This window comes from Ursus americanus, chromosome 3 (genome assembly GCF_024610735.1).
Source record: "Ursus americanus isolate L20-20 chromosome 3, mUrsAme1.1.p, whole genome shotgun sequence".
Lineage (NCBI taxonomy): Eukaryota > Metazoa > Chordata > Mammalia > Carnivora > Ursidae > Ursus > Ursus americanus.
In genome coordinates, this window is record NC_142129.1 from 24,112,338 (window position 1) to 24,184,426 (window position 72,089).

At 37.8% G+C, this 72,089-nt stretch overlaps 1 protein-coding gene and 1 long non-coding RNA gene across 4 annotated transcripts; one reads left to right on the plus strand and one right to left on the minus strand.

The window, feature by feature from the left end:
- Positions 1 to 9,605: 9,605 nt before the first annotated feature.
- LOC123788995 (uncharacterized) lies at positions 9,606 to 10,924 on the minus strand. Its single transcript, XR_015723873.1, has 2 exons — positions 10,537 to 10,924; positions 9,606 to 10,440 (listed from the first exon to the last, which is right to left on the minus strand). It is a non-coding gene; the product is annotated as an uncharacterized LOC123788995 (long non-coding RNA).
- Positions 10,925 to 10,966: 42 nt separating this feature from the next.
- On the plus strand, positions 10,967 to 55,687 carry ZNF800 (zinc finger protein 800). 3 transcript variants are annotated; one of them, XM_045792719.2, is made up of 6 exons: positions 10,967 to 11,613; positions 12,089 to 12,207; positions 17,231 to 17,326; positions 25,672 to 25,815; positions 28,139 to 29,831; positions 55,372 to 55,686. In XM_045792719.2, exons 2-6 carry the CDS (start codon positions 12,147 to 12,149, stop codon positions 55,556 to 55,558), a joined length of 2,181 nt encoding a protein of 726 aa, XP_045648675.2. In that variant the 5' UTR covers positions 10,967 to 11,613; positions 12,089 to 12,146; the 3' UTR covers positions 55,559 to 55,686. The 3 variants fall into 3 exon arrangements, with proteins under 3 accessions (XP_045648675.2, XP_045648676.1, XP_087716972.1); XM_045792720.2 differs by lacking the exon at positions 55,372 to 55,686 and adding an exon at positions 31,092 to 50,365 and having other exon boundaries at positions 10,969 to 11,613; XM_087860846.1 differs by lacking the exon at positions 10,967 to 11,613 and adding an exon at positions 11,887 to 11,972 and having other exon boundaries at positions 55,372 to 55,687.
- Positions 55,688 to 72,089: the final 16,402 nt, after the last annotated feature.

The following is a 72,089-nucleotide window of genomic DNA, read 5'->3' on the forward strand; positions in this document are numbered from 1 at the left end:
TTTTAATCAGAAAGTAAATTCATGAAAGCATATGCATGAAAACAATAGATTTCATGTAATCTGTGGAGAGACAGCAATCATACAGCTGTAAATTCTATGAGGGCGCAGATCATGGATTTTGTTTTTGTTTTTGCTCCTCATTGCATCTCCCAATCCCTGGTACTGTTACTGGAATAACTCAGGTGCTCACTAAATACCTGTTACCTGAATGAATCCAAATACTCTAATTCGATAATTGATATTTTTAGAGGATGAACTAAGGAAATTTCACCAGTCAGCGAAGACTTCAAATACATACGAGGGTGTCGGATGGAAGAGGAATTATATGTGTTCTATATACTCATACTTGCTGGGTGTGAGAAGCTCGGGAAGGGCAATTTCAAGGCAATAGAATAAAGTGGAGTGGACTGTCTCAGGAGGTGGTAAATTCCCTGTTACTTGGAAATGTTCAAACTTTAGCTTGGCCCTTGGCAGGAATATTGTAAAGGAGATGCAAGCTTTAGATGGAAGGTTGGATTTTAAAGGTGACTTTGAAGTTTTTTCCAACACTGACACTGTGCAAAAATGATTGGTAATTGAGCCAAATCTTTATGCCTTTAAATTCATATAGTTCAAAATATGGTAAATTTGAATAAACTTTTCTCACGTGAATCATGCAATAAGAAATCAGACTTATATTCTCTTGCCCCTCCTAATTCAAAGTTAGAATATGTATTTTCCTCACTGGTTTGTTTCATAAACTGAGACACAAACCAACACTTGACCTGTTAATGCCAATTACCCTTTCCTTTTTCCTCACCACCTCTTTATATTTTTTCTTGGAGTTTTCCCCCTCTTTTTAATACAAAGATGATATAAGGAGGAACAAGTAGACTACAAAATATCTTCTGTAGACTCTTTTTTAATTTCCAGAAGACATGAGGTCTTTGTTTTCTTTGCGTGAAATCCTAAGGGACAGTTAGAGGAGATACAAATGTCTCAAATGTTTTCCAAATAAAATACAGCACTTAGGTTGAACAGTCTTTGGACATTCATTTTCCTAATCTAGTTGACTTGTGCATTATTTTGCATCTTCATTCATCTGGCTGGGTTCCATGTTTAAAACGACCTTCCTATGACCAGAAAGACCACGATTTAGAAAAGGAGAGATTTCAATGAGATCTTTGCCGACCTTACTGTATAGCTGTTCACAGTTTCACAAGTCATTAAGAAAAGAGAACTAACATTAATGGGGGAAGTTTTGAATATTCTATAGCAATTGTTCCTTTTTTAAAATAAAATTTCTGAGAAATGTAAAGTTTATTCCCATAAATGAAACTGCCATTCCTGACTGTGTTGGCACACCGTCTCTCCTAGTAATAAGATGTTTAGAAAGGCACTGAACTGACTCACTTTTTTTTCAAAGGCATTTATTTGAGAAAAGAGAGTGACAGATTTAGATATCCCCACAAAGTACCACGAGAAAAGTGTCATTCTATGGCATTGAAAACAGGGATATTAACTCCAGTATGTAGGTGTCATTGGATGATTTAGGACAGCCTAGCAACACAGGTCTTACCAAGAATCCTAACACTCTAGATCCTTGGTGCTTTCTCCTAAATAGAAGCTACTCTGTTGAGTGGAGGGAGTAATTTCCTGATGCTCTTTTTTGAAATTCTTACCAATCTAACTTTTTCTTACTCCATATATGACGATTACAACACTGAAATTGCTTTATAAACAGTCTGTTGTCACTGTCTGATGACTTGAAAGTAGAAGAAACACCCAGCAAGCTTCCTGACTATATAAAACACCATTTTCTTTCATATGCTATAATTTTAGAGATTTCTTATATTCAAGATAGACAACTCTCATTTGAAAAAATTGGAAAATTTGGGAAAATAAATGTTGATTTAAGATACAAAGTGATCATTTTGTAGAAATTATTTTAGAAATTATAAAATCTTGGACAAATATAAGTTCAAAAACCAGTCACTTACTTAAAATGTTTCATTAAAATAATATTTTGTTGTAGGTTATGGTTTGATACATAGTAGTCTATGTGTTCAGTTGGAATTAAGACCTGAGGCATGGGTATGGATTTTTAACTTTTGACTCAATTTCCGTAAGCCAAAAAGCGTACTTTTTTCTGATTGTTATTAGAGAAGATTTTGGATTTGGTGGTTCAGATCAATACGCTAAGGAAGTTAGAGTTACATAAGCGAGTTAACTTCATTCTGTTCCGCAGTCTTGAACTGCAGCCTTAAGTCAGTCTTGCAAATAAACCCCTTTGGCCATAAGGAGGAGCAGTTGAGAGAATGAATGAAAAACTCAGAATGCATTTTTTTTTTTTTTTTTTTTTTTAGAGAGAGAGAGAGAAAGTGAGCGAGTGAGCAGGCAGGGGTAGAGGGAGAAAGCAAGAGAGAATCTTAAGCAGGCTCCACGCTTAGCACTGAGCCCGATGCGGGGCTCAATCTCACACCCTGAGATCATGACCTGAACCTTAACTGACTCAGCCACCCAGGCACCCCTAAAATGCCTTTTTAATGATGTAATACCAAACACTAGCCTCTTCAATGACTACCTGTCTAAATCACAAAACATTTACAACTTAAAATTGAGAATGCTTTTCCCTGCTAATACATAACAATAGATAATCTATTAGCCAGCTATCCTTAAGGAATAGTTCTTGGAAACATTATAATATTTACTTGGCAAAAATCAACACATTATTTTTCATCCTCTATGATGTTCTCTTCTCTAATTCAAGTGAGTTGAAAAACCCTTTGCAGCAAATGCTCCCTTTCCCTGTCCCCCTGCTGCTGTTGTGTATGGGACCTTATAATTCCATGGGTTCAACCATCTCTTCTGTGCCTGTCTTATGTGATTATTATGAAATAATATACTTTTTTTTAACATGTCATCCTTATTAGATTGGGAACACCTTAATAATTAGACTAGAAACTCAAAGAGAATAAGAACTTCCTAAATTATTCAGGACCTGATGTATAAGGCACTAAGTAAAATTTTGTTGACTAAAGGGAAGAAAACTTGTCTTACTGTATGTTCTCAGTTTGGCAGGATGTTTGAAATATAATAGGTACTCAGTAAACGTTGGTTGAATGGATTTTCCAATAATTATAAACTTTTTTTTCAACTTCATATCATGTAAGACTAAACCAGGAAACAGTTTCCAGTTACATAATTGATCATTAGTTTCTAATTATCAGATTAGAAATAAATATGCGATTCAATTAACTTTTATTCTTTTACTTTTGCTTTGATAATTTCTAAAACCTAAATAGAATTATCAAGATCACCAGTTAAAAGGCATCTCTATAATAAAATCATTGTTATCTCCTCACAAATCACATGTTTATAGCAAAAATAGAACTACACAGTGGAGAAACTGAACAGCCACTTAAGCCAGTGATTAAGATTCATATCAAACAGACATCCCATGCCTCTGGTTTTGATACTCTGATAAAGACACCACATTTCTTATGCTGTATTCCATTCAAAAAAATGTAAGACCTTAATCTAATCTTGAAGAAACATCAGACAAACCCCAGTTGACTCTTTCTATAAAACAACTGGCCTATATTTGTCAAAACGTCATTGTCATGAAAGACGAGGGAAGACTGAAGAACTGTTTCAGGTTGAAGGGAAGTAAAGAGTTATAACTAAATGCAACACGTTATTCTGGATTGGGTTTTATATTGGAGCAAATTGGAGCAAATTGTGTCAGGGTAATTGACACATCAAATTGGAGCAAATTGTGTCAGGGTAATTGACACAGTTATAATTGATATAATATGTATATTTTATATAATAATAATAATAAAGTGTAGATGAAATAAAAGTACAGTTTGCCCTTGAGCAATGCAGGAGTTAGGGGTGCTGATGCCACCTCTACCCCACAGTTAAAAATCCACATACAACTTTTGACTCCCCAAAAACTTTACTGTTAGTTGAAGCCTTGCCAATAACATAAACTGTCAATTAACACGTTTATATTGTACTTTTACAACAAAGAAAGCTAGAAAAAAGAAAATGTTAAGAAAGGGAAGGGAGAATATATTTACAGTACTGTCTTGTATTTACTGAAAAAAATTCATGTTTAAGCGGACCCGCATAGTTTAAACCTGTGTTGTTTCAAGGGTCAACTGTATTGTATCATATCATGGTTTTTTTGTTTGTTTGCTTGTTTTGTTTTTTAAGTAGGCTGTATGCCCAACATAGGGCTCTAACTCAGGACCCCAAGATCAAGAGTTGCATGTTCCACCTACTGGGCCAGCCAGACGCCCCAAAGCATGTTTAATCAAATCAAATTAAATCAAATCAAATTTATCATGTCAAATTTCCTAAATTTGATAACTGTCCCGTGGTTATGTAAGATAATATCCTTGCTTCTAGAAAATCTACACTGAAGTAATAAGGGATGAAGGACCATGATGTATGCAACCTACTCTAAAATGGTCCAAAAATCAAATGGAGAGAGAGAGAGAGAGAAAACAAATATGACAAAATATTAAAAATTGGTGAATCTGGGCCAAGGGGGTATGGGAATTACTTGCAATTTGTGTTTAAATTTGATATCATTTCAAAATTAAGAGTTAAAAAAAAATCCAAACAAAAAACCACCCATCAAAAAAAAACAGAAACAAAGTCATGAATGGTTTTACATGATGGATGGTTAGTAGTTTCAAATATCCAGCTGTGGTATGGATTCTACAGCACTGCCGACTCTGCATGCTAGTGGTTCCTGTAATTGTCCTTGTATGTCTGATTGTTCTCTACGTTGGAAATGAGTGTCCCATTAGGCCAGGAGCCTAAGTAAACCAAACTCCTAAAAGTGGTTTTCCCCACTAAATTTTTCTTATTGTGTTTACTGCTAATTCAATTACTCAGGCCCATCCATGGTTTAATTTAATGGTTGCCTCTTATGTGACGGCTGTGTGCTAGGTGATGGCAAAACAAAGAGGAGTACGTTATGGTCTGTGTTCTTGATGAATTCTGATTGATGGGAGAATCAGACATTTGATCAGAACGATGTGCTACAGGAGAAAGAAGTTCGAGCAATTATTTGTCCATAGGAACTGATTTCATAGAAGGAGGGACATCTGAAATGGGTCTTGAGGGGTGGGTGCGTTTTCTAGACGAAGGGGAAAGGTATTTCCAGGCATGAGGAGTAGCATGTGCAAAGGCATAAAACCTTGAAAAGTTCAATAATCATTTCTAATTTTTAAGATATAATTCAGAGGCATTAAAACCTAGGTCAGCTACTTTAAAAAACATTTTTGTTGTGAAATATTATACACATTCATAAAAGGGCATAAACATCTATCAGCTTACTGAATTATTATAAAGCAAATATACATGTAATGATCACTGAGGTCAAAATCTATAAAATGGTCAGGAATTCCTAAGTTGGTACTGCTTCATTCAGTTCCACTTGCCAACCTTCTCCTTCCTGGAAAGGTAACCACTATTCTATTTTAATAGTTGCTTTAACAAATGGATACACCCTCATAACTGACACCTCCATCATTTCTCTCTAAAATTCCCTTGTGTCCCACACTCCTTCCCCACTCAGTTTAACTACTTTTTGCTTTGTTAATTTCTGAAAAGGGTGAGAAATCCTTGGAGCATAAAGTTGTGAAGTTGTGGGAGGCCCAGATGTAATGAGTATTTATTATTATATACCTGTTCTGTGTTCCAGATACTGCTGGGTGCTTTATTCATTAACCGATTTCTCACTCTGCTTAAAATAGCATACAGCTGAGAAAACTGAGGCTCAGAAGAGGTTCTTACTTGCCTAGAGACACAAAACCCGTGATTGATGGAGATAGGACTAACATCCAGATTTTTCTGCCCCCAAAATGTATGCTGGTTTTATGCTTCTTGTTAAGATTTGATTTCTTCATGTAAAAAATTGGCAGTCAACAGAGATTTTCAGTTGGGAAGTAATATTAGATTTGTTTGGACTATACTTCCATTGATAATGTGGAATAATTGAGGGAGGGAGAGGTGGGTGGTAGGTTAGACCATGGAGACGGTTATGGCAATTGTTCAGAGATGGGGTTTTAGACTAGAGGATTGATGGTGCATATGGAGAGATGAAACTATTTTCCCAAACTTTCTGAGGTATAACCAGCTGTTTATGGTGGTAGGTTAGATGTTGGGGATAACCTGTATATAGCTAACTTCTGTTACTTTGCATCTGTGCCAATGCTCTTCTCTTTGACTCCAAGGCTTCTGTCTTGAGAGCCTAAGTGGAGAACACTGTTGGTTAAAATTTGAAAGAGAAAGAACAGTTTGGTAAGAAGTTCAGTTTTGGTCCTGCTGATTTTGAGATGCCTGGGAAAATTCAGATGGTCTGTCTCATGGGTAGTTAAGAGTTTAGAGGCTCCAGGGACAGGCCTGACCTGGAGATAAAATTTTAGTAATAATTAGAATATATGTAACTTGAGGCACAGGACCTGGACTCAGGCAGACCTATATTTAAATCTTGGCTCAGACACTAATTATCTGTTTCTCTTTATGTAAAATGGGATAATATCTAACCCAAGATCTTTGTAAGGTTTCAGTGAAAAACTAGAAAGCACTTAGCACATTGTCTGAGTTCAAAAGTGACAAAATTATCATTAGCTATTATTAGATTATAATACAGACTTATGAACAAACTCCTTTATGACAAAAAACATTTTCAAAAAAATGAAATTCACTTAAATGCTATCTGAAATACATTTGAATGGAAGACGTGTCAAAGATGGTTTGGTGCCCCTATGGCAGCATGGTACATGCATTGTGTCACCTGGCCAGCAGACCTAAGTATGCCTTAGCACCAGGAGTGAAAGATACAGGGGCGCCTGGGTGGTTCAGTCGTTAAGGGTCTGCCATCAGCTCAGGTCATGATCCCAGAGTCCTGGGATCGAGCCCCGCATGGAGCCCCGCATCGAGCCTCACATTGGGCTCCCTGCTCAGCAGGAAGCCTGCTTCTCCCACTCCCACTCCCCCTGCTTGTGTTCCCTCTCTTGCTGTCTCTGTCAAATAAAATCTTAAAAAAAAAAAAGGAGTGAAAGACACAAGTTCATGTCAGGGGTTTCCTGGTAGGCAATTTATCCTCAGGGCAGCAACCCAGGTACAACCTACTCCTTACTCTCCTTAAAATAAATACCTTAGGGAAAGCATTACCTTCTTTTTTCATATTAATCTTGCTTGTACAATACTTAAGTTTTAAATTCTATATAGTTAATGATAGATCAAGTTTAATATTTGCCCTTCTAAATCAATTTTTCAGAGGTGGGGTTTCTTTCTAAACTCTAAGCCTCTATTTTGGCCCATAATTTGATTTGTACATAATTATGAATTATTTGTGTTGTAAAATGCCACGTCATTATCAAAGCTAGCAAAATCTGGACCAGAGTAAAGGTTCTATAGGAACCGTAATTACTTCTATTTGGTGTTAGGTTTTTATGCTGTGTTTTAGTGGGATGTGTTTAGAACAGATGGGAAAACCTTTAAAAGAGCAACAAAATGATGAGAAAAAGAAGTCCACTTAGGAAAGTTAAGGAATCATCAAAGTTTATCTACACAAGGACACCAAATTGGCCAATTATTCAGTTTAAAGAATAGGTTTGATTAGTATCTCCTTGTTTTCCTGTTCTTAAAGGAATCACACAGCATTAAAAAAATTCAGCAGCTTTAGCTAGTACCATTCTTGAAATAATTATCTATTGTTCATGAAAGAGTGTATGCAAAGATCATCACAATAATCCTTCCCATTCCTATTATGCATATCCCTTTGAAATGGGACTTTGCTGTTCTTCCCATCCAGAAGGGGAATCGGTTTTCCCAATTCCTGAATCTTTGCTGGCCTTTTGACCTACTGTGACTAACAGAATGTGATAGAAGTGATGTCATATAACTTCTGCTTCAAGAGGTCTTACAGCTTCCTGTTTGTACCTGCCTGACATGCTGCCTACACATGAAGCCCAGGAAGAAAGGCTAGGAGTTAGGTCCAGCCAATAGTCAACACCAACAGCCAGTCATGAGTGTGCCCAGTTAAGATGCCAAATGACTATATGCATGATCCCAGACAAGGCCAGTCTAAATCACTGATCTATGGAATTGAGTACATAAAGTGGATTTTATTTTATTTTTTTATTTTTTAAAGATTTATTTGACAGAGAGAGACAGCCAGCGAGAGAGGGAACACAAGCAAGAGGGAGTGGGAGAGAAAGAAGCAGGCTTCCAGTGGAAGAGTCTGATGTGGGGCTCGATCCCAGGACTCTGGGATCACGCCCTGAGCCAAAGGCAGCCGCTCAACGACTGCACCACCCAGGCGCCCCATGAAATGGTTTTAGAGCACTATTTCTAGGGTGGTTTCTTATGCAACAATAATAAATGCGTACGTGTATGTGTAGAATTTTCCTGCCTTGAAGATGAGAGAATTTTAAATCATAAAATGGTCTTAGGTTAATCATTAGGACAGACTTACAGACTTTAAGGATCAATAAGTTCCTTAAAGCCATAATAATGTGTCACCTAGGTTGCTGTAGTGAACAATGAAGGGAAGACATAATTTTTCTGGGATGATCTGTGCAGTGTTTTTAGAGGTAGGACAATAATTCTAGTCCAAAGTTTAGGCTCTAGAGCCCTATGAAATTTCAATAAAATTCTTGTGATTTAGCAACTCCATAAACTTGGGACATGGCATTTTAATACCTTTCACAAATGACAGGATCTACTGGCTCATCTTTCACATATAGTGTGATCCAAACTGGTTATGGTAGAGTGTAGGCAACATGGTATAGGCAATATAGCATAATGGCTAAGGAAATGAGTCTCAGAGCCATACTGCTTGGGTTCAAATGCTGGCTCAGTTGCCTATCAGCTGTATGTTATCAGGTAACCTTGAGGAGTTATGTAACCTATTTCTGCCTCAGTTTCCCTACCTGTAGAATGGATTGTTGATATGATTAAATGTTATTCTTGAGTTTAAAACATATTACTCAATACATGTCAGATACTAGTATTGTTATAGAAGGGATTGACCTAGGTATTAGACTCAGTTCTGTTACTTTGTGACCTTCAGCACATCAGGTAACCTCTTTGGATTTCAATTTTCTCATTTCTTAAAGTAAGGTTTACTAGTTAATTTCCATGGTTTCTTTTCATCTTTAAAAGTCTGATTCAGTATTCAGTATCTGTTTTACCCACACAGACGTTCCAATCTTGTCTATACTTCTAATTTCTCAAGAACTGTTTAAAATTTATTAGCAATTTTGGGGATCTTCTAGTACCAACAACTCTGAAGTATAAATACTGCTGCATTTACTCAGGAAGCTAACCAGTTTTTACTCATATGTGGTCAGCAAACATAAATCACATATCTGAAGCAATGCCTTTTCAGGTTTATGGAAACTTAAAATTGTATATTCATTTTTTAACCTGTGCTTAATGTGCTTATAAGAGTGGGAAAAGATCCTCTGAAAAGGAAGAAAATATTTCACCTCAAATTTTACTAAAGATCTCCAATGTTAAGTAAAAATTACCTGTAACGCCACTGTTAAGGTGTCACATTAAAATTTCTTCTATATGCTTAAGCATACTGCATACAATTTAATATTACACAAAATGATTTTTATTGGCTGCATAACAAACACCATCATGTGGACATATCATAATTTCTTTTACCTTACTGTAGGTTGTGGCATTACATTTTAGTTTGATGTTGTGTGACGCCTCTTGACAATGGTTCAGAAAAAAAAGATCAAACATACTATGGATGTGACTGTTGTCTAGAGTGTACAGTGCCTGGAATTCCCTTAAAAAAGTGGATCACTTGGACCACTCTTCTTCCTTTTCCCATCACCGCATTATCAAGCTGCTACAATCCCCCAAGACCTACGCAAATGCTCCGTTCAGTATTTTTACAATAGCGAGTTTATCAATTAATTACTGGACCTACCACAAACTTTCCTATGACTTTTGAAAGCAGATTTCAGTCACTCGTTTGCTCTTCCAAAATACACCCAGAACCTAACTACTACTAAACTGCTCTTTCAGGACCCCGCAAATTGACAATTCAAGCTACACAACTGCGGAGATTTTCAGTGGATCTTTCGGCGCGAGAAGATGAAACAAAGCGTATGGGCTTTTTCTCCTGTAACATTTCCTGACCGACAGTGGACACGTATTTGCTTGTAGAACTAAAACCCCGCTCTGGGAGTTGAGGAGGCGGCTCTCCTGCGCCAAGAGGCGACCACACGGGTTTGCGGAATTTGACAGACGACCACGATCTTCGGGAATTTTCCAAGTAGGACGCAGGCACCGAAGAGGAGGGAAAGTGCGTCCTGCCCACGTGACCCACCTTCTTCGCCTTCAGGTTCCAGAAGAGGAGCGCCGCGGCAATCAGCCCCATCCTCCACCACTAGGCAGTTTCCTCCCAAGGACCTGATGAAAACCCCAAAGTGCTGAGAAGAACACTTCGAAAATTCTTGGGTAAAAAAAAAACCAACCAAACAAACAAACAAAAAAATCGACTTTTACCATAAGTGTGCTGACAACCTTTTCGGAATCACCAGGACTTACGGCTCACCCATTTGTCGAGCCTCGTTCTACAGTTCATTCCTGTGTTTTTCCAACCCTCCCTGTTTCGGTTCCAACGGACGGAGAAAAGCAACAGTTGGCTTGCCCATCAGCCCATCTTCCCGGCAGGAACAGCCCAGGGCTTCGGCTTTCCGTCGGCCCGCGGCAGGGACGAGTGGCCGGCCCGAGACCCCGGTCGCGGGCCCAGCGCCATCGGCCAAGGTTCCCTCCCCTTGCCCGGCCGCGGCTCGTCGCCTCCCTACAGGCCCGGGCGCCCGATCGGGCGCATGCGCGCGGCGCTCCCGGGCGTGCCGGCCACACTCCCCCCACCCACTCCGAGAGCTTGTCACTTCCTGCCCTCGCCCCATCTCCGTCCGGGGTCAGTCAGTCGCTCCCTGTCGCTGCGGGAGAGTCTTTGCTTCCCCCTTCCCACCCGCTCCGCGGCGGTAGCTCAGGCTCTTCGGGGAGGGAGAGACAGAGAAAGAGAGAGACTGACTTAATAAAGTTTCCTGAAACAACAACTACTACCAAAAAAGGCCCAAGGTGGGGGGAAACCCCCATTCTTCCCCGCCCCTCTCCAAAAGCCTGAGGGACCGTTGCAGGTGGAGCGGCGTTGGGGGGGAGCCGGGCTCCGGCGGCAGCCGTTGCCCCGGCGAGGGGTGCCCAGGTCCTGCCCGCTCCGGTTCCGGCTCCTTCGGTGGCGGCGGCGGCTTCTGCGGGGCGGTTCCTCCTGTCAACTGCCTGCGCCCGCGCGCCGCCCGCCCGCCCGCCAAGCTCCACAGCGCGGAGGGACGCCGTGAGCCGCCGCCGCCGTCGCCTCGGGCCGCGGAGGGACGTGGTGAGCTGTGGCGCTTCCGCGTCAGCGCCGGCGGGGACTCTTTGGGAGCGCGTCGGGCCCGAACCCCGGTTCCCTTCGCGTGGTCCGCCGAGGCTGCGCCAGGTGGGGCCCGAAGCCGCCTCCCACGCCAGGCTGTGCCCGCGGCTGCCCGGCCTGCTTTCCTTCCTTCCGCCTGCCCGCCGGCCCGCCCTAGGAGTTAAGTAAGTTGGGCGCACTTGGTTATGGGGACGGGGGCTCCGCCGCGGAGACCCCAACGCACGTGCGTGGCGGGAGGGCGCAGCGTGGGCCGGCCGCCGGCGGAGCCGCACCTCGACTGCCCCAGTCGCCGCGCTCGCCGCCCCGCGGGCCCCGGCGCCGGCCGTGCCCGCCGCGCTCCGCGCCTCCGTCTCGGCGCGCGCCCGCCCGGGCCGGCGAGGCCGCTGCCGCCTGCGCAGCCGGCCAGGCCCTCGCCGTGCGCTGCGCGCCCCAGGCTGCGTTTCCGGGTAGGGCGATGAACCTGTGCGGGAGTTTGGGCTGGAGAAGCCTTCGTGCGTTTTTCTTTTTTAGGTTCTAGAGGAAGGTACGGGTCCGTGGAGGGAAAACGGAGGGCGGGTGGAGGGAACGTATCTGGTAAATATAGCCAGAGCCCCCCCAGGAAGTTCTGGGTGAGTGACGGATTTGTGCTTCTTTCAACAGCCAAGCCGCAATGAAGAGCTTCTTACAGTGAAAGGAAAGTAGGTCTCGCCCACTGAAAATGCCTTTAAGGGACAAATACTGTCAGACTGACCACCATCATCACGGATGCTGTGAACCAGGTATACCCCTTTCTCCTCCGGTCACTTTGCCCTGTGTCAGAGCCACTCTGCCTTGTGTTTCCTTCCAGTTTTCTTTTCCTCCTGCCCAAGAAGTCATTTCTAAGTAAGCAGGCTATAATTTTCCCCAGCATAAAACTAGTTATGAAGCTAGAAGCTTGTACAAACAAGAGGTCTCCCCTGCTTGATCCCTTAAAAAAAGTACTGCAAGTGTCACCTTAAATCTTTTCCACAAGATCAATCACTCAGTTGCCTTTCCTTCTTTCCAGGCAGCCTGCAGTTAGTATACCCCATGTCCTTTGAATGTTTAAAACTGAAGATAGAGAAGAAAATAGGTAGCAGAATACATGTCTTCGTGAAAGTGGATTCATTTAAACTTTTAAGAATTAAGTTTCTTATGCATATTTATCACAGAATAGTGGTTAAAGCCTGAAAATGAGTTTAGTTGGGCTAAAAAAGTTAAACTCAGCTTGTTGGAAGAATCAGGTTTTGCTGACTGCAACCTTTAAAAATTTTCTTGCACAGAATATACTGTATTGCAAAATAAAAAATTTGGTTATTTAGGTAGAATGTACGAGTATTTTTAGGATAGTTTATTCAGTAGAACTGTTTTTAGTTGGATTTATGGAATGAAAAAGTTCCTTTTTTGAGTCTCTTGAAGAATATTAGAAAACTTTAATTTGATAAGTGTGATATATAAACTTGAGTTTTTCTAGTTACTAGAAGTTTGATATGTTTTGTCACAAATATTCAGAGGTACAACTTAAAAGGGAATCATTGAATTCATGTCACTAAACCAAACAAAGGCTCTTCTATTCTAGTTTAAAGGCAGGTGTTTATCATTACTTTTAGACCTTGTTTTTTTTGTTGGAGTATTTTAACTGCTCTAATGTACTTGGTTCTGTCACAGTAGAGTTCAAATAGAGGACTTTGTTGACTAATGGGAAAAAATGGTAGTGGTATAGAGGAAGAACTCCCATTTTCACAAAACTTTGGTACACATGAGAAAAAATTTGTATATGGCCCTATTGCCCCCACTGGTTTACTGGAAATCAGTAATAACTTACCTCTGCTAATAATATAGTCCCAAGATGGGATCCAGTTTCTGTTTGACTGCCCCGACCTATCTATTTTCAGCACCCCTTCATACTGCATATTTTGTGCATTTTGTGTGTCACTTATATTTTATCAAATATTGAATGGAGTTCGTTAGTTTTGAAGTAGAAGGCTGTGAATGCTTTTATACTTGTGTTCCACTGACCTTTTATTCCAGTTTTTTTTTTTTTGAGAACATTTCAAGTCATGTAGTTGAAATGAAATCATTGTAAATAAAACTTCCTTAGGAAGAAGTTTAGGTGTTCATTTACTTCTTTATTTCTTTGACAAATAATTATTGAGCATCTATTAGGTGCTAGGCACTGTCCAAGGCAATGGGGATGTAAGTGATGATCAAAACAGATAAGGTCTTTCCTTCATAGAACTTTTGAGTGGGAAGAAATAGATATAGACAAGGAAATAATCTGTGACCGTACCTTATTTAGTGTATTCTGATAATTAAAGTTTTCTAGAGACTTTAATGTCTTTTAAAAGATGTTTTTCAGTGTTGAACTTTTTAATATGTATTGGAACGTCTTTGCTTTTTTCTCCCTCATTAACAAGAAATCATATAAGTTGCCTTAATTTTAAAAAATAAACTTTTCTTTACCAGGAACTTTTTCAATGTAGTTTATTTTTTCAGACTACCAGGTCACAAGTAGTTTGTGTTTCTTTGCTTTCTTAGCTAGAATTAAACACTTTCTGAAGATTAGTTTGGTGGAAAGCTAGAAGTTTGTTAACTTATAGGATAGTTAATTGTCATTATTTCAGAGGAAGGTAAATGCTGTGTGGGAGGATATTTCTAGTACTGAGAGGAATATGTTATGATAGTTTTTAAAAGAGGATGCCTTCAGATGGAGGGAAGATGATGACATGGAGTTTGAGAAATTCTTCTAATAGGCAATCATCAGAGGTCTAGCCTCTTTTGAATTATGAATAGTGGGGCTGGTCCCTGAGCAGTGTGTTCCTGAGGAGGCCTTGATAGGATAGGTCAATTTGTAAGATTGTACAGACAGTACAATCTGTCTATGTATGTTAAGTACTTTCTTAGATTTAAGAATGTTTCTTACAGAACTTTTCAAACATTCAAAAGTAGAATGGTGTAAGGAACTTGTAAGCATCATACAACTCAGCACATCAATACATGGACAATCTCTTTTGGTCTGTATTCTCCCTTCTCCACAGTTCCGTTCTCCACCCTCCCACTGCTTCCCTACCCTCTGTTATTTGTAAGTATATCCCAGACATCATAAGCGGAAAGTTAGTTTAAGGAGCTTTTTTTAAGGTAGGAGAGAGCGTTACAAAAGTAGGTATTTGATTCTGGGAAGTGTGTTCTTGGAAGGATGTAAAGACAGATGTTAACTTCTGAGGGTTTGGGTGTTTTGATTGGAGGGAGATCATGGCTTTTTTCCTAATGGTCCTGTAATCTGATCTTGGGAGGGATGATAGGGAACGTCTATAAAATACTAATATATGAAGTTTTTTAGGGTTGAGAGTATGTTTTCAAATGAAGAATCTTTTTTTTTTTTTTTTTTTACACAGTGGGAACTACACAGATCTGTGTACTAAGTGGATGTTGTCCATGGATAACTAAGCTAACTCTGGGGTTATTTTGAATGGTGTCTCAGGATGTTGATGTGTTTAGTGGTAGCAGTATTCTGAAGGTGATTAGGTAACAAAATTTTGCTCTAGCTTTGAAATCAGATGTTCTCATGTGGAAATGGAAGCTGGTGTATTATAGAAAGTTCTCTGGAGCGTTTTTAAATGAGGAAAGGGGACTCTAAGGACAATTTTCCATTTTTTCTCCGTATCCCTCCCTTATTCATTGCTGTTTTTTTAAAATTTCCCGTTCTAGAATTCTTTCTACTTACAGAGCCAAACCTTGATGCTTTTAGTTCTTTACAATTGTACAGTTTCTACCCTCTTTTTTGTAGTTATTATCATTATTTTTTATAAACAGTTGTCAGTTCTTTTGTACAAATAGTGAAAAGAGATCCATCTAATCCAAATAAATGGTATCATCAGTCTATTTACAAACTTCTGCTATTGCATCTTTAAAGGGTTGAATTCTACTTCTCTTAGATTTTGGAAACTTTAAGTTTTTGGTGTCAGAAAGCAATTAATTTGTACATGATGATGATGGTGGTGGTGGTGATAGAACGTTTATTGAACACTTACTATATCCTAGGCTTTGTTTTAACCAGTTTACCTGCATTAGCTCATTTGATCATCATACAACCCTATGATTTAGGTACTTTTATTATCCCCATTTTAGAGATGAGGAAGAGATCAGAGAGTTTAATTTGCCTTAGTTGTATCTAATAAATGTCAGAAAAAAAATTCAGTGTAATAAGTCCAGGTCTGGAGTCTATATTTTTAATCGCTGCAGGTAGAGCCAATGTCAGATGTTCTCAAAATGAGTTGTGCATGTGTGCTTCTTAATTCATTTAAAATACTCCTAATGTATCTCTTAAAATTGGGAAAGTTGTACTGAATAAAATGACGTGGTCCTGAGACCAAGTTTCTTCCACTTGTGTACACTGAGTGCAAGACTTGAAGCCTTAACAGAGAGTCTAAGGCTGTGTCTGTATACATAGCACAACAGCTTTAGCCCCCTTATCAGAAAGCCAAATGCTGCCCAAGACCAGGCCCTGAAGCAATAAGTAGCAGCACACATTATTGAAGTAATCCTCCCTGTTTTCCCAGAGTGGATGATTCTGGCTTAAGATGGTAATAGTTGAGTAGACTATTATAACATATTGAAAAAAGTTAATTAAAATGGCTGGTTTTTCTCTGCCACAACCATTTCTTTATTTGGTATCTAACGGAAAAACTGTTTTCCTTTTCAGTTACCTTGTTTCATATTATCATAATCTAATTTATTATATAATTGTACTGTGAATCTGAGAATTTTGGAAAGCAGACCTCTGTATATGAAAATGAAACTTCTTATTTTTAAAGTGGAAATATTATTTTTACTTATTATGAAAATGTGTGTGTGCGTGTGTGTGTGTGTGTTTTAACATGCACACTTCTAAAAGCCCAGGCTCTGAAGCACTAGCAAAGTGTGAGGCCGAAAATGAAAAGCACCCCTGTAAAGTCCACCCCGACAGAAGCCTTGTTGTTGATATCCCACCAGACTTTTTGTGTTTATATTAGTGTCTGTACATACACACACATATATACATTAAATTTCTTTCTTTCTGTATCTGTTGAAACATATATTAATAGAAGTGAGGTCGTATTCTCCAACCTGTTTTTGTTGCTCAGCAATCTGTTATTGACATCCTTTGTTGTTGGCATATGTAGATCTAGCTCATGCTTTCTAACAGCCATGAAGGATTCTGTTGCAGGGGTATTTCATAGTTTATTTAGTCTGGTTCCTATTGAGAGATTTTTAAGTTGTTTGAAATTTTTTCTCTGTTATTTACAGTGCTGCAGAGTGCTGCAGTGAACATTCTTGAACATCTGTCATTGTGCACTTCACTAGTTCTTTCCTTAGGCAGTGGTTTTTGAGTTTTGCTCTCGTAATTGCCAAGAGAGCTGTACTAGATTGTCCAGAGGGTTCTGGAATGGTTTATGAGATGTGGCTAGGACATCATTGCCCTAGAATTTTGATTAAATACAGAGGTTCCTCTTCAAGGGGAATAATAAGGCAAACGTGACAAATATATAGTAAATAATGCCAAAATAGTAAATCTTTGCATTTGAAGCCTTAAGTAGCTTTAATTTAGCCTTGAATTGAGAATAATTTTAGGTATTTTTTCCCCATTATTTCATTTTGCCTTACAAAGATGATGGTGAAGTATATATGAACAAGTGTGATTATCATTAACATGATTGTAGCAAACCATTGTTTTACTTCAATAGTAAATGATTTAAATAACCCTTTTTTTGTGGGGATTGGGGTGGGTGTTTGTCTTCCATGTAGTTTATATCCTGGAACCTGGAGATGCTCCTTTGTTACAGCAACCACTACAGACATCCAAATCTGGTATTCAACAAATAATTGAGTGCTTTCGATCAGGTATGAATGTTTTAGGATGTATTTTTCAATCTTCACATAATAGTTAAAAACTACCTAGAAATCCTTAGAATTAATTTTTTAAAAATATTAAAATGTATATGTTGATTTTATAGAATACTTTTGTCGTATTTTTAAAAAGTGGTTGAACAAATATTGACTTGATCTAGATTCTTTTTCAGTACTATATATTATATATTAATATAGAAATAAAATTATTTAATATGGTTTAAAGAAATATATGTGGTATCTTTATTGGTAACGTGCCTCTTCTTAACAATTTATTGTTGTTTTTTTGGCATATCTTTGTAAACCCTCAACGGGCAGTAGTAAATTATACTGGGTCTTTATAAGCACTGGCAGAGTAGATTATTATTCAGAATGTCTGAGATGTCACTTGTTCTAGATTAATTACTTTATCATCTCTGTTTAAGTGACTCACCTCCTGCCTAACTCTGGAGTTTCAACATCTTTTGATAGAGCACAGGACAGGAAAAATACTTACTCCAGTTCCTGGTCTCTTTGGATACATTTGTTTAGCTTTACTTTCTATTAGATTATATAATAATTGCATGTGTAATATGTGTATTTGTGCAGTTGCAATCCAGGGCTTTAAAATAGGTGTTGCTTACTGCATATACATGACTGAGGACTGTTAGAACTCCTTTCTCAGTGAGGTCTTAGGTTTCGGTGATTCTTACGGTCCACTTAACCACCTTTTGTAGCTTTGGCTTCTCTGACATTGCAGACTATTGAGTCAGATACAAGTAAGCAAACAACACATGATTGATGGGACACCTAACTGATGGAAACTTAAAGGATTAGAATATCTTTTGTTATTATTCTAAAGCTTACTATTTTAATGAAAAAGTTCTGAGATTAGAAGGAAAAGATAATTTATATGTAACCACTTGTTTTTTAATGATAAATGCTTTGAGGTGCTTGTTTTTAAGTCATTGTAAAGAGAAATAGCATATATTTCCTTTATTTTAGTATCTAAGAAATAGATTGCTCCTTCATCTAAAATAAATTTTTTTAAAATTTCTGACTTTCTGAGATCTGTTTCTTGGATTTTTAGTCAACCACTTTAAACAATCCTCATGACATTGCTTTTATGTATATTTAATTCAGTAAGTATCGAGTGTATACCCATGCCTTGCTCATGTTGAATGGTGGTATAACCTATTTTAGGGTGTTTTTTTGTTGTTTTTATTTCTGTTAATTGAAGTAACTGATAGGTCAGATTTTTCTATGATAAATACAATTAAAATTTTACTTACTCGGGGCAGTATTTATTATATATTTCTGGCATAACAGAAGAATGGTTAGTTTCTGGTCATAGTAAGAGTTTCTTTTAGCTACTTTAAATAGGTATTTTTTTTTTGTTCTTTCTCATGGAAATGAAGGTAATAGCTTTTCACGTTTAATGATATTCTTTGCTATAGGTCATTTTTTTCTTTTTTTTCTTTTTTAAGAGAGGGAAAGAGAGGGGTGGGAGTGAGGAGGGAGGTGGAGAGAGAGAATCTTAAGCAGCCTCCACACCCAGTGTGAAGGCGGATGTGGGGCTCCATCTCAAAACCCTGAGATCATGACCTGTGCTGAAATCAAGAGTCACATCCTTAACTGACTGAGCCACCCAGGCACCCATATAGGTTTCTTTTTTAAAATCCAAAATTTGGAACGAATAAGATTATTTTATACTACTTCAGTTTATTATAGTGTTATTTGATTAAGAAGTTAGAATTGGTTCATTCATAAATGCTTGGTCTTGTAAAATACACCTTTTCAAGGGGATCCTATTCTCAAAATCTGTGTTTAACTTTGGAAGATGAATATTTAGAAATGAAATTGTTTTCCTTTTGCACTGTGCTCATGTCTCTTTTCTGTATTTGCTATTTCTTTACAATCTAAAGAAAAGGGTCTGTGAAATGGGTAAAAGTTCTTTTTTAAATATCCTCTTCTGACATTTTCAAATTCACATTTGCCTTCTGAGTTATGTTTTATTTAGGTGAATTCTGAAAATACTATAAATTTAATTCCAAGTACCCAATAATTTAAATTAGAAGTAATTTAGAAATATGCTTAGCAGTACAAAGAACTAATTTTGGATTTGAAAAAAGGAATTCTTTTACTTCATTAATGTGTCTCAGAACTAAGCAATTTTAATTTCCTCAAGATTGTAATCTCTTACGTATCTGTGTAATCTACAGCTTGCTGAGGTAGCTCTTTAGCACTGAAGTATCTAAGCCCTGGCTGACTGAAGCTTTGGGAGGAGAGAATGGAAATTTGGGTCACATGACTTAGGGACGAAGATCCATTCTGACCCTTTAAGTTCTTCCTGGTCCCATTCTACTCCTAACCACACCTTCAGTGACTCATTCCTTTCTAGACTCTTTCTATTATATCTGGGTCACACACATTGCATTTAAAGAACTATCCGAACTCTCTGCTTTGGCTCTTGTTAACTTACAGAGGCTAAGTCAGGTGGGGCATTAGTAATGTGTTAGGATATCTAGCTTAATCTTCAAGCTCAGATAGTTGTCTTAAGCTACTGTGTCATTTCTAAGTGACTCACCTCCTGTCTACACTGGGCTTTCTATGACCTGGTATTAATTCCTACCCGAACTGGAAGTTCATTAAAGGCTGAGGAAGGAGTTAACTAATTTTTTAGGTCTACCAGTCCCACGTGTGTTCTCCTGACTGCTTGATCAATTTTAACTTGTTCTCTTTGCCTCACTTCAGTTTTTGCTTTGGACTGTTTTTCTGGTTTTTAATGATAAATCTTTCTTGACCTCTTGATATCTTTTTATTTCTGGCTGCTTCACTTGTAAATTAATTTGAATAGATTTTTCTTTTTGGAATTAAGTAATATTCCTACATTGGAATAAGTAATATTATTGGATTAAGTCATAAGTGCCTGTGGTTTAAAAATAATAAGGAAGCATAAAAGGATATATAAAAATACAAAAAAAGTCTCTTTGCTCAGGCAACCACTGCTACATGATTTGTGTATCTTCTTCCAGAGACCCTATATACATACACAAGCATAGATCCCTCACTTTTCCCCCATTGTGTGGTAGCTGATTCTGCACACTGTTATGTATTTTTGCTTTATTAACAGTACATTTCACTGTTGTTTGACATCTGTCCATAGATCGATACCTCATTTTTTTAGAAGGCTGCCTATTTTGCTCCAACCTACAGATTTTCTACTCTGAAATCCCTGATGGTTGGATGACTTTGAGACATGCTGTTTGCTCTGTATCCCTGGCTTCTGGTACTATCTTTACTGGGCCCTGACTTTTGCTTGGGTGCTGCCTTAGCTCTGTTAGTCCTTCTAGGATCACATCTGTGACTTAGTGTCTTCAAATTTCCCTCCTTTCTATTGACACTTTTATTTTAGTTTCCTTTTTTCCTGACTTCTCTCCCCAAACTGAAACAGAATTTTAAGTAACAACAACAACAACAAAGGTGTACTTCCATGAGACATTTATTAAAATCGATTTAATTGAGCTTAATATTCTTTCTTAGTCTTTTAATCTTCTGGTACAGGCAAAGGAGCTATTGAATACCCTAAGATTAGAAACAGAAAAATGGGGAGAAAAGAGAAGGATAATTATTTAGTTTGGTATTCAAAACTGGTCTTTCATATGAAGTTGACATTGTTTTTTTAAACCTTGAAATACATAATACTGTAAAAAGATTATATGTAATATCATAGAAAAAAGATTCTGTCTATGAAATACACTACTACTATGTGCCAGGAAGGGCATCTTTTCTCTTAGGGAGGAGTAAATTATAGTGAAAAATGAGAATTAGCTTTGTGTGGTATTTGCTATTGTTATTATCATCTTAGGTTTGGTCATTTAACTTCTTAGAAGAGTTTTTTGTTTCGTTTGGTTTTGTACTGTTTAAATTTGTTTGATTTGTTGTTCTTAGATTCTTCAGAGCATGTCATCTGAGGCTATGTTCCTAGAAGAGCAGACATTTATAGTTGTCTGGGAATTTCTAAGGGCACAGATCAGATCCTTCACTTTCATGTTTCCAGTGAATAGCATTGCAACCTCATATTTAATAGGTGTCCAATAAATGTTTGTGGGACTAAACGAAAAGATTCACCAAGTAGGCACTTGAATAATTTTATTCTGCTTATAAATTTATTGTAGTATGTGGCAATGTTCCATAACCTTTAACCTTTTTTTTTTAACCAACTCTTGCAGGTGGTGGGTACGAAATCAGTTTAAATTTTCTTAAGTTTTCGCTATTTTTTACCTTTAAGAAGTTTTGTTGAGGGATGATTAGTTAGAAATTTCCTGCATATACTGGCTTTGGAAATTAGTTTTGACAGGAATTACAGATTTGCTTGCACTGTTGAGATGATACTATATTTAAACAGTCATGCTAAAAATGATTGAGCTTATATGTGAATCATCATAAAGCAAACAGTATGCCATTTAAAAATCATTACTGCTATAATCTAAAATGGTCATTGACCAACATATCCATATATTAAGGGAAAAAAAATGAAAGCTTATCTTTGGCACAGAAGAGTTAGAATTAATATCACATCATGTAAAGTGACTGCCATCCACCCTAATGTGAAACTGAATACTGATTCCTTTTGAAAAAAATCTTGTAAACATTTTTCTCAGTACATATAATGTATTTGATATTAAGGAATAGCACATGACTAAACCCTTGATAGGGTTTAAGTAATTTTTACTGAGCACCTGTTATGAGAATCTGAAATATTCACTAATTAGTTAATTTCTAAGCATCAAAAGCCTTACCCTTTGGAGGGCTATTTTTTTTTTTTTAAAGATACTGATTAATGACCTATGTGATCAGTAAACAGTGACTTCTGAGATAGTTTTAAAACCTAGGGCAAGAAAAAGTTACTAATACAGGAAAAGGAATAATTAGGAATAAGATAGCATGGGTCTCTTTCAGAATCAAGGGCAGTGGAAGAACTTTATGTTGCTATCTAGATGACCATGTCTTTTCTCTTAGGTGACAGAAAGTTTTAGCTGTTGACAGAGGCACCGTTATTGGCTGTGTCTAAGTGTTAGCAAAGCAGTCACAAAATGGTAGCTGACAAGACCATTATGACCAAAGCCATTATGACCACCTGGGAAAAACAACAAAACATTAAATGGCAACTAAAACTAGCTTAGGGAAGAACTTCTATTGTCTGTATTTATGGAATGGGCAGCATCTTATTTTTCTCACTTGTAAAATGTGTAAGTTGAATTAGAAAAATCTTTGAGGTCTCTTTTTTGACTTCCCAGGCAACTTTATATAGACTAAAAAAAATCATTTATAGAGAAGGTTTCCTTAAACATGGAGCTCTCTAGTGTGTCATTTAACAAACCTCAATCAGGCATAGCCTGAGGGCTGGGACTACAGTGGGTGAGCATTAAAGCTATCTTCTCCATCCTTTTAGAGCTTCCAGTTTAATGGGACTACAGAAAAATAATTAATTACAAGATAGTGGGATAATATAGTACAGATGTATAGGGTGCTGTGGGAGTAGGGAGTGAAGAATTTGTAACAAAAACCAGGAATCAGAAGGCTTCCTGGGGAAAGTGACTTCTAACCTGGAGTGTTTTGTTTTTTTCCTTAAGATTTTATTTATTTGGGAGAGAGAGCGTAAGAGGGGCAGGGTTAGAGGGAGAAGCCGCCTCCCCACTGAGCTGTGAGCAGGGAGCCGCATGCAGGACTCTATCCTGGGACTCCGGATCATGACCTGAGCCAAAAGCAATCGCTTAACCAACTGAGCCACCGAGGCGCCCCAGAATTTGAAAGATTACTAGAAGTGAACCAGACCAGGGAAGTGGGAGATTATTACAGGCAGAGAGGGAAAAAAATATAGGTGAAGGCCTGAAAAGTGATAGAGAAACAATTTGGTGAACCCATAGCTCTGAAAGAAATTTGATGTACCTGCATCAACTACTGTGTTTATATGTTTGTGTTTGGTGGGATGGGGTGGGGGAGCATTTGTGAATGATAATTAAGATTGATTATTTAAGGTTAGAGCCAGAGATTTTTTTAGGGGGATGCTATTGGAAACGAATATACACTCTGCTGAATATAACTAGTTCTATAACTAGGACTAAACAAGGGTATCTTTTTCTCTCTATGTAGGTTTTTTAAATTTTTAATTAATTTTTATGGTTGAGAGAGCCGGGTGGACAAAGTAAGATCTCTGATTTAGGGATGCAGTCTTACATTTTTAGCAGTAACTATTTTTTATATATAACCTCATACTTTCTATTTCAGTCTTCAATTGAGTTCTTAAACCTAGTTTAGCTTGTTTTTGCATTCCTCTTCAGTCTTTTTTGACTATCTTTAAAAGGCAGAATTGAATCTTTAGTATGGACCTAGCAGGTATTTCAATTCAGAATTAAAGTGGGCAAAATTTCTCTTTTCTTCCTACTGGTACTACACTTAACTATACTTCTTGGGAATTACATGTAGATATGTTAGGTTTATCTAAAATATTTTTATCATCAGTCTACCTCTCATAGTTTGTCAATCACTTAGGAGGTTAGCTATGAACTAAACATGTTAGTCTATTGCCAGTATATTTTGTAATGTGAAGTGGACTAAGAAAGTGCGTGTGTGCATGCGTGTGTGCGTATGTGTGTGTGTGTATGAATTTACTTTTATATAAAGAATAATACTCTGGCTGCCCTCTGAATCTTTTTAAATTTATGTTTTCTGGTTTTGTGGTAATATGGTTTAGTGCAGTAAACCTTTGATTTGGATTTGAGAAATGGTGGAAATGATTTCATTATATTTATTTTTTCCCAGTAGAAATCCACATGTGTGATTTAATTTTTCTGGGATTTAGATTCATATTTTCTTTTATGATTCTCTAAGATAGGTTTGCTTTGGCTTGTTCATTTTACAAGATGGATAGTATAGTGTGTTTACTCTTTAGTAGTCCCAGAGCTTTAAAAGAGTGTCAAGTACTTGTGGAATGATGGAAGAACACTTTGCAACTAGGTAGTTTTAAAGTTTTTTTCGGGACACATTTGTTTTTTCCTCTTGAAGTCAATATTATTATCATCTTTTTTATTTGAGGAAATTAAAGGCTAATTAGTAAAGCATGGCAGATCAATTTTGTCAATTTACCTGTGGCAAAAACCTATAGGAAATAATGACAAAAGATCTTCTGCTTGTGTTTTATTCCTGGTGGATGTTTTTATTTTAAAGATCGGATGCTCATTGCCATTTATTTATTTTTCCTGCCTTTTCATCTTCTGTCACAATGCTTAGATTCCCTGCATCAGTGGCATTTCTTCAACTAATCTTTATTGAGCATTGCTAGAGCTGATTACTTTTTAGTCTTAAATAAGACAGGTTTGGTCTTGGCTGCTTTGGAGTTTATAATCTAGTGGGGAAGACAGGCTTTAAATTAGTTTAAACTGTAAACTATCAGTATCTAATTAATTGCACTTGGAGTGAGTTTTTGAGGGAGAAAGGCTTTGAATAAATTTATAGTGGTATCAAGAGGCCTAAGCAAAATTCAAATTATGGATAAGGATTCTCTACTCTGACACTCAATGACCATAATCCCATATTGGCCCAGAACCTGAAGTAATTTGAGCTGAGTTTAAAAAGAAAAGTTACAATCTTGTGACACAGTTTTGACTTCTTTAAGGAATTAGGGAAAACGCATTACAGAACTCCATGTTCACATCTTAATGCAGAAGGGAGCTATATGAACCAGCCAGAAATTTTGGGAAGGAGTAGGGGGGTGGGGGGGAGGGGCATGTTTAATTCTTTCCCCTTCCAGATCTATTGAATCAGAATCTCCAGAGGTGGGTTATGTACTTATTTATTCCTGGGTTATTGTGATGATCGGCCAGATATTGGAACCACTGTTGGGATATCCTAAGAATTGATTGGCTGCTGAATTAGAAAAAGAATATCAATTTTTTTTAAAGATTTTATTTATTTATTTGACAGAGAGAGATAGCCAGCGAGAGAGGGAACACAAGCAGGGGGAGTGGGAGAGGAAGAAGCAGGCTTCTAGCAGAGGAGCCTGATGTGGGGCTCGATCCCAGAACGCTGGGATCACGTCCTGAGCCGAAAGCAGATGCTTAACAACTGCGCCACCCAGGCGCCCCAAGAATATCAATTTTAACATCCAGATGATGATAGAATTTTACTTAGAATTTAGTTTATAACTTAGTTCTGAATACAGTATGGTGGAAATTGGCAATGCCTGTATTTTGTTTGCAAAGAGTAATTACACTTTGGATTGTCAACAGTGGTTGCCCAGTTTAAAAATGCATGTTAAAGTTACCTTTTGTGTTGTTTTCTTTTCTTTTTTCCTTCAGGAACTAAACAACTTAAGCACATTTTATTAAAAGACGTGGACACTATTTTTGAATGTAAATTATGCCGCAGTCTCTTCAGAGGATTACCAAATTTAATTACCCATAAAAAATTCTACTGCCCACCAAGTCTCCAGATGGATGACAGTAAGTTTTATTCATATATTAAGTTACACGTTTTACAGTTAAGTATTCTTATACTGCAGCTATACGTTTATGTAAAAATGGTATCAATAATTTAATGATGGGGAATAAAATTAAATATTCGACTTAATGTTCATTTTCTTAGGTACTTTCATATAAGTGCTTTTTGCTTGGGTTTTTCTAAAGGTATACGAGGTTAGGTTTATGAGTATATTTATTTATATTAAGATATTGGATATTGTTTTTGAATGTTTATATGGACCATATAGTTTATATTCAGGATTTTTCTAAGTTAAAATATGAGCGCTTGAAGGGGGTATTGGTATTTTTCATTTTTATTTTTTTTAACAACTTGTTACATATGATTGATAATTAAGATTTTCCTTAAGTAAATGAGAAGGTTAGAAATAGAGCAAAGAATGAGTAAATTAGTTGATTTGTTGGGGATGGTAAAAAATATTCACCTTTCTAATTTTTTCTGGGTCTTGATTTGAAGATCAGTTTTGTTCTCAGTGAAATTTATTTATAAATCAATCATTTTATCAGAAATTAGATTGCATTATAGGCCAACTTGAGATCTGAAGTAGCTTTATGTGATGAAGGCATATTGTAGGCTAATAAAGTCTTTGTGGAACCAAATGTTTGTTGGATTAAGTGTATTGCCCCTGTATGATTAAGTTAGCAGTATATGTAATGGTATTACTTTCTTGCTTTAAGAACTGATACAAATTCCTTAAGATATTTTAATAAGTAATAGGTTACTTTCATTATTTCTTGTTCAGGGGTTTAACGCTTACAAATTATAGAACTTATTTTGTCAGTTTGATGCTATAGTTGCACTGTGGAGTTGGTGTACTTTTCAACTTCACTTTTTTGGGATGGGAATGAAATGAAAACTCCAAAAATCAAAAGTACCACTTAATTATTAGCATGAAGCTGATTGAAAGTATATTTATTATAAGACATAGTTGAAATAAAAATTTCATATTTGGAAACTTTTCCTAGTACTGTTAGATCTTATTATACTTGTTTTTATCATTGAGATATAAATGAAAAGGCAGTCTGTAGGGATTAGTTTCAAATCTGATCTTTTAATAATGAAAGTACTAGTAGAAAATTAGGGGTTTTTTTAAAAAGATTTATTTATTTATTTATTTGACAGAGAGAGAGAGAGAGCCAGCGAGAGAGGGAACACAAGCAGGGGGAGTGGGAGAGGAAAAAACAGGCTCATAGCGGAAGAGCCTGATGTGGGGCTCGATTCTATAACGCCGGGATCACGCCCTGAGCTGAAGGCAGATGCTTAACGCTTAAGGACGGCACCACCCAGGCGCCCCCTATATTTCTGATAGTTATTCTCGTTTTAGTGTAGAGTTGAGTTTTAGAAATACAGATAGTTGGATTTGTTGGATTATTGTGCACTTTTCTTGGCAATACTGATTCTAGAAATACTTCCGTGAAAGTGTTATCCTTAGACACTACTTCATCCCTTTTAAATGGGAAGATTACTAGAAGAGCAATAAGGAAGCATTTGTTTTCTAAATATCAGATTTGTTGCTATATTTGTAGCTAGATTTTAGAGTTGTATGTGGAGACATAACCAATATTAGATATTAGATCATTCGGTTATAGTAGGAATATTTGGCTGCCTATAGGGGATGCTAATTATTGCACGAGTAAATAAAACTAGCTCTGTTTTTGTAATAAATCTATAGTTTTCAATCACTTGTTTGAATGGGATGGTATCATGTTAAGAAGACCTGTAATAGCAAATACTTCTCTACATGTCATTCATATTTATATCCTACAGATCTTTCTTTTTCATTTCCATAAGATCTTTAAGTGTCCCTCTATACAAGTAGACTAGATTATTATGGATTAAGTTAATAGGAATGCTGTTATGTTTTCTACAAAAAGAATCATTTTAATATATAACAGTACCTTCTTCATGATGTTTTATCCATCTTGGGTTATGAGACCTTTGATTTGGCTTTGCTAGCCTGAAAATTTTAGACTAAAAGTTTGAAATATTGTTTTAATTGTTTAGGACACTCATGTGCTTATATATTTGATATTAAGGGCACTTAGGAGTGGAAGTAGCTCTTCATCTTTATTTCTTAACATTTGTGTATGTTGATGAGATTTTAGATTAATTTTAGTTTAATTAATTCTAGTTTTAAAATATGAAAAAGTAGATAATGCTCTTCTTAATAATATGAACCAGTAATATAATAAATTTTAAGATAGAGGTTCATAATACATTTTTAAATATTAGAGAGCTAGAGCAGGCAAATTATTTCAGATTAAAATGTTGTTTTTTCCTTAACAGACCTTCCTGATGTAAATGATAAACAAAGCCAAGCCATAAACGATCTCCTAGAAGCCATATATCCAAGTGTGGACAAGCGAGAATATATTATTAAGCTAGAACCCATAGAAACTAATCAAAATGCAGTGTTTCAGTATATTTCAAGGACTGATAATCCTACTGAAGTCAGAGAGTCAAGCAGTACTCCTGAACAAACCGAAGTTCAAATACAGGAAACTAGCACGGAACAGTCTAAAACAGTACCAGTTACAGATGCAGAGGTGGAAACTGTTGAGCCCCCTCCTGTTGAGATTGTTGCAGACGAAGTTGCGCCTACATCTGATGAGCAACCTCAGGAATCACAGGCTGACTTGGAAACGTCTGACAATTCTGATTTTGGTCACCAGTTGATATGTTGTCTTTGTAGAAAAGAATTCAATTCCAGACGAGGTGTTCGTCGTCACATTCGAAAAGTACACAAGAAAAAGATGGAAGAACTAAAAAAATACATTGAAACGCGAAAGAATCCAAACCAGTCCTCTAAAGGACGCAGTAAGAATGTTCTAGTTCCAATAAGTAGGAGTTGTCCAGTGTGTTGTAAATCATTTGCTACAAAAGCGAATGTAAGGAGGCATTTTGATGAAGTTCATAGAGGACTAAGGAGGGATTCAATTACTCCTGATATAGCAACAAAGCCTGGGCAACCTTTGTTCCTGGATTCTGTTTCTCCTAAAAAATCTTTTAAGACTCGAAAACAAAAGTCGTCTTCAAAGGCTGAATACAATTTAACTGCATGCAAATGCCTCCTTTGCAAGAGGAAATATAGTTCACAAATAATGCTTAAAAGACATATGCAAATTGTCCACAAGATAACTCTTTCTGGAACAAACTCTAAAAGAGAGAAAGGCCCTAATAATACTGCCAGCAGTTCAGAAATAAAAGTTAAAGTTGAACCAGCAGATTCTGTAGAATCTTCACCCCCTTCCATTACCCATTCTCCACAGAATGAATTAAAGGGAACAAATCATTCAAATGAAAAAAAGAACACACCGGCAGCACAGAAAAATAAAGTTAAACAAGACTCTGAAAGCCCTAAATCAACTAGTCCGTCTGCTGCAGGTGGCCAGCAAAAAACGAGGAAACCAAAACTTTCAGCTGGCTTTGACTTTAAGCAACTTTACTGTAAACTTTGTAAACGTCAGTTTACTTCCAAACAGAACTTGACTAAACACATTGAGTTGCACACAGATGGGAATAACATTTATGTTAAATTCTACAAGTGTCCTCTTTGCACTTACGAAACGCGTCGGAAGCGTGATGTGATACGACATATAACTGTGGTTCATAAAAAGTCATCCCGCTATCTTGGGAAAATAACAGCCAGTTTAGAGATCAGAGCTATAAAGAAGCCCATTGATTTTGTTCTAAATAAAGTGGCAAAAAGAGGCCCTTCGAGGGATGAGGCAAAACATAGTGATTCAAAACACGATGGCACTTCTAACTCTCCTAGTAAAAAGTATGAAGTAGCTGACGTTGGTATTGAAGTAAAAGTCACAAAAAACTTTTCTCTTCACAGATGCAATAAATGTGGAAAGGCATTTGCCAAAAAGACTTATCTTGAACATCATAAGAAAACTCATAAGGCAAATGCTTCCAATTCACCTGAAGGAAACAAAACCAAAGGCCGAAGTACAAGATCTAAGGCTCTTGTCTGGTGAGGAACAGTTACAGAGTTTTGCTTTTTTCCCCCCATCGAACTAAAAAAATCATTTGACCATAATTTATAGCTGGTTCCATTTTAACACATGTTTGCTTCCATATATCTTATGGCAATGGGAACTGCAAGAGTAATGTGCATATTGCATTTACCTCTTCAGTGACCTTTATTCCAGTGGCTTGGGAACAAAAGTTAACTTCAGAACTTATCTTCCACAGGACAATGCAATATAGTTGTAGGTAGATGGCACAGGGTCAGTGCTTTCCTCTCAATGTTGTAAAATATATACATTTATATTGGCTTATGTTTACAATAGAAGTCTTCTGTTTAACTAACTTTGCACAGGTTTAATTTGATTTAGTGACCTAGTCTACTAATTAATACATTGTAGGAAAAGTTAAATATATTAGAATGAATTTGTGAAGGCGATAATTATAGGAAAAAAGTCTTTTGAGGCACTGTAATTATTGTAAAAATTAATCTGTGACGGCTAAATAAAGTGCTGCACTCAGAAAAAAAAAAATCCCCAAATTGAATTTAGAACAATTAGCATTTATTACTTACATTTAACATAGTGCTTCCAGTCAAAGGGGAAAACTTGATAGACAAAAGTTTGGATTTTTTTTTTTTCCTTCTCCTTGGGAGTATGTCTGAGTTACCGTTTTTAGTTTTGATCTGTGGAAAAAGTGATTATATAGGTTCCAAATCTTACTTTTCCCTTTTTGTTTTCAATAGACTTTTTGTGATCATTTCAGCATAGTTTGTATTATTAAGTAGGGGTTTTTTTGTTTTTTTGTTTTGGTTTTGTTTTGTTTTGGTTTTTTTGTGGTTGTGCGTTGTAAGAAAAGGAAAATCCCTATTGGGAAGAAAGAAAAAAATTTTTACTTTTTTAGAAGGTTTTGGAATAAGTGTAGATTTTTAAAATGCAATATAATTAAGGAGTAGACTCCCTGTACTTGTTTTTGCAAGTCTGTCTATATTTTTAAAAGTTTACCTTCAGTACCTGTTTCCCTGTATTAAGGCATTTAATATATTTAATTAGTATTAAATTAGTTTTGGATTCAGGTTCTAAAGCAGTATACTTAGTTTGAGTGCTGAGTGGGTTAAATGTTGTGGTTTGAGTATCACACATTTTTTGATTTGTGTGGAAACTTGAGATGAAACTATCCTTTAGAAGTCATTTACTATTGTATAATTTTAAAAACAAGGTTTTATTGGTAAACTCAAAAGTGTTCATTTATTCCCATTTCTCCTCAGATAACTTCAAGTGATGTACGAAAAGGTTTGGAGTTCATTTTTGTGGAAAGACTTTAAATTGGTGTTAGAACCACTAAACGTCTTCAAATGGTACTATGAGAAAAAAAAAGGAAAAACAATTTCATAAATATTCGACTGTAACTGCTGTTTTCTGACTAAAATAATAACCATCTAACCACTTGTTTCTAAGGCACTGCCTCTCCCAGCACTTTCAAGTAGCTGTGACATTACGTATTGTCATCACAGTCCATCAGCTAACCACCCTTGACCTTGTGCATTTGGTCTACAGTTTCTACAAAAACGTTGCAAAGTTTGTTTTCCAAACAATTTGTTGATGAAAGCTATCAACAACCTGAAGAATATATATCACCACTGGTGATTTTTAATTGACAAAAAGACTATATCTTAGTGATTTTAGTTTTGTTTCACTTTATTCGGCAAAATTTTCATCTGGATTGTACAGATATATTTCCTAGTGAGTGTATGTTAGGACCAAAAGAGAAATTAGTATCAACATATTATAAATATTTAGCCTACTAAATATTTGTAATTATTCTTACATTCATTTATTTCTAACTTGTTCTCCAGCACTTAAATGTTTGAAAGTTTCATTTTAAAATACATACTACAGGAAAGTTCCAGTTCATTTTCATCCATGGATCATTACATTTTTTACTTGTAAACATCTGAGGTTTTTATGAAAATTAAGCATTCCCCTTTTTTTCTTTAAATTTTATACAAAGCACTTTAATAATAGATGCAACTTAATTTTTCAGTTTCTTTTTTTCTTTCTTTCTTTTTTTTTTTTTTTAAAGACCACACATTTACTAATGTTAATATGAAGGTAGTAAATAGCTTACTGATATTTTATGGATGCGGACAATCCATGCACAACCACTTCTTATGATATTAGTTTATTTCTTTAAATATTGCTTAAAAAAGGAAGATGGGAGTGTAAACCCTGAATTTTTTCTCCCAAGTAAAATCTTAAATGACTACTTTAGATGATATTTGATTCCTACTGTAAAATTTGGAAAATAATGAATTCTTGTCCATTTTTGTAATCAAGATTTTAGGAAAACAGAAGTACATCTATCTTTATGAAATATTGGGCAGGTTTTTGTGTATCAATATTTTGTACTTTTTAGGAAAAAATTTATTTTTTAGTAATTTTTGTCAAATTATAATTTAGAAGGTACAGCAGAGAATATACCATGTTTTTATATAGGTTCGCACCTGTACTTAGGAGGGACCCTGTCCATCTATATACTTTTTGTATAAAATTTTAAAATGTTGAAGATCCACAAGGTCATAATAAAATGCTTCAATAGCTAGAAAAACATTTACCCTTCCCAGTGCTTTGCACTAAAATATACTGTGAAAGGAAACTAGAAAGACTGTAACTGTTGCTGGAAATGTTCTATATTGAATGTACATGCTCTTGTTGGAAAAATGTACTATATGTGATGGAAATAAACCAGACTCAAAGTTATTTCAGCTAAATGTGCTTCAACAAAGGTGCATTGGTTGAAACTTAAATGTTTTATCAAATTTAAGTTTATTCAGTGACTATGAGCAGCTACACTTGAATTATACCCTGATAGTTTTATTTTTAAGAATTAGAGTGATAATTTCTCTTTAATTTAAAAACAGATTTACTTTTCCACATATGGAAAACTTGTACTTATAGATCTAACTTTAATGATTAATAGCATAATATATTTAGGGAACTAAATGTGTAGGTGGTATTTCATTTATAAACCATCTTCATTAGTTGCACATTATTAAATCTGTATGTTTGACTTTTGCAAGGTGTTATCTTTTATGCATTCTTACACACAAGACATATTCCAAAGATATTTTCCAGACTTAAGTACCTACAACCAGTGAAAAGATACGAGTATTCCTAAAAAGCTGGGGGTGACTCTTTCCTGTAGCCCCTCATTTGCATGTCAGCCTCTTGCTCTCTACTTTTTAAATACTGTAGTAAAGAAAGAAAAATAGCCTAATGAGGGTGAGGGGAGCACCTGGAATTCCTTTACTGCAGCTCACCTATTTCTGCAGTACCATTCACAGTTTGTCTCCTCCATCATGACTCTAGAGCCACAGAGTGGAGGAATTGAGGATTCCAAGGACTGTCAAAAGGTTTCATCTGGGTCATAGAGGAAAAAACAGCACTATGTCAGGATGTGTCTGTCTAAATTAGAATTGCCTAGAGAGAATTTGCCTATCATAGTAGACAAATGAATGGATTATGGCAGATGAGTTAGAGGCTAAACCAGGACAAGTTTAGAAAGGTAGAATGAACAAGAAGTTATTAGAAATTCTTTGTTCTTCCTATTTCTTTCTGGTCTTCATCCTTTTTGGTTTTATTTTGACTCTTGAGCTCTGTCTTCTCAGAGGGCTCAGGCCTGAGGCTCTTAAGGAGAACAGTCCTAGGAAATTTGTGCCAGAAGCTTTTCTGCATGCAGGCTATATAAGCAAATATTTATAGCACCTTTTTGTTGTGGGGATAGGTAGTTAAGCAGACAAAGAGCCATCACAAATTGCTTGTTTTATATTAAAACCTATTTCTGGCTACAAATTATATCTATCTACCTTTGCTGTTATTTGATCAGTCAAGAGTTTTCCTATAGAATTCAACTCATCTTATTTCCTGAGATACCTTCCATACCTAAGTGCAGTGAAAGAGGAGAAACAATAAAAAATACGGCTTGCATTTCAACTTCATAATTTTGGATAGTGCAGGAGAGAGCTGGATGAGGTATGGCTGACTCTGGGCAGGTGTTCATTAGAACGTACAGTTAAACCTTGAATGCGTAATAACCTTTTTTGTTGTTGTTATGTCCATGTCTCTCTTTTTTCCCCTTTCCTCCCTACTTCAGGAAGAAAACTTTCTTCTTGAAGAATATATATATTCTTGCAGAATATATAAATTACCCATCCTTAATTTTTGTCCTACTTTTGTAGATATGAGCTACGTTTTTGGTTGACACAGATTGCTGGTATTATTGGAAAGTACCTTTTTTTAGGAATATGTAATACTGCTTTATGATCAATAGGCTGTTCTACTCAGTTTACTTTAAAGAGCCTATGGATGGAGTCACAGGGGATTTTGTGGTTTTGCTATGGTTTAGACTCTGGGTATGGACAGAGGAGTTTCTCAATGGGTATGGAGTTTGAGGCACGGGTGGGTATCATTTCCTGTTGTGAAGTTGCAAAAGATCTTTTCAAATAGCATGACCATGGAAAAAGAAATGCTTTTTTTAAACTTTAGAAATTAGATTTCCAGGTTTCCTGGAAATATTCTAGATCCTTACTTAGGAGTTTTAGAAGCTACCTTTTTAATGGAATCTGAAGATTACCAGGATTCTGCCTTAGCTGTGGCTCTCATAGTTGATCAGAAGCCGAGCTCTAAGATATGTGCAGTATGATGTTGGCTGTTCTGTTAGACAAAATCCTTCTGTACCCTATGCTATTTTTTCCTTCTTCTCTGACTTTAAAAGCTAACAGAAATCTCAGGGTTGGAAGGAGTAAGGATCAGCAGTCTTAAGAATGGCTATTACTCATTTGGTTTCTAAGGCATTAGGCGCATGATAGAATGCTGAATAAAATATGTTTCGCTTAAACTCACCTGCAATTATTTTGGCTTTTCTAACTTTGAACTTCATTCCTCCTCTCACTTAGAATTTGTTTCTGTACCATTTTACCCTGAATTCTTTTTTGAATTTCTGGCTCTTTCCTTTTTTCTCCTCTGGTTAATTAACAGAGATCATTAGTACCAAGATAGACAAAATGTTTTTTGAGAAGTTATGAGGGTAGAAAGTCAGCTCATTTCTTCTTTAATCTTTATCACTCTAAATTCCCTTTGTCAGGTTTACTATTTCTTTTTGAACTGCTTCTTCTGCATGTATTCACTACCACACCACAAGCAGAGGGGAACTTAATGACGACCATAGTTGTGTCTGGTTGGGAAAATGCCCAAAGTTGGAGGTTTTGCTGTTTGTGTCTACTCAGCGGAGTTAATTTGCTTAATTGTGTATTTTTGAAGTCAGGGACTATTATGTCTTGATAATTTTGTTTAGTGCCTTGCACATTTTCATGTATACCCAGGCACTTTAAGTAGAAACTTGATAATGATATTAAAGTAAATGGTAGCCTTTTCCACCTTAAATTTGTGCCGTCAGATACTTTGAGACTTCGGGTCTTAATTTCATAAACTTTTATTACCTCCATGTTGATTTTACTTACTTTAGAAAATGCTACCAGTACTAAAATGAGAGTTTGTAATAATGAACAGAACTGTTAGTATTAGATAGTAATAATGAACATTCATGGAGTGCTTACTGTATGCCAAGCACTGTGCTAATTCTTTCCATGTATAATGCCCCTCATATACCAAGAAGATCCACCAGTAAAATCTGCCAATAAGAACTGTTACTTCATTATCTCCATTTCATAGAATAGGAAGTTGAAGCTTAGAGAATTCAGTGATTTACTTAAGTTTGCATAGCTAGTAAATTACAGAATTGAGACTTGACACTAGATCTGACTACAAAGCATGTGCTCTTAATCAGTGCTCTTAATCATTTATTTGCATATTACCATTTGCGAAGCACATTCGCTACATTACCTTATTGGCAGCTTAGTGTAATGATCTGGAGCTAGCTTGGTTGGTTAAATTTTTGGATCCATGCATTATTTCCGGTATGACTTTGTACAAGATACTTAAACATTCTTTGCCCTAGTTGCCTCACCTATGAAATGGGGATAGGGTTCTGAGGATAAAATGAAAAGTACGTGTAAAATATTTAGAATAGTGTTTGGCATGTTACAATAAATGTTAGATATGGTTACTGTAAGTGATTTTCATAACATTTTAAAATGTGTAATTTTTTTATTACTAAAAGTTTAGATTGAAAGGGGTACATTAGAAGAGAGAATTTATTGCTACACATCCGATTTTAACTGCTGCTTTAATTGGGACAATGAAGACACCTATTATTATTTGCTGTCAGTTTTCTTCTGATCAGATATTACTAGTTTACCATTCTTACTCAGATTTTTCATTTATCTTGAAAAAGGTGATTAGGTAGTTGTAATCACATTCATTTTAAGTTAGGCTTTATTTTTATGGTTATTCTCCCAGAATAACCCCTCTGTCTTAAAATTCTCATTAGTATTTGCCCTATCACACAAATATTTTATTTTTGGTCATGTGCAGAATATTGACATGGAACAAATATTAACTGAGTAACATAGCTGAAATGTTTCTATAAGACAAAAGTATATGTGCAGTACTATTTGAAAGAAAGCTTCAATTATGGAACTAGTGGATTCTTCAGGAAAGCATGATTTGGGCCAGGTCAGGAATTTCGTTGGTAAATGTACATGAAGAGATAAGAAGAAATGGTACTTTTTCAAGAGTCTTGCCACTGGTAGTCATTAGTGGCAGTGCTCCAAATTTCAGCTGAGGCCCAAGTACTGTTAGATTATCTGCTGAGAGGGTTTACCCACACACCTGACTGTTCCTGATTTTGCTTTTTTAACAATAAGATAGTAAAAATTAGTATTTAGGGACTTGTATAATTTGCAACATCAGAGAACTTTTGTCCCTAGGTTTGGATGAACCTTCATATTCTGAACTTGAGATGAAGTGCTAGGGTTCCAGCACCTGTGTTATGTGGCTTTTTAGTGATTCTGATACTCAAATACTTGTGTCAGGTGTCTGGTGCATATTCCTGTCACGAAACACTATAATGTTTAAGGACTAGAGTGATATCCTTGAAAAAATAGCCAAACCAAAATAAACCAAAAAACCCTCACCCTGAATGCTTGAGCAATAATAACTTGCACCCTATCTGGGTGTCCCTGCTTTATATACTCTCATAACACTTTAAATACAAGAGTGTGTAATGATGTTATGTCGAGGGGAAAGGTTATTACACCAAAATGAACCCCAAGTGCATGGAACTGTTACTGCAACTCAGGTTTTGAATATTGATTTTTAATCTCTTCTATCTGTGGAATTATCCTGAAAATAGATTAATTCTGAGAAATGGACCTGTGGCTTTTAGTCAGACTTTCTTTCTAAGCTCTGCAAAAGTATTTTTTAAAGAAGCTGAGACTTGCATAGATTGGTGCTTTGGTAGACTGAACCCTAAAATACCTGCTGGTTGTGACTGGTAGCTTTGATTTTGGATAGAAAGGAAAGGCAAGGAATAGTTTTCTTCTAAGAAAAAAATAATGATGCACTAGGAAAATACTGTGTGCACAAGTGATTGAATTCTATGAAAAAAGTTATACTTTAAGGGAAAGGATTTTTTTTTGTTTTCTTGGGTTTTTGACATATGAGTTGTTAGGGGCATTTTGTATAAACTTCTCTAGGAGAGTGGCTTTGTCATTTTCAAACCTTTTGATCATTAGATATTTTTGGAATTCAGTGTGTTGGGCATTTGTAGATGGTTGAGACTTGCTGAGCTTCATTCTCCTTTCCTTTGAATGGACAGGCTTTTCGAGGTGGTAAGATAGGCTAACGGGGCTATCATAAAGATAGGCAAGAACACACTTAGTAAAATTTGAGTAATTTTCAGTATATCCTCAAACTTTTTTTCAAAATATTTTTGTATTTTTCCAATTTGTCCTTTATTTGCGTGGCCATCTTGACTAGTCAGCTATTGTTTCTTATGAGAGAACAAAATCACTTATTTGCCATAAAATTTGGACGCGGATTATTGCACACACAAGAGGAAGAGATGGTTTTGTTTCCTGTAACTTCCCTGGATGTCTTCTTAATCTCTAAGTGCACAATTGTAAGTTAAATTTTAGGGTAGAAGATGCTTTTTTGAAGGCCCTTTTTTTCTAAAACACTTAGCTAGAGCTAAGTAACAGTGTCTTCAAATCACAGATGCTATAAGATGAAAATAAGACCCACAGTGCTTGAATTACTACCCCCCACCCAATTTGCCTTGCCATGTAACTGCAAGGTGTGGTGCATGTGCTCTCATATATAAAATTATTGTACTATATATATATATATTTTTTTTTTTTGGTTGCAAGCAAGACAGTTTTACTTGGTCTGTAGCTAGTAATGAGAAGTTTATTAGATAGCTTTATGTAGGGAAATAAAGGAGATCAAAGTGGCCAGACCTTATGTACAAACTGGCTTCATCATATAGATTTCAACTAGGTCTTAATAGAAACTGGAAAAAAATCAATGCAACTCTAGTGACCGGGTGTGGCCGTCTTAGCAGCAGACATGTTACTTCTCTGCTGCTATTAGCCCTTTGCAGATTCTGTTTTTACCTTTTATTTTTAAACTAATTACCTCATTCTGTATCTTCTCAATACGGTTATAACTGTCTTATTACTCCTGCCTGCCTTCTCTGTTTTTCAGCTAGCTTTCCCTCTGTATAGCTTGAGTTCAGACTCCTGTAAGAGAAAATCCAGTTGGTTGAGTTAGATACATTTCTTTTTGGGCAAATCTCCCATGCCAGGCATCTTTATAGGTTACTGGCCATAAGTGGGTTCATAGATTGGCTGCTTTTGGGATATGTGCTGTCTGTTGCTCCTGTCTATTGGTGATCTTGGTGGCAGAGTCAGTGACATAAGACATGTCTCTGCACCCTAAAAGGCACTTTGGTGGGAATCTTTTAGATCATCTTTCCAGTAATCATCTTTCCAGTATGCATGATTTTCTTCCATTTTAACGGTGATATATAATTAGATAAAGGGGATTAAGAGTACACTTACTGTGATGAGTACTGCATAATATATAGAATCGAATCATATTGTACACCTGAAACTAATAGAACACTGTATGTTAATTATACTACAATTAAGAAAAAAAAAGAGTTGGTAGGTACCAGATTCATGATGTGAATCTGTTTTGCTCTGAAAAACAAAACAAAACAAAACCCACCCCAAAACCCAAAAAGGTGATAGAATTAAAGGTAACCTGCGGGGGTTAACTCTTAATGTCGTACAGCACCAATCCTTTCCATACTGAGAAAATGTGGGAACGAGTTTTCTGATCAGCATCCACAATTCCTTTTCTGAACTGACTGGTGGTATTTCCATCTTTGGCTTTGCAGATTCATAGCCTGAAGTTTTCACTCAGAACCATCTCCTGTAACAGCATATTAGGCCATTCTGTCAATTGCGGCTGCTTTCGAGACACCTCCAATTATGCCGCACAGTTTGAGTTGGTGATTTAGTGAATCCTTAAAGTATTGCTTTTGCTTTTCTACTTGTATTTTCCATATTGGGGTTCACTTTGCAATAGCTGCTTTATATCCTTTCATTCATTCCTTCAATGACACATACTGTTGAGTGTCCATCATGTGCCTGGCACTATTCCGTTCTTTGGGGAAACAGAATCATACAGTGATTAAAGCATGGATTTTTAAGAATCATGCAAACCTGAGTTCAAGTCTTGGTCCTTAACTTACTATTTATTTAATCTTTCTAAGCTTCAGTTTTCTTGTCTGTAGAATGATAATATTAAAGACTACCTTATAGGTAGGTTTTTTTTGTGGGAATTTATACAAATTTAGTGATAATTTGTATATAATATACTTAGCACAAGACCTGGCTCAAGTAAGAGCTCAGTAAATGTGCATTATTACTGTTGTCATAATCACTAAAAATGTTATCAATTTGCTGCTGAAATACTTTCTAGCACTTAGTTTCTGGTTATCTTGCTTTGCCATTTGCAGTTCGTTGCCTTTTTGTTGGCATTAATCCAACCGTTTAATGAAAAGTCAGATGTAACATCCGTGATAAAGCCAAGATACACAGCAGTTTATTAAGTTAGAACGTATTATTTTATGGGTCTTTAATCTGCTGCCGTTTCTGATAGGACCTTTTGCTGATTATTGAAGAATTTGTTGAACTTTTCATATAATTTTGCTTTGTGGTTAATGTCTTATAGAAGCATGTATAGTCTGAGTAGCAAAACTCAAAGCAGCTTTTGGTTTTGTTCTTTTGTTGTAAACATTGGCTGTGGGTACATGAACACCCTCTGAGTTTATAAGCCAGAATGATGTCTTCTCTTTGTATCACCAGTGCCTCACAGTGTACCTGGCATAAAGCAGGTGCTAAAAGAATGTTGAAGGAAGGAAAAGGGGGAGGCAGGAACATTACTTCAATTATCTTCAGGCTTATCATTAGTCTACCATATATCTCTGCTTTTAAACTTCTTTTTTTACCATTACCTCATCTTCTGATCTATATAGTTTCTCTACCTGTGAGTTCCTCTTTGTTTCTGTTACTGATGGCTTCTGTTGTCTGCCGCCTTTGTGTGAACCTCTTAGCTTCTGCCATGGCTGCTCAGTAACGGTGACAGATTCGAACTCATGGGAATGCTGTATTGACTGTATACGCTGTAAGTAATCCATAATCAATCACAAAATGTATGGGTGTACATTTAGTGATTTTGTTTGGATAATTCCTTTAAAGGTTTACTTTTGTTTAATTCATGCCTATTGAATTCTTTGAAGTTCAGCAGCTCACATTTTACTTCTTGTTCCACTCCCAGATCTAAACAAAAAGCAGGCAATAATTGTTGATTGCTTCTTCTGTCATTTGTATTATCTTAGGAATTGGAATTGATTAGTCATTTCATTTATCTGATTCTCACATTGCCTACTTCAAAACTTAGGCGCCATCCTTGAAGCCCCCAACTGTGTTTTTACTTCCTTAGTAAGAAGCACCTTCGCCTGTATCATGGCATAAGGTAGAGGACATTTCTTTATGCTCCCCTTTTGCATCACAATTATTTTTTGTCTTCTCTTCCTGCTTTGGTTCTTTGCAGAAGGAAGTGTTCTTCTTTTCCAAGTCTCACCAATCTTTTCCCCCAAATCCTTCCTCCAGCAACCCTCCTCTCCTTCCCCCTCCCCATCTTCTTCCCTTTCCATAAGCTTCTCCCCCTCAGCTCACAAACATGCTCAAATTCCTTTCAGCCAGAAAGTAAATTTTGCCTCCGTACTATCTCCAATCTAGTTACTGCCATTTGTTCCTCCTTCCTTTCACTGTCAAGCTTCCGTGTGCTTTCATACTGCTCTGTTTTAGCACTAATTTCACTATAACTGTCTATTTCCTTATCTTCCTCCTCCTTTACACTGTGAAGCTCTTAGATCTATGTCTTGATCACCATTGATTCCTCAGGGCCTAGGATGGTTCCTGCTGTGTTGTAGGCATTCAATAAATATTTGTTGAGTGAATGAATGATTTGGTGTCATGCCTATACCCTTTACTTGTGAACCACTGGCAATTTTTTTCGACCCCTACATTTCTGTTAAAAGTTTACTTGAAGGGCATCAATGGCCATATAAATGCTAAGTCTAGTGGCTTCTTGCTTTTCATCATGCTTGACCTCTTCATGGCCAATAATGCTTACAAATTTACTTTTCCCAGACTTTTATGGTCACTTATAACTGGGTCATCTTGGGCTAGTCTCAGCATGGTATTGCATCCAGAAAACCAGACAGGCCCAAGATTCTTTGAAAAATAATGACTCTGTTTACTAATTTACAGAAATTTTCTAAGGAGATAAAAAGGTACAATTACATAAAGATTAGTGAACTTCATACAAGTTATTTTACCCATCTCTCTTCCCAAATCCTCATATAACCTGGCAACTTCTTCCAGTCTCTTCTGTAACATCTCCCCTAAAACCTTTTGTAAAGTTTCTACCAAAAACCCCTTGTTCACTTTTCCCATCTTATTTTCTTCCAAGAGCAACTTTTTCTAGCTTAAATCATTTTAGCCTCTCAGCTCCTTCCAGTTCTTTTCTATATCCATTATCCTGCTTAGCATTCCATAAGTCTAGAACATTCTCTTGGTTTCATCTGGTTTGCCCTTACCAACTTTCTTTGCATGATTTTACTTAATCTTGAGGCTTCAGATCAGTTGCTATGTCCTTCAGTATTTCCTGACTTCCTAGGTTTGGCTAGGTATCCCTCTTGTATGTTTCTATAGTGCCCCATCAATTACTATATTGAAGTGATCTATTTGTGCGTCTTTCCTAGGCTATAAGGATCTTGCAGATAGGGCTTCTATGTTTTCTTCATGCCCCTGGCATCTATCATAGGACCTGGAACATGGTGGACGTTGATAAGTACTTATTGGACTGGTGCTCCTGTGAACTCTGATCCTTTCTCTCTTGCCTCTGGCCTTTGTTACTAGGCCTTTAAATATGGAGCAGAGTTTCCTTAGTCTTTTTTTTCTTTTTTAATACTGTCTCAGTGATTCCTTCACTTCCAGAGCATCAGTTATCATTTCGGTGAAGATGACCCTGGACCTATTTTCTAGCCTGGCTGCTCTCCTGATTATAAGACCATTTGTTTTCAAAGTTGCATGTCAGGCATCTCTCTATAGATGTTTCTCCAGCACCTTAAATGCAACAAAAACTCAGTAAACTAAACTTACTATCTTCACTTTAAACTTGTTCCTTCTTTATGTGTTCCCTTTCTCAGTTATTCATTCTCCTACCCTCCTAGTTGCCTAGACTAATTAGAATCCTAGGAAATACCTTGACTTTTTTCCCCCTCTCTTATACTCTTCACCTAATCCGTGATCGTTGCCTTTCCATCCTGCCTTTGAATGCTTTTTTACATTTGGCTCTTCCTTGCCATCTCCATATTTAGTAGTTAATTTGGACTCTTATCTTGTACCTACACTATTGCATTAGTCTTGTAACTGACCTCCTCTCTAATCTGTCTTCCATGCTTCTGTCAGAACTATCTTCCTAAAACACAGATCTGCTGTTACTGTCACTTGAAAGACTTATTCTCAGGTCTTGGCTTAATTGTCACTTCTGAATAAAGACAACCTAGGGGTGCCTAATTGGCTCAGTCAGTTAAGCGTCTGCCTCTGGCTCAGATCATGATCCCAGGGTCGTGAGATTGAGCCCCGTGTTGGGCTCCCTGCTCAGGGGGAGCCTGCTTCTCCCTCTCCCTCTGTCTCTTGGCTCTCACTCTCTCTCTCAAATAAATAAAATCTAAAAAAAAAAAAAAAAAAGACAACCTAAAGTATGTCTTCCTTGTAGTTCTGTTTCATATTCCTTTCCTTCTTGTCATCGAATACAGTTTGTAATTATGGTTATGTTTGTGCATTGATTTGTTTAATGCCTGTCTTCCCACTGGAGAGAGTCATATAAGAAATGAGGAGAGTTATGTAGACCCTGTGCCTAGCACAGTACTTGGGACATAAAAATGCTTTGAAAATCTATGTTGAATGAGCGGATGGTTGATAGCTTATCAGTGTAGGCAAACAGGAGATTGCAAAGGCAGAGGTTACAGGGTCTTAGACTCTTCCTACATTCTCACAGAACTTCTGGCTTTTCTGTAATAGTAATGGGCTTCTCCCTTCTGTCTTTTGGATTTATTTCCATGAGGATGGGCATCAACAGTTACATTACCTCATACTCACACTAATGCTGATGTGACTGCAGTTGATTTGGGGGCCACTGGGTGGTGGCAGCTAGATTTGTTTACCTATTATTGATGATAGGTGGTGCCCTAGACATGCAGGCAAACAGGTATTTGCTAGGTCAAGTTAACCCAGATTCCTTTTTAGCTTCTTGAGTGATGCAAGCCTTTATACCAACATATTAATTAAAGTGTTTATTACTTGTAGGACTAGTTGTATTTGAAATGCGGTATTTATTTGCCTTTTAAAGAGTGAAGATTTCAATTTAACAAACTTTTATTGAATAGAAGCTGAAATAAATAGTTTAAAAATAATATCTAGGGATAGATCAGTAATAATAAGCAAATTAAACTTGTTTGCCCCCGTGAAGCCTGCTCAGGTATCGAAAGTCAAAGAACACTGTTTTGTAGGTTGACTGGCGTCATCCATTCATTGGGCATATTGCGCTCCTGCCTTGTGTGAGGCACTGAGTTAGGTGCTAGGGTTACAGAGATGAACAGTTCCTTCTCTCAAGTATCATAGAAGAAGAACATATTATAAGGATACACGCAAGTGGAATATTAAAGCACACTGAGGGGTTGGGGAAGACTTTTCAAAATTCTTAAATTCATTCTTGAATTGAGTTTTGAAAGAGTTAGGTAGAAAAACTTCCAAGTGGATACAGAAACATGAGACCACATGTAGACCAAGGGAAGGAATATGAGACAGTGATGGCCAAATCAAGAAAGATCTTATGGGCCGACTAATTTTAATCATATTTTGAAGATTAGGGGTAGCTGTTGAAGGATTTGAAGCAGGGGTATATGCTAGCATTGAGGAGATTGAATTGGGGTGGAGAGTAAGATTTGTGCTGAGGAAATCAAATAGAAGCCCGTTTCAGAAATCTAAGTAGAAGTGATAAGAGCTTAAATTTAGGTAAGGCAATGAAACTGTGGAGACAGATATGGATACTATAATTATTTCAGAAGTGGAATTTTCCAGGCAGTGGAGATGAATAAGGAATTGAATATGATTTCCAGGTTTGGGAGTTTTGTTTGGGCAGGTGGGTCAGACCATTCTTTAAGGTAGGGAACACAGGAGGGGGAGGAACGCTTTTCAGGGGGGGAGTGTTAAAGTTTAGTTGTGTTGAGTTTGAGGTGCTGATGGAACATCTCATTGGAGATGCTTAGTAGGACCAGGAGATATAGACTAGAGGTCAAGAGAGAGATTGTCTAAGGGCTTGAGATTTATGAGTCATTAGTGTGCGTGTATATTAAGCCCTAGGTTTTGAAGAGGTTATAAAGAATAAACGGAGTCAGCATATCCTACTCACATTCTTCTGGTTTATTGTGTAATTTAGGTCAGCGCCTTTCTATTTCAGTTTTGCGTTTGGGAAATGATGTTTGGCTAGGACTGATTCTCCATCTGCCCTACCCACTACTACTTTCTGCTGCCATGTGTGCAGTCTATAATGTAACATATATTTGATATTACTCTAAGAAGTGCTGGATAATTAAATTGTAATACTGTTAGGCAATGTGAACTAACCTGTGTTTTATTTAGAGGGCTTTACAGAAATCTCTAAGACCTATTTTAAAAGATTAACCTTAGAAAGGAAATACCTTGTTTTTAAAAATAAAACTATTGGTGGGGCGCCTGGGTGGCTCAGTTGTTAAGCCTCTGCCTTCGGCTTAGGGCGTGATCCTGGAGTTCTGGGATCGAGCCCCATGTTGGGCTCTTCCGCTGGGAGCCTGCTTCCTCCTCTCCCACTCCCCCTGCTTGTGTTCCCTCTCTCGCTGGCTGTCTCTCTCTCTCTCTGTCGAATGAATAAATAAAATCTTAAAAAAAAAAAAAACTATTAGTGTTCTTAGACAGAACAAGATCTGTTTGTTGAGTCCTATACCTTGGGTATGTCCAGGATTTGTGATTTAGTCCCCTCCCTCCTCCTTTCCTTCCTTCCTTCCTTCCTTCCTTCCTTCCTTCCTTCCTTCCTTCCTTCCTTGAGGGGAAGAGAGAGAAAAGGGGCATGGGGAGGGGCAGAAGGAGAGAAAGAGAATATTAAGCAGGCTCCACACCCTGCACAAAGCCCAGTGTGGGGCTCGGTGTCACAACCCTGATGTCATGACCTGAGCCAAAATCAAGAGTTGGACACTTAACTGACTGCCACCCAGGTGTCCCTAGAAACTTCCCAGGAAGAAGCCATCTCACTAATAGAATCTGACATAATCCATATGATAAACTTTAGTATCCACAGCCAGATTCTAAGGGAAAAAATGTGCTATTAAACACTGAACAGATGATTGAAGTATATTAATTTTACTTTGACAAGCTGCACTTTTTGGATGGGTGAATATTTAAGATAACAGTTAAAAACTAGGTCCTGCATTGTCATATATGTTCCTGTGGCCCTCACTGGTTTCTCCCAATTTCTTTTCACTTCCTATCTGAAGGGAGAACCTAACAATGAAACTTTAGACCTTGCCATCTAGATAGCCACTAGAGCTCTCCACAGGTGGAGGGTTTTGTGCCCTCAGAACTGACATGAAGCAGCCTGTTTACCCTGCCCAGGCCAGTGGATACTGAGGAGGGTATGCAGAATGAGTTTTAAGAAGTCAGCCCTGCTTGGGATTGAAATCAATGACTTGATACTGAAAGCATAGCTCTGTATACCATTTGAGCTATCCAGCTTTTGATTAACTTTTGAAATCTTCCTTTAAAGGGAAGAATTCCTGGGAGACTGTGTCAGGTTTTAATAGAGTGACTTTTATGGATGTGTTACGACCCTTAAAAACTGAAGTCAGTAATAGAAATGCTGACAGGCTTGAACTAGAAGAGGACACAGCTATATTATAATCTTCTAATCTGTAGTTAAATGAGAAAAGAAGCCTTTACAGTTTTCTGTTCTAATGCTTTGAAAACAATTTTTTTTCTTGTTATTTGAACTTTAAATTAATAATAGGCATTAGCATAAACCTGATATCCATGTCAAAATGATACAAGGCACATTGCTGTAGCACAAATTACTTTAAATCGTAAACTTTTAATTAATACTTGTTTCAAATATTCTTTTCTAAATAAATTTGCTTTTAAGCATTGATTTTTTTTTTTTCCTGGCAAGCCTCTATATACCTATTCTCACCTCAGTAAATCACTAAAAGATTATTGAATAAAGGTAATTTGTGTATTTAGGCACTTGTAGGATTGTAACAAAAATGAAGAGTGGAATAGAATTTTAGAATATATATTTTCTGCATTGAGGACTTCTTTATATTTGTTCATATTCTTTCTTGCCCTATGCTAACATTTTAGAAATTTTGTTTAGAAATTTCTTGCAAGATTTATCGTGTTACAATAACACACACAGATTTTTTATCCATAAGATAATGAATACCTTGAATTTATATTATGTATCATGCGAGAATTTATTAAGTGTTTATTCTTTCAGCTTTACTAGATCACTGAGAGATAGAGGGTGATTTTTTGTTTTGTTTTGACATTTGTTCTGTGTGGTAAAATCCACAGGACTCTATTACATCAACTAGACCCAGTTCACAGACTTAATCAATAGAAAAGTAAAACTGGCACCTCTTGATTTCCTGGTTTTGTGTGTCTTGGGTGGAGCTGACTCCTAAGTATGAAGGTTGTGATAGGAAATGATTCTAGGCACTTGCAAGAAAATACTAGAAGAGGTTTGCCAAACATCCTGTGTAAGAGTGATTTTCTCGTACCTCAGAGCCCTGCCCTATTAAAAGTTACATCTAGATGCAGATTGATCTTGTATTTGAGCCTGTTCAGTCACTTTTGACATAATGCTAGCATGGCATCACTCCTATGTAGTAGTCTGCAAAGGAAGTTTGGCAACCCGGTATTTGAAATGAATTTCTAACAGGTTTTGCGAAGTTACTATTTAAAATCAAACTATGACTAAAGCTAAACCCATCATTCTACTACCAGCACTGACTTCCCTTGCTGACTTTATTTTGTCCTTGCTGCCACCATCATTTTGCTTATCACGCAGATTTCAAAATCCTATTTCTTTTATGAATCTGTTCTTGATCTTGATAGTTCCCACCCATCAAGACCTCTTCCTCTGATGAACATTTACCATACCACTTATTTTTGACTCTCATTCTTTGTGTTATTATTGCATTATTATTTAACTAGAGCGTTCCCACAATTAGACTCTAAGCCCTTGGAGGCCCGACAGTTTTTCTCTATAGCATCGTGAATAAATGGATCGCCAGGCCTCTTCTGAATATCCTCTGTTCTCCAGATGTCAGTTTGGGTTTCTTTTCAGGGTCCTCTTCATCTCTTACTTTGGCCTAAACCTTCTGTTGCTCTCCACTTGGCTACTCTGGTTCTGTTAGCATCTTGTGTTAATGAAGATGATGAATGATTTTAGGAGATTCTTGGGCTAATTTTATGGGAATAGGGGGTGAGTTTTCAGCTTTTTTTCCTGTCTTAGGATCCATTTTTAAAATCTTATCACAAAAATTCTTCCTTTTTACAGTTATTTTAATTATTCATTTATCAAAATATATTCTGGAAGTCTGTATCTTGGAAGCAATAGCTTAGATATATAAAAAAAGGAGGATTAACCGGAAACAAAGAAGAGAAACATTGTTGCGTCGCCCAACACTTTATTCCCAGGCTCATTTGCTTGCTGTGGTGCTTTTTTTTTTTTTTTTGTCTCAGCCTCCTGGGAACAGAGCAGGCAGTAGTATAAATAATTATAATATCGCGTTATGTAAGTCACTGCAAAGTAAGGTCTTACAGTTATTTTTTTTAGCCACCTGGCATTTTGTAAATACCATCTTTCGAGCCATAATCCTTTGAATTGCGGATGGGGACTCTAGAGATTTAGTAGGACCTCATTTTGAAGTGGAGAAAGTTGAGGTAAGTGATTGCACCAGGTCACACATGTAGTTAATGAAGAAGTCAGGAATAGAGGCCAGCTATCTCTTAAAATATTATTTTAGTAGGTAATAACACATACATGTAAAAAAAAAAAACCAGTATGATGAGGTGTTCTGTGAAAGGTAAGTTTTCTTCCTATCCCAACTCTCTGTTCCCTCATTCTCTACCCCAGAGTCAAATTACCAGTTTCTTGGGCTTTCAAGAGCTGTTCTATGCATATATAAGCATATAAATGTGTACATTCCCCTTGATGCAAATGGTAGCATGTTTGTATACACTTTTCTGTACCTTTTTTTTTTCACTTTTTTATTTCCACATAGCATATGTCTGAATTTTGTAGAGCCAAATATTTTTATTCTTTGGTTCGTGAACTTTCATTTTACTGTATTGTCTGTCATTTAAACAACCAGTTTTTGTTCATGTGAATGGACAAAGGGTTAAATTGTTTTTTGTTTTAGTATATATTGAATTCCTCATGTGACCATAATGTAGTATTTCACATGGCATTCTGCAAGAGATCATGGTCATTGATTTATTTTATGATAAATGTTGAAGTTAAAAAAATAAGTGAAATACATATAATTATTAGTGCTAGTAACTTAAAATAACCGATTAGGATATTTACTTTCCCATTTGAGAAAGAAATGACAGGCAAAGTTTTCAGGGAAATGATTTACCTTTCGACTTGTGTAAAAATCTGGTGTGTACAAAACAGTTTAATTTCACAGTGCCAGTGAAAAGCAGTGATGTTATAAATATCAAACCACAAATGTTTATTTTTTAAATTTTTAATGCCTTTTTTAAAAGATTTTATTTTTAAATAATCTCTGCACCCAACGTGGGGCTTGAACTCACAACCCTGAGATCAAGAGTCACACGCTATACTGACTGAGCCAGCCAGACTCCCCTATTTTCTAAATTTTTAAATCTCCAACCTCATATGCAAATAATAGACATAATTTTTCATTTGTTTCTCAAAACAGATTGTAACTATGTGTTTTAATCATCTTAATATGACTCATGATCATCTGTATAGAAATGTATCTTTAATTTTGATCATTCTGGGTTTATTTTGGCTAATATATATGTATCAATGCCATTATAGCCATCTATTTTTCAGAGATTAATGGGGCCTAAAGAACTGCACGATTTTAGATCTTTTGGACCAAACTAGATCACAAAAGGCGAATCCATTTTAAAAATATGTCCCATGCCAAATGTCCATGAAAGGATTTATAGAGGTTAAGTATTTATATTTGAATTTTACTTTAGATGGACAGTAATCCTGTGTTCTCCCTAAGACAGCAGTACTTCTCGATGCATTATTTACTGAGTAATTCTGTTTGAAAATAGTGTTAATTATAACTCCATTACTGACTGGAAAAAAGTTAATCATACTAAAAGTATATTTTCATAGCACTTTCACAATAGTTAAAATTCAGTAGTAGAACAAATAAGATCGTATCTCTGAGGCTTATAGCATTAGTGCAGCTTTTATGTGTGTTATCATCAACCCTGGACACGGTTCTACTGGTTCTTAATGCATTCTGACTCTGGAATTCTTGGTGTAAGACTGAGAACTAAAGTCTTGTCAAAAACTGTGATAAGTCGTGTTAGAACCTTGCTCTATTTATAGGTCTCTCTCCTATGGAGATGTTATCAGAAAACAAAAACTGACAAAGCCCCCCAAACAAAAAGAAAACCTTAAGTAACCATGTATTATGTGAGACACGGGAAATGTTTTGATATTTATTCTTTGGTATAAGGTTATATGTCCCAATTCCACTTCTACTTGAATTTTTTTTTTTTTTTTTGTGGAGGTGACTAATTTCTTTTAACAAGTGAAACAAACACTTAATTGGTGTTATTTTTAAAAAACCCAATCTTGAGCCTTCTCTGCTGTAAAAACTAAGCTCTAAATTCACAAGGTGGTGTCCTGGAGCCTGGAGAAACACTGTATTTTCTTCCTTCTTTTTCATTCTGAACTGGCTCTTGTGTGTGCGTGTGTGTGTGTGTGTGTGCGCGCTGCATGCATGTGCACGTGTATGTGTATGTGTTCATGTGTGTTTGAAATCACATGGCGTTGTAGTTTGAAGATGGTAAACAGGACAGGGAAGGCAGGCTAGCCTCCCTCTCGGCCTCACAGGTAACTTTGACATGGCCATTACTTTCTGAGGCTGGCCTTCATTACTGGGTGATCTAGCAAGGTGACTGGGTGCTAGAGAACTCGGTCACTCTAACCAGCCTCCTAGATACTAGTGTGTAAATTCCACAATGCTAGTTTTAAAACTTGCAGTGAGAGGTATCAGGCATACTGGCTTCTCATTTTTATGGCTCAGTGTATTTTCTCCAAATAGGCAAATCTACAACCTACTAAATTATAATCAGAAGGTTGCTTGATGAGCATTGAATCCGCTCTCAGTGACCAAAATCAGCAAGTTCTGGTAGTATAATGCATTCATCTTTCCCAAGGAATGTATTTGCTACTCAGACCAGATGTTCTTCAATTCTCAGAGCATCCTTTTTACTAGACCAGGCTGCAGACAGATGGCCAGCTTTTGATTTCTTGATTTTTTTTCTTACATAGTTACTATAGATGATCTCCTTTGGCACATTTTTTTTCCCATTAGAGTTTAATAAAAGGGCATTCAAATCTCTCAAATAGCCCAGTACCTGGCATACAGTAATTAAATGATAACTAATAACTATATTGATAGATAAATATAAGTGGTGTTGAGTTCAGGTCACCTTGATACTTGTAATGTCAAAGTCTTTTGGGCCATGTCTTTAGATGACTGATCTGTTTCATCTTTTACATTTTCAGTTATTTTCATTCTTTATTCTTTAATTCTCTTAACTCCTTAATTTCATTTATCCTTAATGTTGAATCCATGAGCTAATTAGGACAGTCCTTTTTGACTGTGAATGATTTTGTTACCATTTTGGTTTTGGGGCTTTGATTCTCTTCAAATTTCAGTTTTTTTGCTCCAAAATACCTCATTCCCCACAGTTTCCCATCTGTAATGTGAATCTATTGAAAGAGATCATCTTCAAGTTACTGCTCAGCTCTAGAATATATATAATTTTATATCTTATTTGAACAGATGATGTCAGTTACAGCCCTTTCCATCTAATCATGCTTACCTTCATTTCAAGCTCTGCTTAAATTCTTTCTCATAGCATGTAAAGTTATTTTGAAAATGGTAGCATCATCTCGACTCTTAGAATATCAGGATGGCCATGAAATTGGGAGGCAATGATTGAAAACCCCAGAGGTAAAGGTATGATGATGGTGAATTCAACAGTCAACAATGATATTGCAGATATGACAAGTACACAGTTGGCAAATCAAAACTTTTTGTATGAAAATGAGTACAGAAAGGAAAAATTGAGATGAGTCAGTTGAGCAACAATGAGCATTGTCAGCCTTCCCCTCTTCATCCAGGGATCAGTTATTCTTTTAAGAGTGGCAAAATAGATTTAGGAAAACAGTGGAGACATTGCCACAGCTCTTTCTGGTATTTGTAAAAATACAGATTATGGTGCATTTTTGAAGCAGGTGGTCTCAGAACCACACCTGCTGTTGTGGGAGTTCAGAAAACGGAGAGATCATTTCAGACTGAGATATTCAGGGAAACCTTGTTAGGAGTGGCTTTGGTCTGGGTCTTGAGGGATGGCAGTGTTTGAATAGATGAAAGGAGGGAGAAAACATTTTTTGATGGGTGAAATGCCAATAATAAAAGCATAGAGGTGAGAAATAATAGTGTATGTTAGGGGAGTGGGGAGTCAAGTAGTTTGGTGCAGTTTCTTAAAACATGGTCCACGAAAGGGAACTGAGGCAGTGCTTCTCTCAAATATCAGTTACTTCAGAATTAGAAAAACCTGGTTGTTCAGTGTGCAACTGGCTGAACTACTGATGCCCCTCAGTGCATCAAGCTGCACGTTTTCGTGTGCTCCCTGATGTCTTCAAAGAAGAATTCCATTTTAGGATACTTTTTGGAAATTGGAAAGGCTGTCAACATTTTCAAAATAATTCTGTGTATCTAATATTCAAATGAAAGAAAAAAATGACAGGCAGATGTGCGCTGGTCATGTCAGGTACACATCTTGGCTTTCCTGCTTTGATGAGGGAAGGACAGCCACACGTCACTGTGACTCATTACTTTCCACATCAGCTGCTGTCACCACCCTTCTAAGAGGGTGACACCACCTTACCAAGAAAGAGGAACAGAATATGATGTTTTTCTCTACTAGACAGAAGTTTGCTGCCTTTCAAGAGGTCTTAATTGAATGTGAAAGCAGAGGCAATAATGTTACTTGACTCTAGCTTGAAAGTCTTGGGGGAGTTTAGTGTGCCAGTACAGAGGCTACCTCAACCTGACAAAGCATTCTGTGGAATTCTGCTTTGGTCTGTGTACCTTTGTGAGTCAAAGATTTCAGTACTTGTTACCATGGAGAAAAAAGTCACAATTGATTATCGAAGAAGATGTTATGTGTTGCTATGTCAAAGAATGTATCATAATTTCAACTCAATAAGCCAAATCTCATTGAGATTTACTACTGAGCAGTTAGAATTTTTTTAAATTACTTTTCTTCAGGAAGCCACCATCTTTTAATGAAAAATAACAATGTGAGGGTGGCATAATCCTTTATAAATATTGTTTTTTTAATATATTGCTAATGTTCAGGAAATCAGTTTCCAGTGCAGTGAAATAAAGTATATGGTGTATGCATTTGTGTGCATGTTTCTGGAGGAGAAGTCTGTGTCTTTAATCAGAATCTCAGACTGGTCTTTGACTCCCCTGAAAGGTTAAGAACGAATAATTTAGCTAGTGTGGAGACAATGGGATGCTATGGATGAGTCTGAGCAAAGGAGTGACAGGAAATTAGAAAGCTCATGTAAAGAATGTGAGAAGGAAAGCTTTGGAAGGACTGAGGGCTGATTTAGGGATTCAGATTAGCTCCGGGGTCTGAGTTATCCTAATAATCTGGAGGTAATTTTCTAGAGAGAGCTTCTCAAAGGTAGGAACCCCCTGTTAACCTTCTTTGGTCTTAGTGTCTAAGCACAGTGCCTGAGATGATAGGTACTCAAAACTGTCGAATTAAATGGAATCACTCTATGGACTACAGCACCAAAAATAAATGCCCTTCTGTTCTATCTGTATTCAATCCTGTTTAGGTTATAACTCATTTGGTGGAAAATAAGGTTTCTGGAGAGAGTGTGCTTTATAAAAAGCTCAGACAACCTTCTTTTTGTTCAGAAGTGGTTAGTTAACACAAACATTTGGCCTCTTCGGATTTGTTCTCTGTAAATTTTATTTCTGATAAACGTCTACTAGAGGTGTGCCTCTAGACATGATAATTTTATCCATTCCCTTCAGAAAGAGGGAAGCTTGCAGGATGGTGTGGATGATTAGGTCATCATATATTTAAGCAATATTCTAATGAGCATCTAAACTTGGATTTAAGTTAAGTAAAATCAACCTGACAACTCTGAGGTCCCTTTGGCTTAAAATACCATTGGAACTTACAATGTGTTTTCTATCAATTTAACAACAATGCCCTGGAATCCCACCCCTACATTATATCAATATAATTTTATGGTCATCTTTATGCATTTTCCTGGGACAAGGTTGGGCAAAACAGACTTCCTAGGTATTAATAACTGTCAAAAATTTAAATGTGTTCTCTTGGAAGACCAGGATGTTTAGACTCTAGTTCATTGTAACATTTTTGTTTTGCTCCCACTAAGTACTTTTAAGTCAAAGAGAAAATTATTGAATACATTGTTTAAACATTGCTATTATATAAAACATTTGTTCCAAAAATATAATTTATTTTTTCTGTGGCGATTATAAATCAAGTTTGTTAAAAGCCCAGAAAGCACCCCCCACTTTTGTCTGAAGTAGAAATTATTACTAGCGTAAAATAAGGGCTAAACTTCACAGAAGACACTGGTTATGATTAACTGCATAATATTTAAGGGATAAACTGCTTTGTAATACTCTGATTTACTCAGAACCTTTCTGGAAGATGAAGTATTTCTGGGGTCCATCCATTCATTCTTAAAATATGATGTCCACCAGTTTGCTAAACAATATGATTATTTTCATAAATTTGAATTGGGAAAAAGTTAGAATGGGTACGTAAGAATGGAGTAAAATTTTACTAACTTGTGTTTTTTATTATAAAAATAAAATATGCTTATTGTATACAATTTGGGAAACATCTCAAGATTACCTGCAGCCTCATCACCTGGAGATGACCATGTAACATTTTGGAGTGTTTCTCTCCATTACTTTACACATCTGTGGTGTGTTGTGTATGTAGATACATAAGTATACACCCCTCCACACACACTACAAATGGGGATGAAAACTGATTTTTTTTCATTCCATCGAGTATACATACTTTCCCATATGATTAGGTATTATTTCCTGGCATTATTTTAATAGCAGGCTAATCTCCACTATAAGAAAAAGACTAATCGAACCGACATCTCACTGTTGGATAAAGGATATTTCCAGTTTTTCTTTAATTTTATTTCTTTTTAATTTTCTTTGCCTTTTGTTTTTGTTGTTTTTTTTCTGTTATAGATACTGCATTGAACACCCTGTATGGAAATTTTGTATGTATTCATAATGATTCCTTACGGAAAACTCTAAAACTAGAATTGCTGGGTCAAAGTATGAAAAAAGCTTAAGGGTTCTGATCCATTTCCTTACATTGCTAAAGTCTGTATGAGACTTCAGCTGGATGCCGGTTTCCTCTGATCAACACGGGTTTCTCTCCTGCGTCTGCGGGACAACCTGTTGGGCGGAAACGGCATCGCGCTGAGTTTGGGTTCGCGGCTCCCGGATTAGCTGGGAGGGGCGGGCGCGTGGGTCCCGTTTCTAACCGGCGTGTCTTTGTCTTTCTCCATGGGGACTGCTGCCGCCCGTGCGGGCCGAAGCCTCGGGAAGCCGTCGCCCCGCAGCGCCGCCGCCCTGCGCCCGGCCGCCCCGGGGAGCCGCTGCCCGCCCGCGGGCGCCGTCACCACGCGCCAGGCCGCCGCCAGCTGCCGCGCCAAGCTCCGCGGCGGCGCCGCCCGGGAGCGCCAGCACGCCGCCCGCGGCCTCGGGAAGCCCGCGCCGCCGTGAGCGCCGCCGCCCGGCCGCCGGCGGGACTACGCCCGCGCTCCCCCTGGCCCGAGTACCTCAGGCTCCCCGCCGCGGCCCGCCTTCTTCCCCGCCCGCCCTCCAGCCCCTCCCGGGCTCTGGGAAGGCCGCTCCGACCGACCGCAGCGAACTGCCCGGGTGCTCTGCTGTTCGCACACCTCCCTTCAGCCCCTCGCTGCAATCGGACCTCGTTCACCCCAGAGCTCTTGCCCACGCAGCCCCTCGCGAGGACCGTGTGCCTTAGGGCCGGCGGGTCGGGAGGATGGCCTCCTGCTAGTCGTTGCTGCTCTCGGAGCATTACTTCTTCATCCTGCCTGCCCAAACCCCGGCTTTTTTGAGAATCTTGCCACTGGACAGTAGCATCCTCCTTTCCTTCTGGTAATTTATCAACTTCCTAGGCAGTTTCTTTCATTATTAGTTCTTCAAAGACTAGCTGCTACCGCTTTAGTCTACTTCACCTCAAATCCTTATCATCAGTAAGCTAGTCCACCCCCCCCCCCCCCCCCCCCCGTCTGCCAGAAGATTGTTTTAATTAGTGTACAAATCCCCTGTGACTACGGGGTCATCAACACCATCTGGAGTGTGTAATGCATAACTGTGGTTGAACTTGAACTCCAACATCCAGTCTCCTCCTTGTAACTTCATCTCCAATGACCATTTCTTCCCTTCGGAATCAGTCCTTGTCCCCATGGTTCTAGATTGCCATCCCAGGCCATCCGCTCAGTTTGCGCTGAAGCCATGCTTCTCCTGGGCTACTCCCAGCCCCTAACTGAGCACAGTGTGGGTATTAGTGATGGCCCGTTCATGTGACATGCCGGACTCCTCTAACGAGCATCTTTGCGGTGGGGACAAAGGCCCAGCAGCCTGGCTGAAACTTTCTTAGAACTGTGCTGCATGCAGTCTAAGGCTCTCCTTGCTCAACCCCCGTCTTTTCATAGTGTCAGACTTGCATTATGGTGCGAAGGCCTCCCCTTCCCTGCTCCTGTTTCCTTACCTTTTTCCTTCACAGATGTTCCCTCAATAGAAAAGTTGAACCCTGCCTTGGTGTCTCCTTCTAGAAGGACCCGAGCTAACATCTTATCAGACATTCCACTCCAGTCACCATCTTCCGATCTTTCTGGGTCCCTTTTTTACTGACAGCTAATTCATTAACCTCGTTTTCCCCACTGTCAGCCCCTGTTTTAGATTCACTTCCTTTCTTGTCTAGCCTAGATGCCATGATCCATCATTGTAATCATCGTCCTTGAAATACAGTGCTCTCAGCAGTCTCGAACCTCAGTTTCTTCCAATTTACTCGCCTGGTAAAATCCCAACTCTGGATCAGCTTTACTATCTGCCTTCCATGGGCTTGATTGGGACAACTGAATGTTTTCCTCCAGAAAATCACAGTGCAGTCAATTAGTTTCACTTCCAACTTGTTATTTCCAACCTCAAATTGGTGCTATTGTTCCTACTGGAGTCTCAGTTTCTCACTAAAACTGATAAACCTTTTCATCTCTCCTCATATTTTTCTGATCTCCTCCTGCCTGTTTACTTTAAATTTCCCTTGGAAAATAAGAAGATATTACATAAAAACTTCTTCATCTTCCCACCATCAGACTCCCTTGTCCCCACCCCCCAACCCAGCTACCTTGGTTACCATCTCCTTCCTTTTGGTGACTATGGAGGAAGTTTCAAAGGCCAGCCCCTCCTCTTGTGCTCTGGATCCCATCTTCTGTCGCCTTTCTGAGGACACTTCTCCTTAGATTTTCCCCTTTCTCTCTTTTGCATCATCAATCTCTGTCTTGAATGGATCATTCTCATTAGCATGCAGACATGTTCCAGTGTCCCCCCATCTAAACCACATCTTTCCCATCTGTTAGCCCTTTCTCAGCTCTCCATCATAACTAAATGTCTCTATGGAGTTATATATTGTCTTCATTTTCTAATCTTCCAATTATTTTTCAGTCCACAATGTGACTCCCCTGCCACCACCAGCACTGAAAGTCTCCTTGTTAATGTCACCAGTCACTTTCATATTATCCTATCCAAGAGGATACTTTTCTGTCCTCACCTTGACCAATCTCTGCTTCTTTAAATGTTCTCTCTTCATATCCAAGACACTGTTTTCTCCTGGTCTTCCTCCTCCTCCACTGATCAGTGTTATACTCCTTCTGCCTACCTTTGAGAAGTTGAGGTTTCTCACCTCCATTCAGGTCCCTTTTTTCCCCCTTATGTTCTTCTCCATGACAGTCTTATCAATTTCCATGGATTTAAGTACCATCTTTATGCTAAAGGGTTTCAAATTTGTTTCCTACCTTGACCTTTAAGTTCTAGACTCATAGATCTAATTGCTTGCTTAATATCTTCATTTGGATGGGTCAGATCTTTCAAACTTAAATGTCCCAAATCTAATTCCTCATTCTTATCCCAAACTTGCTTCCCCTTTTTCTATTACAGTGAATAGCACCACCATCCTACCAATTGCTCAAGCTAGAAACCTAAGAGTCTTCCTTGATTCTTTTGATGACCTCTTTTTTTAATATGAAATAGACCAGCATAATCTATCAGTTTTATCTCCAAAATATACCTTTAATCTGTCTGCTTATTTCCATTTTCAATGCTATTACTTAATCCTGATGAATATTTTTTTCTCACTTGATTACTGTGACAGCCAGTCCTACCTATTTCCTCCGCTTCTACTCTTGACCTGTGACCCACTTCAGTACATTCTTGATACAGTGGTAACAATGACTATAAATGGAATTGAGTAAATTGTTGCTCATAGGATAAAATCGAACGCCCCTATGTGGCTTATACAGTCCTGTACAATCTGATGCTTATTGTTGTCTCCAACCCCATCCACACTCACCTTTTTACTGCTCACTGTGATGCAGCCACAGTGGTTCCTTCAACATGCTGAGATCTTCTCTGTACCTCAGGGGCTTAGTAAATGTTATCTCTGCTTAAGCTGCTCTCCTTGGCTATTCTTTATATAATGCTTAATACATCTTGAGAAAGGCCTGCCCAGAGCATTGATTGAAAGTAGTCCTCACCACTCTTCTCCCATTTGCTATCTCAGTTCTTTATTTGTTTTCTTCATTACTCAATCTTTTATCTCAACTCATAACTTTATTTGCTTATTTACTTTGTATATGTGTGTCTGTTTCTCATGCTGGAATGACTGAAGGAAGAGACTGTGTCTGGATGTCTAGATTCTTTAACATTATATTTCTAGCCCCTAGCACAATACTTGGCACATATTAGATGCACAATAAATACCTGTTGAAGGAATGAATAAACACATTTGCTAATTTTCTCTTGGGAGTTCACTTTTTATTGATTTATAAGAGCTCTTTATATATTAAACCATCAACCATTTGTTCTATATGCTGCAGACATTTTGCCCCTTGTCATATATGTACAAATTTAATTCATGGTGTCTTTGATATATAGAAATATTACATTTTCCATTTAGATAAATCTCTTTCATGATTTCTGCTTTTGATGATATGTTTTAAAAACTCTTCTCCATCTCAATGTTATATAAATATTTGTTTGTGTTTTCTTTTCTTTTAATTTTTTAAAATTTAAATCTTTACTCCAAATGGATTTATTTTTGATATAGATGTGATTAAGGCTCTAAATATTTATTTAGTTGTTGCATCATCATTTATTGAAAACTCCCTCTTCCACTGTTTTAAACCACATTTACCAAATATTAAATTTTTACATATACTTGGAGTGCTTTCTGGATTTATTGTTTGTTGGTTGGTTGCTATCCTTCTCTATTCCTGAACCATTCTGTTTTAATTACTATCATTTTATAATTTGCCTTATTATGTGATTAACTTTTTAATGGGGCAAATGTTACTCTGGGGCAAACGTTGTTATTCTTTTCCAGAATATTTTCAGCTATATTTGCGCATTTATTCTTTCAGATAAGCTTTAGTTATATTTCAGTCAAATTCCAAAAGAACTTCTATTGGCATTTTGTTTAGAATTGCTTCAGTGTTATAAGTTAATTGGAGGAGAGTTGCCATCTTTGTAATATTAATTTTCCCATTCAGGAACTTGTCAGATGTCAAAGTTATTGAAGGCTTCTTGTATATTCCTCAGTAATTTTGTGGGTCCTGCATATTTCTTGTTAATTATATTATTAGATATTGTCGTATCTTTGTCGGGATCATTTTCTCATTATGTTTTATAACTGGTTACTCCTTGTAGGCTCAAGCTATTGATTTTTGGTAAATTTTCTGAACTCCTCCATGAATCCTCCTAGTTGATTCTCTTCTAAGTAGACAATCATTTGGAGTGTAATTAATGATAATTTTCTCTTTTCCTTTACAATATTTATACCTCATATGTTAAATAAGTGATGGTATTAATTTTGCTCTTATTCCTGACTTTTTGGGAATGTCATTAGTATTTCACTAGCTTTTAATGTTAGCTGTTGGACTGAAATAGAAATCTTTATCTGGTTAAGGAAGTGGTTTCCTGGTTCACATATACTAAGCATTTTATTGGAAGTTGTTGAATTATATTAAACATATCTGGGAAACTAGAGATCATTATATGGTTTTGCTTCCTTGACCTAAATTACAATAAATCATATTAATAGATTTCTCAATGTTGGATTATTTCTGCATGAGATACATCCTGTTTCATTATGGTGGGTCTTTTCCTCTTTCAGTGTAATATAATAATGTTGAATTCAGCTCCTTACATTTTTATGTAGGAAAAATGCATTTATATTCATCAATAAGATTGGATAGTAGTTTTACATTTTTTAATTCTATTTTTGTCAGCTTCAAAAAATCATGTTCTATGCCCTAGATTAGTATAGAGTATAGGAATAGTGTATTCTTTGAGGATTTGGAGGAACCCACTCATAGCACTGTTTAGATTCCAAGGTTTTTTTCAGGGTAGGCGAGTGGGGGTTTAATTTCTGAAAACATTAAAGTTTTCTTCCATGACTTTGGCCTAGACAGGTTAACTACTATTTCCTGGGTATCAATTTAAAAGAAATATTTTAAAAGAAAATCATGCATTTTCATAGAATTTAAAAATGTATTAGCAGACTTTTACATATAATTATCTTATAATTAAAAATATTTTTCTCTATAGTTATAGCTCCTTTCTCATTTCTAATTTTTTGGTTGCATTTTTCTTTCTTTTATTAGACTTGCCAGTCTTTTAAAAGAATAACACTTAGCTATTTCATAAATTCTATTTTGTCTATTTTTTACATCACGAATATAACTTTTACTCTATTAATTCCTTCTCTACTCTTTTCTTAAGTTTATTTTGTTTTCTGAATGTTTCTTAGTAATCGATGACTTAGTTCATTTATTTTTATTTCTTTCTTATTTACTAATAGGACACATAAGGCTATAAACTTACCTGTGAGAACAGCTTTGACTGCATCTCAAAAGTTTTGGTATGTAGTCTTTTAATTGTTGCTATTTTAAAACAATGGATTACAATTGCTGTTTTTATTTCATTTTTGATTGGTGTTACTTAGGATAGTGTTGTGAGGTTTTGTTTTTGTGAATCCTGATTTCCTTTTAATAAAGAATAAATTTATTAATATTTATGTTGCTATTTTAATAAAGAGCTAACTTTGTTTGGAAAAAGTGAAGGTATCTGTGAAGTGGTCTTATCTGAAGTTATATGTAAGCATTACCTAAAGTTTCTTCTTACAAGATCCTCCCAAAAACATCAACCAGTGATGTCTATACTAATTACTGACAACAGGGATTTCACATACTAATACCAATAATTTACTGAAATTGTGATTTCTATATAACGTCCTAGTAGTTCATGTAAAAGGCAAGAAAGAGCTTTAAAAATGTTTATTGCTTCCAAAATCCTCAGATAATATGGAACTCAAATGATCATCTAATAATTAGAAAAACTCATTATCAACGTTTATGAACGCAGGAAGGATTTGAAAACAGTGAACATGGACTTTGTCACAAAATTTTGGCATTAAGCAGAATTTTCTATTAGACTTGGAAAAAGTAATTTTAAAAACATTTATTTTTATAATTACCAATGTGATTTATGTACATAAATAAAATAAAATGATCTGTAACTCTATCACTCAGAAAAAAAAAACCACTGTTAACATTTTGTTATATTTTCTTCTAGGACTGTTCCTGTACATTGCTCTTTCTTTCTTTTTGATAGAATTAGGATCATATTCTTTTGTGTCTTGGTTTTGTGCATCATTTATTATTTGTGAGAATTTCCCTATGAAATAGGAAGTGGAGATGATTGGGAATTAATTTATTTCACTGTCAGCAGTACAAGGACTGGGGTCTTCCTGCTGTGGTTTCTACTGCTCAGACTGCTTGCTTTTCCAGCCTGGTTCTTGAAGACTCTCCTGGTAATCTTCCATGTAATTTTTTTGTTTGTTAAACTAGAATGAGTAGTGTCTGTCACTTGCACTCAAGAACTCTGACTGATACAGGATTTTGTTTTATTTGATTGATAGCATTTTCAGAATTCTTGTGCTAAAAGAAATATCATGCATGTGTGTGCAGGCATGTGCACCCAGAAAAATTTGGGGAATACCGTCTACTTTATTGGCCTATCTGGAGGTTTACAGACCAAATTCTTATATTGAAGTTTCCAAGAAGTTCAACATTAAAGAAAAAGATTTGCTTTAAAAATATTTCAAACACTTTATTATGGAATCCTTTTTCCCCCCCATAGAACTGTTAATATTTTAAAATAAAACCTCAGGAAATATTGATTTTATTTATTAGCTTAGCAATATTTTGATGGCCCTTTCTCTTGGCTTCCACACAGCAGTAATAATTTGATTAGTATATCTAGTATAACTCTCAACTGAGTTAGCATATAGAACAGGTTTATTTTATTATTGTGTACCATGGAGTTAGTCTCAGCTGGGCCTGAGGGTCTGATCTCAAGATTGCCCTCAGATCCAGGTAAGAGAAGCCTCTGCTTTGGGCCCCATGCTTTACATGGCCCTCCTCGGACCCTTGTTCAGTTACTCTTCACTTTGCCAGGACAAAGAGTCTGAGGAAGCCGAGGGTATATGCCCACCTGGACCCTGAGTCCTGCTGTAGACTACATTCTGGGTGCCATAACCCAAAAGTCTCAATCCACACAGCCTCACCTTCTGGAACCTCTTCAGGTCCATCCTTTTGTGCCATCAGTTAAACCCTTGTAGGCCCAAAAAGCAGCCGAAGGGTGACATTTGCAAGGGTGTGGACACAGCTTGGTTCTGCAGGCTGGAGAGTGCACACAGGTGCATGTGAGGCCCCTCACAGTGTGGGATGCACCTGGGGGTGTAAGACAGGGACCAGTTATGACTAGGCCCCCATGCTCCAGTGTGGGACTCTGAGGAATCCAAGAATTCTTAACTTAAATGTGGCCTCCTAGGAAATTATGAAGATATATGTGTTAGCATAGAACAATAGAACTCATTTAATAGTTTGTTGCCCTAAGTCTGCATTGTATTCTTGCCTGGCCCCTGCAAATATTAGGGATCAGATCGGTGCTTGGAGGGCTAGAAGTGAAAGTTCCAATCCTGGGAGCAATGGCACATTGGGGAAGTCTTGGGACCTCAGAGGAAAGTGGCCACAGAGTGCCACTAGGGCGACAGAACCCTTGTTGCCATGGCATTCAGCCTGATGCAGCCCTAAAGCTTGGCATGAAGCATGGGAGCCTCTGTCTGAATGAACCACAAGCTGGACAGTGAGTATCTCAGAAGTGAGCATAGGCCTCAATGGGTTAAAGTCTAGATGCCCTTACTCTGAGTCTTAAGCACTCCAGAGGACTCCAACAGCCTTGCCAAAACATAATCCCCCCCTCCTGAGTGGCAAGTTCAGAATCAAATTCAATTTTACTTAGAAATGAAAGTAATAGCACTTCTTTTATACCCAAGTGTGGTGGTGTGAGAGTCACACTAAAGAAGTTGTAATAGGTGCAGAAAGAAGCACAGAATGTCTTGGAAGAATGAAACAGGGAGGGGCCTCCCTTGGTCTGGAAGTTAAGGTTAAGTTTTTGGAAGAAGTAACATTTAGCTGAGAAGGGGACAATGAGCAGAGTTTTCAGGGACAGCATTCAAGGGAGGAAAAGAGCAAGGACACTGCAAACAGGAAAGAAGGCCATCTGGGGAGGTTGGACATGGAGAGAGAACATGGTGGATTAGAACTGAATGAAGGTCTGTGTGGTGTGGGAGTTGGAAGCAAGATGGACAGTGTGACCAGATAAGACTGGGGAGGAATGCAGAGGGCCAGACACAGGGGGATCTGTAAACCATGCCATGAGCTTCTTCAGGAAAACAACCAGACCACTGTTTTTACCTTTAATGAGCTCATGGTCTAGTAGAGAAAAAAAAATCCAGTAAGAAAATTATTAAACACAACGAGGTAACTGCTACACTAAAGATATGTTTACTATTATCTGGGACCATGAAAAAAAGAGCACTTAAATATTGCTGAGGGAATCAGAGAAGGGTTTGTTTTCAAGGACGGAAGTGCTTGAATTGAACCAGAAGGGTTAAATGGGAGTTTCCCAGTGAACAAAGGGATGGTGAAAGAAAAAGAGAAAGGCAACAGCAAGGGCACAAAGGCTTGGGGGACAGAAATTATGCACTCTGGATGGAATTAGGGCGTATGCCTTGTTACATTGCTTGGACTTTTTCCTCTGGGTGATGGCAGGTATTTAAAGACTTACCAGTAGGGACCTGGCATGATTAGAAACGTCATTCCAAGGACAATGTGAAGGATAAGTTTGAGGGATGTGTAACTGGTGCTGGAGGACATAGTAAAAATTTATTGCCAAAATATAGGTGAGGTGAAGATCCTGAAAGAGAGAGTTGGTAGTAGGGGTGGGGAGAAGGTGGGGAGAAGAGATGATTTGGAAATGGGAGGAACCAACAGGTTTTCCCAGAACCTTTGTGCCTTACTCATCTCATCTTGACGTCAGACAACCAGAATATTAAAAATAGGCAATTCTGTGAAAGAGCAAAATCTGATGACCCCATTCACATGTCATCTAACAGATAACAGTTAGATGTCCTTTCTCAGAGGACTTTGGATTTAAAAGAATATGCCTGGAATGGGCAATAAGTGTGTCAAAGGATGGAATTTCAGATGCTCTGGATCTTGGTAGAAAGGTAATTATTGGATGGGGGAAGGAAAAAATCTTCTTGCTTCCTTACATCAGTGGGTCTCAACTGGGGCAATTTTGCCCACCCAGCAGACATTTAGCGGTGACATTTTTGGTTGTCACAACTTGGGGAGGGAGTGCTGGGGGTTAAAGGTGAGGGACGCCGCTAAACATCCCATAATGCACAGGACTTCCCTCCACCTCCCAACAGAAAAGTTATCCAGCCCAATAGGCAATATTGCTGAGGTTGAGAAACCCTGCCTTTAATCATTACAGTGGTGACTCTATATTAAGACTTGTCTTGCATCTAAGAACTACATAATTATTAGGTTGAACAGTTATGACTTGAGGGACAAAACCATAAAGTGACTTCTATTATTGTCAGCTCTCCCTTTACAATGGTTCTGTGGGGCTTGTTCTTAGTTCTGACCTTGGATAAGAATTTGGGCAGTCATCATGAATTTTCTGTTCACTGTTATACAATGAAAACAGTCCTATATTCATTTTAAACCACAAAGTACATTCTCAATTCAGTAATTGAGGTATCTAGACCCTTGTGATATTCAGTAGTCTAAGCTTGATTTAAAGTTGAGCCCTCCCCTAGCCCCTTCCCCAAGAGTGTGGTGGAGGAAGAGGGTGTGGCAGGCTTCTTCCCCCTTTCCAGGCTTAGTGCTCCTACCCCCTCTCTCCCAGCTAGCCCAACCTCTGGGGTTGGAACATGGGGAGTGGGGAGAGGAAGGGGGCCAGGAAAGTTCCTAATGAGTTGAGAGTGTCGTGAGTTGGTGTGGAATTTCCTGGGCCTGGTAGGTGTTGGCAGGTGTTCACAGTTGATTCTAGCTCCTTGGATGTTTCTAGGGGCTTCTCAGCTAGAATTCCCTTCTGTGAGTCATGCACTCTCTCCCCTCACACAGGGCTTCTTGAAAAGCCACCCGTGGTGAAGAATCAGAATTTTTGGGTGTGTGAAAGAAAGAGAAAGGGAACGATAATTTCCAGTTTTTTCCAATCTGCTGAGGACGGATGGTTTTGAAAATATACAATAAAAACGAATTGCTAGTAAAATAAAATTAAAGACATACCCAAAATGAAAGAAAGACATAGAAAATATAAACGCACATTTTAAATGACCACATTCGACGGACATTAAGTTACTCTGTCAAACTGCTAGACAATTTTCTAAAAGCTTGCTTTCGATTTCTGTACTTTTTCAACATTGTAGCGCAGTAACAAGCAGGCGGAGGACCCGCACCGGTTCTCAGAGTGCGAGCACTGCTCCAGCTCATTGCTGGCTTCTTCCCTAGTTGCACTGAGAGGCGGGTTCACTTGATTTCTCTCCTCTGAGGCATGGCTGCGCCTCTCACTGTCTGAATACCCTTCCTCTGTTGCTCACATTGCCCGTATCATTTGGTCAGTGGAAAACATGAAGGCATCCTTGCTCCGACATGGTCCCGGAGCACAGATTTCCCGATGGGGCTGCCCCTTCGGGCTCACCCAGCTGCTGGGCAGCAAGTGCTCTTCAGGTGGGGTCCGCAGGATAATGACACCCCTCCCCCCAGGCAAGCCGGCCTTGCCTAGTCCCCCAAATTCACGCACGTGACTTTACATGGCAAAAAGGGTAGGGCAAAAGGAATGTGATTAAGGATTTGACTTTATTTTTAAAAAAGACTTATGTAGTTGAGAGAGCGAGAGAGAGCGCGAGCATGCGCACAAGTGTTGGTGGGAAGGGAGAGCGCATGCGCACAAGTGTTGGTGGGAAGGGAGAGGGAGAGACTCGGTGCTCAGCATGGAGCCTGACGTGGGGCTAGATGTCAGGACCCTGAGATCACCACCTGAGCCAAAACCAAGAGTCCCATGCCTAATTGCGCCACCCAGGCGCCCCCAAGTCAAGGATTTTGAAATGGCGAGATTATTTTGGAGTCTCCAGGTGTGCCCAGTGTAATCATAGGGGTCCTTATAAGTGAAAGAGGAGGCAGGAAAGCAAGATGTGACGGCAGAAGCAGAGGTTGGACTAATGCACCCAAACATGTGGGGAGCCTCCAGCAGGTGGACAAAGAAGGACATGGATTCTCCTCTAGAGCCTCCAGAAGGAACGCAGCCTTGATTTTTAGATTACTGAGACTTCTTACCTCCAGAAAGGTAAGATAATAAATTTGTGTCATTTTAATCCACGAAATTTGTGAGAGAGTAGCAGCGGAAACTAATGCAAGCAAGAGTGAGACCCCAGCTCACTGTAGCCCCAAACTTGGGTGCTCTGTTCAAAGTACCTCCCCTTTGACTTAAATCAGATTTCAGTTTCATTTTTAAACAGCCCAGGGCTTGGCTGCTTGGTGGAACTGCCCTTTACAGTTTCATTGCTTGTTTGTGAAAGAAACCAAAAAAACAAAAAACAAAAAAAATAAATAAATAAAAAATTAAAGTCTTAACTTTGGTGGCGAGGCTTAATGATCAGTTTATCCCTTTTGAGCTGAATGAAAAATATTCCCTAAATTATAAACCTTATATTTGCAATTTTACTTCTATGCCACTGTTTAACAGCGTTAATTGTTTCTAACTAAAAGAGACATGAAGTTAGCAATTTATTTGATTGCTTTAATGATTTTCTCTTATACTTTCCTTTCACTCAAATACTGTAAAGTGCTTTGTAGACATCAGATTTCATGCACATAATATAATTAATTCTCCTTTGTAGGCTTTTGCTTGTAGTGTTAGCAGAAACCTGAAAATGATATATGCAAACCCAAGTTTCTTAGGGTAGAGCAACACTTAAAAGCCCTTGCTATTGTTCTACTTACCCAACTTTTCACTATTCTATGACATATGATTATTTATCATTGTGCAGAATAAATCAAACACAATGGCCTAATGCGGATCTTCTGAAAGCACTTTGGCTATTACTTGGTTCCGTTTTTTAAGTCAGTGGAAGTTCTGAATTTAATAAAGGTGGACTGAGTTTCAGAAAGAACAGTAAGGCTAAGACTTCAAGTTCACAGCCCTCAGAAAAGTTCCTATTAATGCTTCATAATTTAGATATTTGCTGACTATTTAGAATGTACTACAGTGCATTAAATTCACTAGAACGTCAAAAATTATATCTCTTGATTAATTGCTCAGGAAATATCTCTAAGTAATTGGGTGATTATCCTCTTGAGTATCACTATTTCCAGGAGCTGCCCGCATCAGCATTATACCATATATGTAAAATCAAGAAACCAGAGGAAGAAGTAGATATGTAACTTGAGAAAATCCATTACGAAAGAACTGATCTTCCGGCTGATGCAAATACTTTAGAATAATCAAACTGTTAACAAATGTCATGCTCCCTTTAAAATTTTTTCTTTTAGTGCTCTGATCTTGTGTAAGTTGAAAAGGTGATAAAGGAACTAAAAGAGGAGAAATGGTTTGCTTTTGAGCTGTCACTGTTCTGGGGCCCCCATCAAAGAAACTTGGTTCGTTTTGATTGAACAAGTTAATAGAAATGAATGAAGGGAATTGAGTTGGAAATGGAAAGAGTGTAGTTAGAACTGGGACATGGATCTGACATCTAATAGTTTTGGCCACAGACACTAATTTTATCTTTTGATGCTGACTTCTTGGTGATGAATAAAATGGAATCCGTGGGACTCATTTAGCTCTGTGTTCTCGGAAAATGTAAGTTAATAAAAGCAAAATGCTTACAATATAATCGGGCATTAGAAGTCCAGCTACATTACATATTATGGTTAAAGACAGAAAGAAGGCTAATGTTGATGGTTGGAAAAGACAAACTGAAACCTTCAATTCATCAGTTCGGCTTACTGTGTGTACTTCTATTTTCAAGACTAATCTTTTACTTGTTTTAGGTAAGAGTTTTTCCTTTAATTATTAGAAACTTGGAGTAATTGATAACACATTTAAATACCTACTTACAGATTAGAGCTTTACATCCTTTTTTTTGCAGAAATGCAAGTCATCAATACTTCTCTAGGCTGAGACCAGAAACCACATTCTAAGTCATCCCTTAAATTAAGAAAAATTCTCTTTCTCATTAGATGAATAAACATAACTCTAAGGCCCACTGTTATTGTCAGCAATGTACATTCATATTACTCTTTAAGTTTCAACCTATATTAACTTTGTTCCCATTTTAGCTGTATTACAGAAAAGAGAGAATTTTATTTATTTATATATTTAAATATTTCACTTATTTATGAGAGAGAGAGAGAGAGAGAGAGAGAGGAGAAAACAGGGGGGAGGAGCAGAGGGAGAGGGAGAAGCAGACTCCCCGCTGAGCAGGGAGCCTGACACAGGGGCTCGATCCCAGGACCCTGGGATCATGACCTGAGCTAAAGGCAGATGCTTAACCCATTGAGCCACCCAGGTGCCCTGCAAAGAGAGAATTTTAAAGATAATTGTCACTTGTGTGTGAAAGTGATCCCTGAAATGACAGCTGCATCCACTCTTTGCAGAGAGTGTGTGGGCTCCGAGGACATAAGCCCTGGTGCTTGCTAAGTCAGGGTGGCTCCTCACCATAGTTCATCCATTTCTAGATGAGTTTTTTTTGTTTTACATTTGAGCCCCTGACTGGCGGCTGCGTGATGTAGCGTCATTGGCCTTCCACACACACGTGACCGCCGTTTTTCAGCCAGTCCTCTCATCAATCAAGTGATCTACGTTGTTGATGCTATGCGTTGAGTTTAATGTAAACAAAAGACATTTAAAACTGTCTCCAAAAACCGTTTCCTTTGTCATATTGCAAAGCCCGCAGGGCTGTATTAAGCCACGGATATGCAAGGACAGGCTTTGTTACAGTTGTCAAGAGACAGGATGTGACATTTAGGAGCAGGAGGAGGGGAAAGTGTGCTTCGCGGGCCGAGAGCACTGGGTGATCCGGGCGAAGAGCCAGTGCACCTTGCCCGAACGCAGGCAGACAGTTTGTCAACTGGAGGCTGACTCTCCTAGGCCGCCTGCGCCTGCATGAGACGATGGGGTAGTCTGTGCGGCTTCTGCTCGCACACTTGGCAGGGTTTGTGGAGGTTGGCTTCTAGGCCAGAATGCACGGTGTGGACACGTTCTGTGAAGGCAGAGTGAGGCGCATGTGACTGGGGAGGAGGGCCCGTGGGAAGCGCTGATGGTCAGCCTGCAGCCTGCACGTGCTTGGCAGACATGCACCTTGCTAGGCTCCTTTGGGAACAGTTTTTGGGACTCTGAGGGGGCCGAGGATGCGGGGGGTTTTCTCTCCTTACCAAGCACCCAAAGATCCCTGGTTTACAATTCAGAAGGCAATAAATCCCACGTCAGAGTACATGGTCAATGTGTTATGGGTTGGATGCTTATAAGAAATAATTATTTCGATACTTAAAAGTGTAAGTCCAGGCTTGATGGAAGAGCTATATTAGAAAGCTCATGCTGTTACTTGAGAGAATCCAGCCTATAAAAAGAAACTTAACGAGCTTAAAAGAAAAGATAGAATTGTCTTAAAATATGTCTTGTCTGGAAGAAAGATCAGGTTGCTCAGAAGGTGGCCAGCTTCCTCAGGGCTCAGGAACAGGCCTAAAACTGACCAGTACAATCTCAAGTCTTCATGAGATTTTTTTTTGGCTAAGACAATAAATTGACTGGTCAAGAAAAAAATTCTTCAAACACATTACTCTATGATTCGGCATTGAAAAGTTACATACAAAGAAAGGCACAGGAACAGAGCAATAGGACATATATTTGATAGTAGGGAATCAGGTATTTATTGTTAGAGGGATAGCTGCAATTCTATACTTTTGCACAAAGTAAAACCAAATGCTCTCAGGTACCTAAGAAAGATACTTAAGGAAGCAAGCAGACAAAGCTATGGTATGTTTCTTCTTTTGATATGTACAAAAAGCAAGCAAAACCCCTGAAGGCAAAAGAATTTGTGACCCCTGGACTAGGTGATGGAATTTTAAGGCAACGGGAGAAGCTGCTGGGCTCCGTCAGGCCTGGTGCAAGTCTGTCGTTAAGGCATCAAACATGAATTTATCAGAAACTTCCTGCTACCTTTGAGTAGAACTTCCTTAAGTTCCAGCAACTTGTGATTTTATTGAGAGAGAAAATTAAAGTATGAGCTAAGTCAAAGTGGTTAGAAAAGGCTAGTAAAACCCAGGTGTTCCTTGACCTGTCTCGAAATTATTCCATCATTGCAAAGGTGCTAGAAAAGATCAAGATCAGGTGAGCACAGGTTTCTGGACACCTGTCTCTAAGGATAAAAATAATTCTTTCAATAAGTATAAAATAAAAATTCCAAATGGTAGGAGAGCAGTGTTATTTAGTTTGTTGTAGTACATAAAAGACTGGCATTTTAGGTTCCATGAAACACGTTCTTCTGCAATCCTGAGTCTAGCACAGCATCAGGCGCCCTGGGGGTGCCCAGAAGGAGGTACCTGGCTGACTGGAAGGATGAATGGCACAGTGGCCCCCGGAATTGGCCAGATTTCTCATGGGCATTCAGGTGGGTTAGCCATGGCTCTGTGGACTCCCGCTAAGTTTAGAATTGGCTCCAGTTATTTCACATACTAACCGAAGAGGGCTCGTATGCTTCATGGGAGGAGACTTAGTTATGCAGAAGAACAGAGAGACAATAGCTCTGAATGAGAAATCGTTTTCTGTTCTAGCACTAGCCTGGGGATGTGGTCTAGCGGAGCACGTTAAAACCGTGGGCTTTAGAGTCAGGCGTGTACAGCTGGTACCATTGACTCTCAATGTGTGGCCTTGACAGAGTTGCTAAGTCTCGATAGTTTCATGAACAAAATAATAATAATAAAGGAAATCCTATACAATGGGGTCGTGTGCTTAGCAAGCATCTGGCACATAGTAAGTGCCCAGTGAATGCTGTTATGAGTGTTCAGGTGAAGACAGAGGAATTATCAGTTCCCTTCTCTAAGTTATGGGGGAGGAAAATGGATGGGAAATTATGAGACTACTTGTCGTGATGAGCTCCGGGTGTTGTATGAAAGTGTTGAATCACTAAATTGTACACCTGAAACTAACATTATGCTGTATGTGAACTAGCTAGAATTTGAATAAAAACTAAAAAACACCCAATAAACAAACAAACCAAAAAAAAAAAAAAAAGAAATTATATGAACACATTTTGGTCGCCAGAAGAGCGAAAACTATAAAAACTGATAACACCAAAGGTTGGTGGGCAGATGGAGCCACCAGAACTCTCTTACATTCATTGTTGCCGGAGGTGCAAACTGGGAGAATGACTTTGGAGAAAAGTCTGGCAGTTTCTCATAAAATTAAACATTACGTCTACCCAGTGACCCAGAAATTTTACTTCTAGGTCGTTACCTAAGAGAAGTGAATATGTCTACCCAAAGACTTGTACAAGTATGTTCATATCAGCTTTATCATAATAGCTCAATACTGGAAATATCTG

Coding starts and splice junctions, on each gene's coding strand:
- ZNF800 (XM_045792719.2), top strand. CDS start 12,147: ATGCCTTTAAGGGACAAATACTGTCAGACTGACCACCATCATCACGGA. Junction 17,327..25,671: donor AATTGAGTGCTTTCGATCAG/GTATGAATGTTT, acceptor TTTTTCCTTCAG/GAACTAAACAACTTAAGCAC. Junction 29,832..55,371: donor AGATCTAAGGCTCTTGTCTG/GTGAGGAACAGT, acceptor TGCGGGCCGAAG/CCTCGGGAAGCCGTCGCCCC.